General features: G+C 33.7%; 1 protein-coding gene across 1 annotated transcript; it reads left to right on the plus strand.

Annotated features, from left to right (window-relative positions):
* Positions 1 to 10,186: 10,186 nt before the first annotated feature.
* Positions 10,187 to 59,232, plus strand: LOC129218808 (proclotting enzyme-like). The gene is made up of 6 exons (XM_054853129.1): positions 10,187 to 10,262; positions 23,077 to 23,153; positions 43,681 to 43,799; positions 47,031 to 47,308; positions 54,797 to 54,936; positions 59,074 to 59,232. Exons 1-6 carry the CDS (start codon positions 10,187 to 10,189, stop codon positions 59,230 to 59,232), a joined length of 849 nt encoding a protein of 282 aa, XP_054709104.1.
* The last annotated feature ends 12,857 nt before the right edge of the window (positions 59,233 to 72,089 follow it).

The following is a 72,089-nucleotide window of genomic DNA, read 5'->3' on the forward strand; positions in this document are numbered from 1 at the left end:
GGCAGTTCTCCTCCTGAATTCTTTAGAAAAATAAGTCCCAAAATCGGATTTTAAGCATTGTTTGATAACGATGGGACGAAGAGCGGGCGGAGGTTCAGTGTGCCCTCACGAACTGTGTTTTTGAAACTGAAGTCAATTTCAGGTTAGTTTAGGCGGGAAGCTGTAGCTTCACGGAACCGTCTAAAAACGAAATTTTCAGGTATAGTTATTGCGTTGGAGAAAAGGGGGATCCGGGGTCTTTCCCCAAAAGTTTTTGAAACTAATGTTTGAAAAACGCAATTTAGTTTGTTTTTCAATACGTTAAGTGAGAGGGGTTGGAATTAGGGGCTTCTCTAAAGATGCTAATTGAGACTGTCTTTGGTAGTAATGTTTGGGAATGGATTTTGGGGTCCTCCAGCGCAAAAATTTCGAAAAAGGCCAAGGCAATTTTATATGACTTTTGATGATATGAAGGGCTGTCGTCTGAAAACACGTTTTGGATTTCGGAGCCAACATTTTTAGGCTATGTTTGATTAAGTTAAGGTGGGAGAGATCAATCAGAGATTTAATTGGGTTTTTAAGATCGATGGTTCAACCAGCGAAATTTTCTGAAAGTAAAATCCTAGAAACGCCATTTTAAGCCTTCTTTAGTTTCGTCAAGGAGGTCATGGCATCCTTTTGGATCTTCGTTTAGGAGCTACATTTAAATTTGCTTCCCGGGGTAAGGGCCCTGTCCTCTTACCTGATCTGAAACCGGGCAGCTCATTCAAGATTTTAATCAGAAAAATTGTCGTAAAGGGGGAAAAGTACAACATTTTTGTTCGTCATTCATATATGTTACTCTCATGGGAGTCGCAATTTTCCACTTTCTCTCCACGCACCTCGATTGTTAAACACAGAGTTTGATACATAGTTTGTTGTTTGAAATGCTTGCGAGAGTATCTAATCAGTATAGTTTTTTTTTAATAATTTAAATAAAATGTCTTATAAAATTTAAATATATGTCTTCATTGTTTAGGTCTATAAAAGCTTGGAGGGTAAACATTAGTGACCGCCCTCGGTGCTCCTTTTAGACGGCACCATTTCATGCTTCAGAAGAAGGCCTTTCCTCTCCCCTGTATCCATGCCTGATTACCGGTTCTGTCACAAAATTTGCAACCAAATGAAGCATGTTGTTAAGAGTAGACATTAATGGACAATGAACCAACACAATGTTCCCTAATATTCTATTTTTCTTAAACTATGTTATGCTGTCGGGAAATCGACACATACTTTGACAATTGAACATTTAAAAATCAGCATATTTATTCTACTTATTATAAGTTATCTTGTGAGAAATTCTTGAGGAACTTTGCTTGGTTATAAAAACTATATGAAGCGGCCTGCGGCCGCCTCTTGTTTTTGCCGCCCTTGTGCGGCGCACACTCTGCACACCTGCTAGGATCGGCCCTGTTCACAAACGAAGAGAAGTACGACTCAAGTCATGTAGAGAATGTTTTATCATTTTCTAGCTTTCAATCATAAATTTGAGGGTTAAAACATGCATATTTTTCTTAATGGGAAAGTTTGATTTGAAATGACTTGAGCGCTCTTTTCTTCGTTAGTAAAGTCTTTTTCTTGGAATAATTGAAAACTACAGGAATACTTTGTCCTTTCTTATATAATTGCCTTTCTGAACCAAAAAAGTTTTTTTGTCCTTTTGAGTGCATCATGTGAAGTACTTAGTTTTTTTTTAATCCGTTATTTTGAAGATTTTCGTTTTTAAATGAAATTTTTATTTAGCGTTAAGTTGTACCTTAAGATTAAACAAATCATTTAGTGAAATTCCCAAGTCTCGAAGTGGTCTAAGTGCTGAGATATAAGCAAAAGAATGGTTCATAACATACGTTTTGTGATGAAGAACCTTGTATGTCTCTTTACTTAGCCCTGTTATCGGTTATTGGCATGGATGAGGATAAAAACTCTAAAAAAGCAACGACAGTGAATAAATTTCATTCTTGCTCCAGTGAAGCCTTGATTCAAAATAGTCATTATGATTGCTATTAACAATACTGTTGCAAGGCAACAAAATTTGTAAGAATGGATTTTATATTCAAATATTTAATGGGGAAAGTGCATGAAATTTGCTGTTTTCCAGCGTAACCGAAAAAATAATTTTATTTTTGAGTTTTAATTTTTCAGCGTTAAGCTGTACCTTTAAATTAAGCAAATCATTAAGTGAAATCCCAAAATCCCAAAATGGTTTAGTAGCTGAGATATAAGCGAAAGCAGGCCTCAGATTTTTCCGTGGCAACCAGGCCAAGTAATAAAAGTGCTTAATAAAAATGTGGGTCATTTATCCAATTTTTAATTTAAATACGCTGGAATTAGTTACTAGAAATTTGATGATGTTGCTAAAAAAATAAGTTTTAACATACTTTTTGTGTATTTCCTGAAAATAATTGAACTCAGCGAGCATGACCAGTTTTAGTTTTTAGTATGGCCCTGACCCGTAACTCAGGGGCGTGTACAGGGCGGGGGGGGGGGGGGGGCTCGAAATTTTTAAAAGGGGGGGTGAAATATATTTAGCACCATAGGAGTTAACAATATGGGAGGAGGGACCGTAAAAGTTATGTGTGACGGACCCAAAAATTTCTGTGTATGGCGCAACCATTACTAAGCCAGAGCGACCATAACTGGTAACTGGTCAAACCAGTGCATTTCAATTTATGTCAGAAAAATGTATGACTCGTTGTTGAAAATGAATGAAAATTTCACAGCTAGAGTGCAAAGCTCTAACACTATGAGAATTAGTTTTTACCAAGAACCAGAACTGTAACATCACAGTTCAAAAACAATCTAAGTTAAAAAAAACCCTAAACCATGCCCATAGTTAGTCATTTAATATAACGCAATTCTCCTGATTTTTTCATTTTTATTTTGTCTATTATATGCTAATAATGACCTCTCCGAAAGTGGAAGCTGGAGCTGCTTTAATGAGTGGGAGAGAGAGAGTGTTTTGTTTGAAAAAAGTTACTATATGTTTGAAAAAAAAATGGCATTTGAACCCATGCACCCCACCAAGTTTTGCCCTTTTGCAAAAATATAAATAAAATTATTGAGGTTCATACAATGTAAGTGCGGCTTACTAAACGCTTGTGTTTATAAATTAATACGAGTTGTAAACTTCTTTCTGCACATTCTACAAAAAGTACAATACAATTTTTTTTAAGATCATTTTTTCTTTTTACTGAATTTTTTAAAAAAGTCAAACACAAATGAGGGACTTTTGCAGGGGTGTTCATCTCTAAGCGCACAAGTATTCTCTGCTACATTCAAAAGTGAATATTTTGATCCGATCGGCTAGTAATACTGAACTTTATTTGGAACTTAGAAGCATATGAGATGAGAAACGCGGTTTTCGAGATGAAAATATATTTTAAAGTTAGTTGACAAAGTTGTCAAATACGACCCCCCCCCTCCTCCCCCCGCTGAATTTTGCTGAAATGCACAACTGATTACGTGCATAATACTAATTATCAATTATTACAAACTAATTATCAATTATTTACAACTGTTATTCAGAAAAATTTAGAGAAAATAGCTTCCAAGTTCCTGATCAATCATTCAATGAACGCTAAAATTAGCTATTTTAAAAAAGTTATTATTTGCTCTTTTTTAACAAAATATTATTTATCGGTTTAATAAAGCAGATCATTATTTAAATCAGCATTTGATTTTTTAATTTGAACAAATAATTAATAAAGTCATTATACTTAATTTTTCAGTTGAAAATAAACTATAAATGTTTATTATTTTCCTTGGAATTAATTAATATTTTATTACTAGGGTGTTTTTTTAATAAATTGAAGACACCGGTTTTCCCTGGAACTGGATGCCTGAGCCGAATGTTATTTCCAGTCTGCTACCCTGACGGTTGCTCTCAATGAACTTTCAAATTTTGCATAGGCACGTGCACCTAGTTTCACCACGTGGAACTTTTCAAAAGGACCCCCCCCCCCCCCTCCCGAATCCCGAATGGTGCTATCCCGGTTGCTCTCTTCTATACCACGTTGAACTTTTCAATGACAACCCACGCCCGGAACCCCGAATGGTGCTAAAAATTGCGCCAAGCTAAGGCGCCAGATTGTTAAGCTTAGAAATTTACTCTTGAAAACAGCCTTGAATGTCCGAGCACCTAAGCCCCTCCCTTTAAACCCAACGTAGAGTTGGAAGACACCCGATTGGTCAATCGTGTTTCCGGTCAGTTGGGCGGAAGCCCCCCGTGGAGAAATTTTTGAACCAAATGGGAGAACACCAAACTGTTTTAGGAAGAGGATTTGAAAAAAGTACAGGGTTCATACACTTTTGGTTAAAAAAAAATTCCCCGACTTTCCAGGTTACTCGCTTCATTCAAAATTAAGTTTAAGTAACAGTATTTTCAAAATAGCCAAAATTGTTCAAAGTAGCAACGCGTAATAAGAACTGAAACTTTTCCACTTGCAAAATAAAATTAAAAAAAAAAAAAAAAAACACTTGGTTTAAAAAAAAAAAAATCTGTCACAATTTAAGGTTTTTTTAAAAAACATTTTGTTCAAATTGTTTTAATTTGCTTACTATTTGTTAAAAACAAAATACTTTCAATTTATTTTAACGTTTTTTTGATGCCACATGTCATGCATATTAGCGTTTTGCTGTAATCGGCGGCAATCTTTCTCCGCTTTTGGTTTACGATTCTTTTTATTTTCTTATTAGTATGTAACACAAAACATATTGAGCACAGTACAAAGTTATTTTTCAGTATAAATATGATTAATTTGTTGCATCGATGGGCATACCATATAATGCATTCTAACAAAAGGCAACATCCGTCGATCATAGGTCAATGCCAATAATCAATTTTTTTTCCCTTTTGCATATAAAGGATGCTTGCTGCTTGCATTAAAATTAAAAATGTTCTTTTTTGCACATTTACTTTCAATAGACGTTGAGATAAACATCGAATTATATTTTTGTAAATTTTTGTCTACTTCCATCTCGCAAACGACCAAATATGGCGACTAAGTAAAAAGTTTAAGATAATGAGTAGATTTTTGAATTTGTAGCATAAAAGTAGTTACAAATAATAATTTATCCTTAAGAAACTACAATTTTAGACAAAATAGTCAGTTTTTAGCACCTAAGCATCTAAATCAATTAGAATAAAAAAAATGTTCTGGAGAAAAAATTTCGCATTTTTCCAGAAAATAATTATGAATTACCCGGAAAAAGGGCACATTTTGCGTTGTTATCAATAGTTTGCATTGCAATAAATATCCAATGCCATTTTCGGAAACTTAGGCACTTAAAAAGTCTTGTGTACTGCCATCTTGGGAATGACCAAATATGGCAGCTACGACAAAAATTAAGAAATAACTTTTTGAATTTGCAGCAATTTAAAAATAATAAATCTTCATAAAACTACAATTCAGTTGAAAAGTTTTTAGCACATTTGCGTCCAAGGCAATGAGGATAAGATTAAGTTTTAAGAACAAAATGTTTCATTTCTCAAGAAAATTACATATTTAAAATAAAATTAAAAAAAAAAAAAAAACAAGTTGCAGCACATTTTGCGTTGTTTTCATTAGTTTGCAGTTAAAAAAAAACATCCAATTCTGCTTTGTTTTTGGAAACTTGGAAACTTAGGCATTTAAGCATCGTGTCTACTTCCATCTTATGAATGACCAAAAATGGTGACTACGTTTTATTCGTAGCTGAAAAGACTTTTCGATTAAAAAACGATTTTCCTAATTGGCACTACCATCCGCAGGCTTGTGCTTTAGAAGCAGGAAAATGTTCTTCTCCCGTTAAATTTGTGCATAATTCCTGTTCACCCTAGGAAATTTTTTCTTTGGAACTACTGAGGGGCAAAATTGGCGTCCGCGGATTTTTTTTGTTTTTCTTTTGGACCGCTTTTTTTATTTTATTGCCAGCGTCATTTTGCCTCAAAACTTTTACATTTTTTTTTTTCAAGTAACATCGATAAAAACGAAGATTAGAACTCAAGGTACAAAATTCCCTGAGGAAAAAATGGAAAAAAAATTTTTTGGGGCAAAATTTGAAATTTCCCTGAACCATATTTTCCTGCGTATTATCCGCGGGCGGCTTAAAATCTGCAGGTTCTAAAATGGGATTGAAGAAAAAAAAAGCTTCGTATAATCCGAGGCGGTGTATAATACGATGTAAAAAAATAAAGTTTGAATTTAATATACCCTTTGAGCAACCAAATTAAAAACGTGAAAAGGTAATTACTTTGAAGGCATAATCAAAATTTATCTAAAATATAATGATTTCTTCTTAAAATCATGATTATAGTACTCTAATTACTTGAAAAACAGAGTCAAGACAAAGGAGCAAACGCTCTGATCTTGTGCAAATGGCTTCCTAATTCACTGTATTCTTGCTTATTTTACATGGCCTGAATCGCGTAATAGGCAGGGCTGCGAAGTTGGAAGGAAAATGCCCGACTCCGACTCCTTGATTTTTGAAGCACCCGACTCCAACTCCGACTCCGGATTAAAAAAAATTTTTTTTTAAGTTGTATTTTTTCAACTCTCTCTCTCCTTTCAGGGGAAGGGGGAAAACCTCTAAACAGAGATTGAAATATTAATTCCTTTTTTATGACAATTTCGCAGTTTGTTTTTTATTGTAAACCCAAGACGCATACAACGTTAGAAATTCAATTTAAAAATCAAATTTTTTAATAGTTAGGAGTTAAAAAGTGAGATGACTTAAAAATCTCTTTTAAAAAATTTGAAAAGGATTATGTGTAATTTGCCCCTTTTTAATGTTTAACAAATAGATATTGATCAAATCGTTTGCTTTCAATTTTTGAAAGCTATAACTTGAGAGAAAAAAGGCTTTTTTTCTAAATCCAAGTTCTTGAGAAGGGGTGGTTTGCCCCAGGTGACACCCATCTGGTCGATGACACCCAAAGTTAATTTCAGAGTTTATAAAAAATATTAATATTTTAATTCTGAAAATTTTAGCGATTACATTTTAAATTATATTTCATCAATAAAATTTCAACGAAAATAGGGCACATATACGTCAGGAGCTAATTTTACACAAAATGCGGCGGTATACAAATTTGTACGAATAGATTTTACCATGCCTATATTTCTTCTTCGCTAAATTTTTAATTTAAATTTTATTGGCCGCTTTAGAATTAACCTTAATATGAAGATTTTAAGATTAACTGCGATTATTGAGTGTTGTAATCAAGAAAGCATTTCGTTTATTTTGTTCCATACTTTTTAGTGAGAACCAAGCTTATAGAAATAGTCTTAATAAAGAAAAAAACATTTAGAGACTGCAAGAAGTAGCAATACCATGCATTGAAATCATGCTACGCCGCATCCAAGCCGTGATAGCAGCATAAGGCGGAGTTACTAAATGTTAAATAATTATATTTTTAACTAGTTATTGCATCGATCAGAAGGTACTTAACGTTTAATGTGTTTAATTCATATTTAAAGTAAACTTTAAAATGTGTTCAAGTAATAAAACTATGTAACAACAACAAAAATACAGAAAAGTTTATTTGAGTATGATAAATTCCCATTCTCTGTAAGTCACCTTTCCAGCAAAAAAAAAGAAAAGAAAAAAAAAAAAAGAATCGGTTCATCCGTTTAGGAGCTACGATGTTACTGACAGACCCGCAAATACGCAGGTACATATATCAAGTTTAAAAGGGAAATAAAAAAGGAGAAAATCTTATTATATATTTCTTCTTTTTCTTAAATAATGTATTAGAATGCTTTCCCATAATTGAGTTTCAATCCCGTACTTTTCTTAATATCACATCTGAAAGAAGTATCATTTTCGTAAATGAATCCTAACTAAGCTAGAAAATTCCGCATTAGAAACGTGTGTTAAATACTTTCATATTATTTCTTTTTTTTCATGAGCATTAACTCGATAGTTTTACTTCCCATCCTCACCAATTTGCGTCTGTTTGAGTTGCACGTTTTTAAATAGTAAAAAACGTCAATATTGCCGCTCTTTACACCAAATGAAGCAACTTATTTCATTTCATTTGCGTAAAAGAGAGAAAATTCTGTAGCGGATGACATTTAAACACGTGAATGTATTTTGTGTTAACCAGTAGAAATGACGACCGAATGCATGGTATTTCTATTTTGAAATGAACAGCTATTCGTTTTCTTACTCGCTCCTATCTCACATTGTCAGTATAAACGAAGCAGCAATCGGGGCACTCGTTGCAATTTTTATGATAACTACTTAATGTAAGCAACTTGTTCAGGTAAAAAAAAATTTTATTTACTACTTGTAAGTAAGTATTGTGTATTGAAATAATTTGTGTGTATGGAAGAAATAAACTTTGCAGAATGAAAAGTAATGGTTTTGTAGCAGTTTACTGCTTCACATTCAAATGAATATCTAATGACTTTGTAATTTTACTACCATCTCTTGTGCTTTATAATGCCTCCTGAATTTTCTTAATAACGTTTGATTTTACTTTAGTTTACCTTTAAACATTTCCAGGGACCTTTCATTACAGTGTTTTAATTCTCTCACTTTCTGTCTAAACTTTTCTTTTATTTGAAATGTTTTCGGCAGTATATGCGTTTTTCTCCACTTTGCCATGATTTTTGCGATAATATTTTGATAAAAATAATGAAGACTCATAATTATGTCGACGGCCTTAATGAAGCTCTCCTGTTTATTTATCTATTTTTTTTAAAATTGAAGTGAGCCGTTTTTCATTTAAAAAAATGTTTGAAACTTACATGTCGGTGGTACTTAGATAATGTTAATAATATACAGGGTGTTCCCTTTTAGCCTGCAAGACCTTTATTTTCGCAACCGTTAGTCCTATACTTCAAATTACAAAAATGTTTAAAATCATATGCAAAGTTAAGATATTGAAAGTTTGAAGTAAAAATAAAAATGAGTCGAAAAATACAAACTTTAACTTTTTATACCCAGATCCCCTTACTTATATTTATTGAAATTTTCTCCATTGAAAAACCATTCCAACAGAAAAAGTTTGACATTAGTACGACCAATATTCACCGAGTTATGAAACGCAGCGTTTTGTGACTTGCACCACTTTACACTCGCCATCAATAACAATTTTTGGGGGAAGATGTAGCGGTTAACAAGGGTTTAAAATTTTATGTGTGCACAGAGTGTGGTTTTTTCAAATTGTTCGAGGCTTTGTAGTGTGCTTTTGCGTGTCATGGCATAACATTAGCGTTTATTTTTAAATAGCAAAAGAAATGATAAACACTTTTTTTTTTTTTTACTTCGATGACCTGTCATTCTTCTGAAAAGGCTCTAAGTTCCAATCTCATCTTTTGTATGGTCCCTTAAAACTTTAAACTCGAATGTCTCCTTGAGTTTTGGTCGAACAAATTTCAAGTTTTTTTGCGTCAATAATAGTTTGCAATAGAGATTATTTCTCTAAATATTAGTTAGGGGACCTGGGACCCGTATAAAAAGTTAAATTTTGTATTCTTTGGCTCATTTTTATTTTTGCTTGAAACTTTCAATATTTTAACTCTACATCTGATTTTGAACATTTTTGCAATTATAAGTATACATCTAAGACTAACGGTTGCGAAAATAAAGGTCTTGCAGGTTAAAACGGAACACCCTGTAGATTCTCGCATACTCGTCAATTAAATTTTAAAGGATTGCACCTTTTGTAAAAATGCTTTACGGAAAATTACTCTTGTCACATTTTATTAATTTTTTCATTTTTTCTTCTTTAAAACTTTCAAACTGCGAAAGTTTTCATTTTTTAATTTTACAAGACTGCTATGAACACTTTTCCAAAAACTGGGGAGAGAGGGGAGTTATACCCCTTAAAAAAGAAAAAATGCCTAAATGCAGAGTTGAATTTTTTTCTTTTCTTCTTTCTCTTAATTTTATCCCTTATATATTGTTTTCAATTACGAATTTTTTTTTCGTGACATGCTTAAACAAAGGAATGAAAATAAATTGACATAATTAAAAAAAATTTTTTTTTGAAAATTTCGGAAGGGGCTGTAGCTCCATCATTCCTCCCTTTGAGTTCGCTACTCTTGATTTTAGCACTGGTTTACATATTTTATTTTATTAAATTTTCAATACAAAAATGCCTATTTTTTAGAACTAATTCATACAATCATTAAAACAACCGTTTTTATGCAGGAATATTAGCATCAGCACTACGGTAAACATGAGGTATTGGCATGCTATTTTGACATTTGCTTGTTCGATGTTTTGTATTCATTCCATACCGGTCTCTCAAGAAAGTAAGTTACCATTTGTTCTTTTTTCACAGATCTGCGCATCAATATGAAATTTATTTGTGCAAGTAACAACACACAGAATTTGTATTACAGAAGTAATTATTAGGGCCCGGAAGTGGATGACCTAAAAAAACCCTAATAATGCTCTAAAAATACACCAATAATGATGCAACAAAGTAGTTCGTATTGCAAAAATGGTGTCAAAATTTTGAAAAATGCACTTATGACATAATGTCAAATTTCCATTGAAAATAATTTAAATATTTGTCTTTTGAATCAGAAGTTAAGATGGAACTGAGTGTTTTTTCTAAGCTTCAACTACTTTGATATGTTTTTCTCTACCAATACGTTGTGTGACAGAAAATGGTTTACTGCTGAAATTCTTGCTCCACACAACCATGAGTTGAATATACATTTTCACCTAAATTTCTTACTGACTGATGCAAAAGCGAGAATTTAGTGGTTAAGCATTCGGGCATTTTACTCAAAATAAAGCTCTCAAAGGCACTTCAAGAAAATAATAATGCTTTTCAGTATTCATAAAGACACACAATCAAAAGTCAAAATTCTAATTCAAGGAAAATGATTGCACCCAGTACCCCTGATCTGTCTAAAGCCCTAGATCGGCCCTACGAATCAGGACTTTCAATATGCTAGCTTTTTTATTCTCTTTCTTTTGTGAAGGTGTGTATTTTTTTCATTCCTCGTATAGTATATTTCCCTTTTTAAAACGAATAATGAAGACTATCTACTTCCTCTGATAAGACGGCACATTTACTTAGAAGATTTTACTATGCTTGAAAATTAACACTGAAGACATTTTGGTTGAGAATTCTTAACTTTATTAAATAAATCAAACTTCATTTTGATCAAAAATTTAAAGAAAATAGCTAAAAGATAGAAAAATGCCCTGAAATATGAAAAAAATGCCTAAAAACGTTAAAAATACCGTAAGAATCAAATATTTTACTACGAGAAAAACTCCAGAAAATACAAAAAAAAAAAAAAAAAAAAAAAATTGTCATCTACTTTCGAGCCCTGGTAATCGTATTTAAAATGCTTATCGTTTTTGTAGATAAAGCTCAAGCATTTACTGGATACATTCTATCATTTTTGATTTAATTTGCAAAGGGATTTTAGTTCAAATTTTAATTTTTCTCCAGAAGTTGCTCATTAAAAAATATCTGTCAAGTCTTTTCTCTAAATTCTAAGTGTAACTAAATCTTTATATTATATTAAATAACTATTTTGACTTTGATTTCAACAAAAATATCTGAAATGTTCAATATCATATCAGTTTGAAATCCTTCAAAATCTTTCCGAAAGAAACGAGCACGAGCAAACATTTTCTAAAATAAAAAATTATTGAATAAAAACAAAAAACCCGACTGCGTAAAAACCAAAAAAACTAAAAAGAAAAATGTATAAGCCCAGTAGTTTAGAATGTTATTAAGTACTACTGAATAACTACACCGTTGAAATAGATTTATAACCGTATATACAGATAAGACATCATAAACTCAAAAAAGCAGTATAGAAGGATCAACAGTCGAGGCCCATTCCTTTCTGATTCAAAGAAACCCGTAAAATTTGAATGCGCCCCGACTGTTGATCCTTCTATACTGCTTTTTTGAGTTTATGATTTGTCTTATCTGTATACGGTAGTACTTAATAACATTCTAAACTACTGGACTTATACATTTTTCTTTTTAGTTTTTTTGGTTTTTACGCAGTCGGGTTTTTTGTTTTTATTTAATAATTTTTTATTTGACACTTTTTAGTTAATTTTCATTGACTTAGTTATTACAATTATGATACGGTACATTTCGCAATCTTGTCATTTCATTGAGAGAATCTGTATAGTGAGGTCTATTAAGTAACTTGCGGTGGTTTAAACTACTGATAATTAGTCCCTCTAGGGACCTAACTTCGCTTAAAGCTACATGTGCTTGGCCTTCGGCAAAAATGCGCGAACTTAAGTCAATCACAGCACATGTATATAAACAGCCCGTATAACTAACTCATGATGACGCGAAATCGGAAACGTACCCCCCCCCCCCCCCCCCGTCAGTCAAATCTTTCTCGCAAAACTAAAAAAGCCTATCGAAAAAGTACACGTCGCGAAACTCAGTCCCTTGAATCAAGGCAAAAACAAATGCAACATGTTAGAGATGAAAATCGAATTAGTAGACTTTCTTTCTTTTGGTGCTTATTGCACGGGTTTATTTTGATGAGGACTACAATCTGTGTGTCTTGCCTTCGTTACGCATAATATACTTTTTATTACAGTACAGAATACAAATAAAGAACACATGAAAGAAATCACATCAGAAAGAGGGGGAAGTACATCCGGAGCGAGGGTGTCTTGACCCACAGCCTCAAGTGGGAGAAGCAATCGCTTAGACCACTCGGCCACTAAGATCCCAATTAGTAGACTTAGTAAACAAAATTTCAGGCAACGAAAACTACATGCATTTGTCGCACGCAGGTAGCGTGCGACAAAGTGTGTAACATCAAACGTGCGCCGATCCCGAACTGCCATATTTTGTCAACTGGTTGTTGATATGGTGAATTTTGGTTACTGTCATGTGTTTAGTGACACTCCCAAGGTTAAGACAAATCGATTGATGTAAGAATTACCAAAATTGACCAAGGCGTTTAGCCCCTAGAACGCCACATAGAAACGGACATACATACATAGACTGATAAACACATTACCCTCCTTTGCGTCGCGCACGCGCAGTCGGGTAAAAACTTCATTCGTTTTGCTTTTGTATCAGCATTAAATTTTATTTGACGTTTTTCCTTGTCAAGAAAAATACCTATCCTTTTCTGCTGTCCTCCTAAAATGAAATCTAAGTCGTTCCCCCATTAAAGTCATGAACAAGGTCATTTTGCTTCTTTGGCATTTAAAGCACTTTCGTTAGTTCTTCTTTAGCGATTCTAACTTTTTAAGATACTTTTGGGAAGACTTTTGAAGATTTTTTTTACCTACTTTGATCGTGACAAGATTTCAAAACATTCCACTGGTGTTCAAATTCGAACTAAGTGATTGAAACAGTTTAAATGTACTTTTGTTGAGAGGACAGATAAAATAAAAATAGTATATAAAGCTTGTGTAGGTATAAGCATAAATAATAATAATTAAAAAAATCAACTATCAGGTACAGTTATAAGCATAAATAAAACCAATGAAAAAAATCAACTGTCAATTAACGATTCAGTATAATTAAATACAAGTATAATGGTGACAGAGCTTTTGTATAAAATAACGTGTAAAAAAAAAAAACTTTCTAAGTTAAAGACGCATTTTATGTTCCGAAGTTATACTACTCAAAACACTTTTTTTTACAGTTCCTTCTGTTAAAAGCTCTAATTTTACCCCATAGGAAAATAACTGCTGGACATTATTTAGCAGTAGTACAAATGAAAATAAAAGGGTTTTATCTAACATATTATGTAATTTTACAGCAAACAACACTACTAGGTGCTGTTCAGTGTCTTCTAGCAGCGCATTTGCTACGAGTTTTTCAGGGCTTAAAACTACATTAGAAACTTCAACAAAGCCTCAATTAGTCAATTTGGACCCAAAAAGAAGAGGAACGGAAACTGGATTAAAACACCCTCAAGTTACTCCAAAACCTGTGCCTGCGACACCACGAATGTTTGGAGCAAGTCATTTTCCACCAGGTAATAATCAATTAGTTCCTAACTTCAGAAGCGTCCATTGAAGAAAGAGAAGGGAGGAAGAGATTGAGGGATGAGACTCGAGAAAGAATTACTTTAGTATTTATAAAATAAGTCCTAGTGGAATATGAAAGTTCATATGTTTGATGACCTTTGTAAAATTTACCTCTTACAAAGGGAAGGCAAAAGTTTAGACTTTCATTTGGGGGCTGAGACTCCGTGAAATAGCATAGCAGTACTCTTTTAGGATGGTCTAACTTCAACATTATAGCGCAAAATGGCCAGTTAATTCGAGGAAGAAAAAGCCTTCAAATTTTCAAACTCAGCTTAAATGCAGAGTAGATTCCTACGCCAGTGGAGGGGTACTTTAGCGGAGTGCCGTAAATTACCGTAATACTATGCCTAACGAATTGAATTTCATTTTAGAATGTAGTTCTTCTTTGACAACTGTTGTCAAGCAAATCAATTCAAGGAAGCAAAACTCAGAATGTATATCTTTGTTGGGCTTGAAAAATTTTGCATGTATGTATCCTGCTTTACAAAAAAAAAAAAAAAAAAGAAAACGAAAGAAAATGGTGTAAATAAAATGGGAGCAGGAACGAATTATGATTGTTCCTCAAAAGTAGGAAATAGCTGTGCTTATGAACATAAGAAACATTGAACTCGGCTACGTGATGCAGAGGAATACATATCCATCTACGAGTTACTAAAAATAATTAAGAATAGCTGTGCCTCACCGTACGTCGTTGCTCATTGCACGGAGATTCGCACTAGCATGACAAACTTGCAGTTGGTACATGGTGGCACAAAGTGGATATGGAATCATATAGCATCTGGGGTCAGAAATACATTTTTCATGCGAGCGACACAAATTCAACAGCATAAAAATTTTTGCTTCATATATCGAAAGCTTTTAAACATTCTTCCTTTTAAACACTACGAAGTTCTTGAAATCCAACTGTTTTAATACATTCTGTAAAGAGAAATCCTTGAGCTGACTGGCGCCTGGCGCCTTAACCCTAAAGACGCAAAATACCCACACTTTTTGATTTACGGAAATTTTGGGGAATAAACTTGGAACTGTGGGGAACATTGGAGATTTAGGAAGTGAAGAAACTCTGTTTTTCTAAGATTTTTCAGATGATACTATTGGTAAGAAATCTGTGTTCTCAGAACAAAACAAGGTATTCAAAAAATTGAAATCGAATCGAAGCGAAAAATATGTTGGGCAGTTTTTTTTTTTGAAAAATATTTAAATTTTTGGTTAATATCTAAAAATAACCATGTAAGCAACGTTTGCTAATTTGACGAGTATTATAAATCATGTGACTTATCTCAGTGCTTTTATAAAAGAGTACTAACTATACAAATAAATCTTTTAACCGTTTAATTACAGATTAATAGCTTTCATAAAAGTATTCAACATTGAAATTAATTAGCCAAATATTTAATTGAGAACCAATAAAAAATAGTCCGTTAAGGGTATCTAAATAGTCTAATTGGTAAATTTTTTTAGGGAAAAGTTACGTTTTTTGCATTTACAACAGTAAAAAGCATTAAAATTTTTAAATCATGTAGGAAAAAGGTTAAAATATAAACGGTAGAATCCATCTCAATTCAACAAGGGGCATAATATAATGGTCTCCGATTTTTTTTTTGAATTTGACATATGTTAAAATTCATAAAAAAATAAGAAATACGTTTTTTTTGTTTTGCCCCCCCCCCCCCCCAAAAAAAAAAAAAAATCCTGGGCCGAGATACAGGCCGCCGAGAAAGATGGCGCTCCTGTCATAATTTCTCACTTAGGATTTTCGTTGAAATCTTAAAACTACATTATCTCAGGAACGGTAGAACATATTTTGTTGCGGTTTGCTTTATTCAAAAGGATATTTTTCTTGTTTAAAAAAATATGCAACATTTTGAAATATGTTCTTTGGGTTTTTTCCACAGTCTTTTGAAGAAAAGTTTAAATTAGTTTTTTTGATTTTTCTCAAAAACGCCAATTTTAAATTTTTTAAATTTTTTTACAGTTTATTAGTACCACTTAGCAATACGTTCCCTGAAAAGGAGAGCATCCACTTTTTTGTTTAAGAAATTTTAGAGGCATTTGAAAAAATGGGGGTTATTAAGGAACTCTTTACGTAATGGCAGACCTGAAAATTTCAAAAAAAAAAAAAAAAATCGCAACAAGTGGCCAGAAAACACTTTTAATTAAGTTATATAGCGAAATTTTCATTTTGAGTCTCCACTTTATCCAGGAGTTTTATTTTTTAACCGACTTCAAAAAGGAGGCGGTTATCAATTCATACCGTATGTATGTTTTTTTTTGTTTGTCCACTCATAGCGTCTCACCTAGTGAACCGATTTTGATGATTCTTTTTTTAATGGATAGGGGATGACTCAACTTAGGTCCCATTACTTTGTTTGACCATATTTGTTCTTTAGAAAAAAAATATGGGCAAAAAACAGTCAATTTTATGCAATTTCCCTATTAAATGATATTGTAGCGAAGTTCGCACTTTTCATCCGTGGATAACGGTGGCTCAGTGGTAGAATTCTCGCCTCCCACACGAGCGACCCGGGTTCAAATCCCGACTAGGACAAAGTGAATTTTACTAAAATTTCGTTTCTACTGTTTCCCGTATTTTCTCGAATCTTCTATTAATTTCTGTATCTTTCCAAGTCTGGAAAGTTCCAGCACTTTCTCAAGTTGTATATAAGGAGATGTAACGTTCATTCGTGGTTCTGAATAAAGATCTCGAGTTGAGACTAACGAGTATTTGCTTCATTCGGCTTCCACATTGTCTTCGCTATCTTCATCTACGCGACAATATGAAACTCATTGTTATAAAAGTTTGGTGCCATATAACAGTAACATTAATAGTAATTGTAATGATAATTTTGAATGAAGGCTTCTCTGAAGCAAGCATCAAATTTCTTCGAGGGATATTTCGATCATAGGGAATCTGGCGTTGTCGTCTCATTTTTTAGCGTAAATAATTTTATTTTAGTAATCCTGTTGATTTATAGTAACCTTATGTGAATTATCAAAATCTTCCTTTCTTCAGCAATATTGCTCCATAGTAGGGGTAAACCTAACCTGGAAGCGAGGTGATGCAGTGATTAGGATCTGCTTAGCCTTCACAATGCTACCATTAGGTTTGACTCAACTACTCTGTAGTATTTTTATCGTTATCATCTATGCCGATAACAGATGATCGGGGCTAAGTAATAAAATACAGGATTGCATCATGAGCAACTTAGATGCTGTGGAATGTAAATTAGTTAGGAAAAACGTAATACTTAAATGGTTATAGTTAAATTAACTACGCATGATTTCCAGAGAGGAACAAAGATAAGTTTTTAGTGCCAATCGCTTAAAGTTTAACGCGTGTCAATAGTTTTTTTTTTTTTTTTTAGTATGGAGCATTTTTAAGAAAAAAATGTGAAGTTTCGTGATGGTAACTTCTTATTATTTCTGAAATACTTACATTTACACTAAAAAGAATGAAATAAAAAAATTTTGAAAAAAAAAATAGAACCGACTTCAAAATTGCTCTAAAAAGTGAAAAATAATTTTATTCTTTAAACACCATCGATAATGCTTTTAAACATAATTTTTGAAGTTGGCGCAAAAACGATAGATAAAATCATTCACAGCCATAACTCAAATACAACTATAAATTTAACCAGGACCAGTTTCTTCACTATCACATACACTATGCATTGATGACAGCATATTTGAATAGCGATATAAATGTTTCGTTCGTAATTTTGGATGCTTTTCTGAAAAAAAAATATGAACGAAGCATGGTTACACTGGATTTTACGTTTTGTTTTTGCGCCAACTTCAAAAATTATGTTTAAAAGCATTATCGATGGTGTTTAAAGAATAAAATTATTTTTCACTTTTTAGAGCAATTTTGAAGTCGGTTCTATTTTTTTTTCAAAATTTTTTTTTAATGAAAACAAGAACGCAGTTTCCAGCCGATTGGCTGCATTTCCCCTCGCAAACCTTTCAGCGTAGCGCCAAAAGAATCGTTAAGCGCAATGCCATCTTGTCCTCACTGAATTCAATACCCTGAATAAAATGGCGACTCAAAATGAAAATTTCGCTAAATAACTTAATCAAAAGGTTTTTCTGGACACTTGTTGCAAAATTATTTTTTGAATTTTCAGGTCTGCCATTACGCAAAGCGTTCCTTAAAAAAACCTCCATTTTTTCAAATGCCTCTAAAATCTCTTAAACGAAAAAGTGGAAGCTCTCCTTTTCAGGGAGCGTAATGCTCAGAGGGACTAATAAACTGTAAAAAAAAGAAAAAATTTTGAAATTGGCTTTTTTGAGAAAAATAAAGAAAAAAAGAAATATTTCAATTTTTTTTTCTAAAGATTGTGGAGAAAAAAAAACTAAAGCACATATTTCAAAATGTTGCATATTTTTTTAAACAAGAAAAAATATCCTTTTAAATAAAACAAACCACAACAAAATATGTTCTACCATGCCTGAGATAACGTAGTTTTAAGATTTTGACGAAAATCCGAGGTGAGAAATCATGACAGGACCGCCATCTTTGGCGATCTGTGTCTCGGCCCAGGAATTTTTTTGGGCCAAAAAAAAAAGTATTTCTTGATGTTTTATGAATTTTAATTAATGTTAAATTCAAAAAAATCGGAGACCGTCATGTTACGCCCCTTGTTGAATTGAGGTGAATTCTACCCCAAAGTTTTCCTTTCTTTAAATTACTTGAAAATTCCAGTTAATTTTAAAAAGTTCCTTTCCAAAATTCCGTTTTTTTCCCCTGGAATAAACCCGTTTTTTTTCCCATCCTATTTATGTAAAACAACTTATAAAACATAAAAAAATCATTTCCTATCTTACATTAATGTATGATTCCGAATCTCCTTTGTGTTCCCTACAACTCTCACACATTTGTCGCACTTGTATAGTGAATGAAAATGTAGAAAATCATTTAAGTTTTCCACCAAGTCTTATAAATTGTCTTTATTTTACGTAGTCGGTTTTGCAGGCGTAGTGACGATAGATTATAAGTTTAAGAAAGTCTATCTAAGAAGAAACATCCATAAAATAAATTTTAAGTAAATAAATGTGACAAAAAGTACTGAAAATAAACTCAGTAGGATCAGTTGGGGCAAAAGAAAACGAGAAATAAATAGAAGCATACTCGATTACCACACTTTTAGTAATTTTGGAAACTGAAGTGTTGGTGATTGTTTACTTGGTAACATATAGAAAAGATTCTGGGAATTCCTTGTGTTTTCAAGCAATTGTGTAGCTGTCATCATTGTTCGAAGATGACATTGAAAGAGGTTAATTTTTAAGGTTTAGTAATTTTAAATGGTTCTCTCCAGCAGGTCTACAAATGCGAAGTCACTTGTTTCAACTAGCTTTACTTGTCGTGTGGAAGGTCAATAAAATCATTTATTTATGAATTTCGCCTTCCCATCTATTTTTGATGTGCAATTCAGGTGATTCCATTTTTAAATGAGTTCAGATTACATTTATAGGATTCAGCATGTCGCATGTGACCGACGGGGCGCAGATTAAGTAGTGTAGAGCTTCTAATCTGATTGCATATAGTGCGATTATATACCTAAATTACCTTCACGGAAAAATAAATATGGAGTTTCTAGCCACACCATAGTCTCGGGGTAAAAGGAAATATGATTTCGTTCACTAGCAAACGGTCATAAAGATACATTTTTCGTACCCAGTGACTCTCAAAGAGTGTAGTCTTGGGCAGGGGCGGCATTTCAGCATTTCATTTGGAGGATCGAGTTTCTTAAATATGAATTACCTCAGTATGGAATAAAACACATATTGGCTAACAGCAAGTAATCATGATATGGGTTTAGAATTAATAAAATTACTGTTCAAAAACAAATAAAATTTTTGTGAGAAAATTTGTAATTCATTTTGTAATATATTATCATAAAAAGTATCTCGATACTACAGTTTTCATCTTTTAATAAAGTTTTAATGTTTGATTTTTAAAATACAGAAGAACAGGAAGCTTGTTACTAATCCAGCAATGCTCAGTGTCATGCACTTGTTTTTCAGTAAGTCCCCCCCCCCCCCCCCCGCTCCATTGTGCTTCGAAAATAAGTCTCTAACCTCCTGAGACGCGAAAACGGTTTTTCTCTAATAGCTGAACTGATTGGAATAGTTGAATTTGAAGTAACAAAGTTATGTATGAAAACACACCTTTCACATTTTGCTCTTCAAAATCACCCAGGTAACTTTAAAAATTGTGATGATCTTTACTTTTCACCATTGAATAGTCTAGTCTCTAAACAATTCTTCTTGCCTCGTGCTCTAAATTTTACTCATAATTGAAACATTTTATTTTTTGTTTTCATCACCAATCCTGATAATATAGAACCAACAATACAGAAATATAGAGACAACAATACAGTAAAATATTTATCATCAAAGCTTATGTTGATTTCATTAGAAACTGAATCAATTATTTTTTACAATATGTTAAATCAATGTTTGACTTTACATCATCATGTACATTTTGGTCACATCTTCTAAATTCATTTGAATATTCTTTGCGCATATTAAAAATTTTCTTGGAGTAAGAGTTTTTTTTTTTTTTTTGAAAAGATGGACGCTTGGTTGAAAAAAATCTTAATTTATTCATAGTTTCAATTGTAGTTTGAAATGAAGCTTGAACAGTTCAAAAACTAAGGTTAGCTGATTGAAGAGAAAGCATTGTTCAAAAACTTTCCACAATACAAACAAAGCGAATAAAAATTCAAACGAAGACATGCTAAGGGACATTAACTTTTTTACTATTGAAAGAGTCGTTTTCCGAAATCACTGCTTTGAACTTATTGAGAAGGGTTTTTATGGTTTAAAAGACCCATCTATGTATTGTCTCTTGAAGATCCTCTTGTGGCACTCCGAGATTGCATAGTTAAAGAGCCTCAAGAAAAGATATTTGTTGATGTGAAATTATTTTTTTTTAAAAAATAGTATGTATTTTTAAGAAATACCTATGAAAGCATAATATGCATTGAGTAGCTGAAATGTGTGTTCTAGCAGAAGAAAGTGATGAACACTCATTAAATAAACACACCTAAAATATGAGCGTAACAATGAATGTAAAATACCAAGGCATTTTTTTTTTGTGAAAATCATGCAGCCATATACCACTGCACGGGCCTCTCATAACCATCGCAGAGGGGTATTTGAGCCAAAAAGCTGGCCAAAAGTCAAAATGTCAACTTCACCGATTGGTGTCGGCCTTAAGTCTCAAAATAAGTGGATAAACATGCCATTATGTGGAAGTGTTCTTTTTTCATTGAAACTGTCCATAAAAATTTGCCAGCAGTCGGAACTTAGCACTTTGATGATTCGTTTGTCTTTGTTTACGACATTCGAGATTTTCAATAAACCTGCAACGTCTTATTTTTCGCGTTAAAATTATGTTAGAAGAAAAAAATATTATGGTTTGACTTAGGGTTGGTTTGTAGTTTATTATTTATCAATTTTTACTTTTTAAGACTGTTAGTATTTATTTTTAATGCAATTCTTGAAGCCTCACAAAAATGTAATCCATTTTTTTGAAATGTTTTATGTAAATGAATTGTTTTAAACATTTTGTACTCATTTGTACTACTTCTAAAATATACCCCCTGTTACTTTAGAATGTCTACTCTGATAGTCTGTAGCAAAAGTTCGCCCGAAAAAATAATAAAGCTATAAATAGAGTGCATTATTATTTTCATAATTTTGAGCTTTTTCCTTTACTTTTAGGTTCTACGACTTCAGTCTTGTATACGACTCATAAGCAGCTACAAAATATAATAAAAGACAATACACAAAGGCTGTTTGATGCAAAGTTCAAGAAAATAGAAATGAAACTAGCTGAAATTATATATTTCTCTTTAAAGAAAATATCGAATTTGAAAAATATTACCCCGTTTTATTTCTGGGTCTGACTTTGAAAGTTAGTAGCATCAAATTGTCTTCCTATGGTCTAATTTATAATATCCTGTAGTTGTTTTCAATTTATGCACCTGACCGAAACTTGTAAACCCAAAAATAACCGAAAAAATGAAAATTTATGAAATTAATAGTCTGTTCAATTTATAGTTTTACTATGTTTTTGTGCAAACTCGAGCAAACTTTTGCTGCAGATTGTCAAAATGGACAGTATTATAGGAAAACTTGGAAGTAGTACGAATGAGAACAGAATATTTAAAAACATTTACTTACAAAAAAGAAAAAAGAGAGGGATGTGTCTTTGTGAGGTTTGAAGAAAGGTATTAAAAGAAATAATACAAATATATACATATAAATTGATGAATAATGGTGTACAAACCTTGCTTGAGCCCGTCCATAGTAAATGTTTCTTCTAATATAACTTTTAACGCGAAAAATAAGACAATGACGGTTTGTCGAAAACTTTAATGGTCCCAAATAAGAACAACCGAATCATGAAAGTTCCGACTTTAGAGTTCCGACTGCTGGTAATTTTTTATGGTTAGTTTCAATGAAAAAAGAACGCTTTAACATACTGTCATGTTTATTTACCTGTTTTGATACCCAGGACCGACAATAACCAGTAAAGTTGACAATTTCGAGTTTTGGCCAGCTTTTTGTCTCAAATACCCGTCTGTGCATCGTTACACAGAGCACACAAGAATGAAATATTTAGCCTATATGAGAAAATTACGTCTTTAGTTAAAACTAAAGATCATTCTTCATCAGTTTTTTCTGTTCTGAAAAATCCGGTAAATGCCTTGATGAATTTCTAATTTATCATTCGAAAAACGGAAAACACTTGCTCATGTCTAGAAATGTGTCGAGTTTCATCAACCATTACGGAGAACCAACAAGATTCTTTTTTTCATGAATTGATTTGCGATTTATGTAAGTTGAATTTGCTCATTTTTAATCTTTCGTCTCAAAAAATTTGAGGGGGCCCCCTCTTGACCAGGGGCAGCAAATAGGAGGTATTTGCCGCCCCTGGTCTTGGGCACAATGCACAAAGTTTTATTTCTCAATTCATCCAAATGATAGGGAATGATCTAAATTTGAAACATTGAAATTCTGCTTCAATGACCGAGATGACTTGACTTTGAAAACATTTCTCACTAGATTGCGGACGTTCCAGCGTGACTTTTACAAGAATTGTTGGTGGACAAGAAGCAACACTAGGAGCCTGGCCGTGGATGGTAAGATAAGTATTCACTAGTATATGTTTTAGGTATGCAGTACTATTTTAATGAGGGATAACATTGCATGAATCACAACTATGACGCTACATAATCGTTGCTGCACATAACTTTAATGATTAGTGACTATGAGGTGATTCAGGATAGAATACTGCCGTGGGCAGATAAAGGACATACAAAATTTTTATTCTTGTCATCTCTTGTACTTTAGCTTTATTGTACAAGCTTGCTTATTTGGTTTCCGCTGGAAAAAAAGAGCGAAAAAAGTGTCTAATTTCAACATTTTCCTATTGTAATTATCCATTATCTTTTTGGGGGAGGGGAATATCTGCTATGATTTTTTAGCATTATAGTTTCAATAATGAATTATGTCGAATTTAATATATTTTTATTCCATTTAAACGAAAAATTTTCAATTCAATGTCATCCGCAAGCACTGTTTCATAGTAATAATTCTCACAGTCTACAAAATCTATCTACATAACCTTTTGATGGTTCCAGCTCTACTTTTAGTACTATTTTATATACTATACACTGTTAAAACCAGAGGTGCCTAATGGGTGCAGTTTTTCACCCTGGGGTGAAAAAACGATACAGGGTGAAATGGAGGCTACAAAATGTGTTAAAGATGTCTTTTAGCACCTCACAGTGTGAACAAGGCTAATAAAGGTGCCAAAAGACCACGGAATACCTGCGTGACTCGTTTGCGTATGCGTTCTGACATCGTTCAACCACTTTGATGGCGGCCGAAGGAAGTTGCTTCCTAAGATGCACTTTTGCATTGAATAAAATACAAACATAACCTCCACCATAAACAACTTGCTCGATCGGATGCATTGCAAAGGGAAATCTTGCGTGTTGCAGTGGATACTCGCACATGCAGGCATCGAGGGGAATGAGAGTGTGGACGCTCTGGCAAAAGAGGCACGTTGGTCTTGACCAACCTCTCTCCACCATCACACTTGCAGATGGGTCATTCCATACGAAATGAGCAAAATTCGCAAAAAAGTGGTGGCCGCATGGTAAGAGATTGTTATGAAATTTGGTATACAGGTTCCTTTTATGCCTATATAAAAATATCTAAAATATTTTTGCTTAAAATTTTTTATTTGAATAGTTACATGCGATTGAAAATTGGTCAAATTGAACAGCATTCTCATAAATGCTAAATGTTGGATTTTTGAAGGCTTGTATCTTATTAACTATTTAATGAAAACATAAAAGTTATATGTTATTGCAATCTATGGAGTAGGGTAATTAATCTGATGTCAGCAAAATTTTCAAAGTTAACTTGTAACCGAGTTTCAAAAACTGAAAATATTTCAATTTTCTTATAATTAAGCATTTTATTTTTTAATCTCAATCTTTAAGGAATGCATTAGCTTTGATGAAATTAATACCCAATAATGTGCTGAAGTATCATAAAAGAAATACCTTACTTTTGAAGTTGTATTTTAACTCCTTTGTCTTAAAAATCAGTTTTAAACTTAGTGCCATTTTGTAAAATGATGATTTTCCCCTTCACATACACACAAAAATTCAAATGAGGGAAAATTCAGACAGCTTCAAAATTTTACAAGAATATAGAGCTGTGTTTCTACTATTTGCTTGAAGAAACTCGAAATTGGTTTTTGATTTCCAAACGTAAAATAAAATTCAGAAAAATAGCATTTTCTTTGTGTTTTATGGGTCAATCCATACAGGGTCGATGGATTTGTGCGCTCAACCATTATTAATTTTTTTGAAATTCATATCCCTAAAAGCTGGATATGAAAAATGTTTAAAACCACTTTTATTTTTCCTCTCAACTGGACCTTTGATTTTTTAGAGGTCATCAAAAGTGATTTGTCATAGTCAAAAATGGTACTTTTAGATCTTTGCATTTTGGCCAAAATCTATTTGACAAATACATTTATGACAATTACTTTAAAGCTTTGATGTTAAAGTGCATAAATTGATAGTCTTACATGCTGAGTTACGTAGCTGTAAGTTAATAATTAAAATAACGGCAACAGGTTAAAGTTCAGGGTCTAATGTAAAAATTTTACTCATTTCAAAGGTAGATAACTCGCGTAGGGGACGGAAACACAAAATGAAATACGGCAAAAACTAATCACTGGAACCATGCTAAAAAGAATATGTAACTGTTGCTGTGTGTTTGTGCACCCTTTATAGATTACAGCCCCTCAAAAATCGGAAAAATGACAAAATGAATTTTTAGACCCCTGTATACCAAAAGGAGATGGAATTCAAAATAAAATTTCGTCGCCAATTGAATATTAAATTCAAATACTATGTATGTTATACATATTGTTTTTTGTATTTGGTTTGTAAAAAAGATACAGGTCTTTGAAATTGAGCAATTTTGCTAGTCAATTCACACACTAAAACAGAAATAAAAAGTGGAAACTTCATTGCACCTTCTTAAATTACGTATATTGTGCCCTATATAATACATTATACTGAAAAAACATATTGTAATTTTCAAAATAATTATTTTAATTTTATAACTTAGAACTATTTGAACATGAATGAATAGTTTATACTGTATGGAACCTGTATGGATTGACTCTTATGTGAAATTACGAGAATTCAAAACACTAGATAAACGATTCAATGATGCAAAAGCAAGTATATCTAACATTTATTTCGATTTTAAAAAAATGTACATTTTAGCAAATACTTCATAAACATGCTTTTGATAAAATGAAACACGAAAGAAATGGTTAGTTTTGCCAAACTTACAGTTAAAAGAACTAACTAATGAAATTTGGCCTAAGTTCAAATTACTCTAGTAACAAAAATACGCTGATACCAATGATTAAAATTTAGTAGCATCTAAAAGACACTTCAATATATTACATAAAAGAACTTGAGTAAATTTAGAGCATTCCCTCATCTTCAAAAAACAATCTGAAATAGAGGAAAAAATTAAATTTTCGATTTTTTAAAGTAGGATTTCGTCATCAAGAAATTCATAAACAATAACTAAATTAGATCAGATAGTTAGTTATAGATAATTTTTTAATCTGAATCATTTTTACTCTTATATTTTCATTAAAAGAGCTAGAAGAGTGATTCGAAATCTGAAGTAAATTGGCAAAATTTCAATATTTGTTAATATCTCAAATTAAAAAAAAGATCCGAATAAGTTTTACTTTGCTTTTTCCCAATAGAGATTTGTTTATAGAATGCGGAAATATTTATTTTTTAAGGGTACGTTTATAACTTATGGAGTTATTGAGTCACAAACTGGCAGCAATGAACTCCGAAAATTTAGGCTTAGCGTAAGCATCAACTTCTAATGTCAATAACAAAGCAACAAACAGTTTTTAAACTTCCATACTTTGCATTTCCTCATAGATATGCATGGTTTACCTAAATAAAAATTTTCATTGTAATCTGTGACATGTCAGCCACAGCTGATTTGCTCATTTCGCATGGAATGACCCAGATGCGAAAAATGTGGCCGGATGCAGACTTCTAAATTAGCCCTTAAAGAAACCTTTGATAACCGACTTCGACTTCCCTAGAGACATCACGACCACACTTGCCCGATTCAGAACAGAGCATTACAAGGGAATAAAACTACTTCTTGACGGGACAAGCATTTATCCTTACTGCAAGAACTGCCCAGAGACCCAACTCACACCAAGACACATCTTTGAATGCTCAAGCATTACTGCAGCGATCTTGAAACTCGGCTTGCTACCAAACAGAGATCTGCTGCAGGAGACCCTCTACAGCAGAGATGGGCAGATTCGTATTCGTAAATCCGAATCCGAATTTGATTCACAGTACCTTAACGTGTCAATCCGAATACGGATACATTCGTATTCACAAGTGTGAATTACAAACAAGTGTGAATCCGAATACGAAATTCGGATTCATACCTATGAATCCGAATCCCATTCTATTCAGTTTCAGACCTATGAATCCAAATCATTTCTGATTCACATCTGTGAATGCGAATCCATTTGGATTAACCCTTGGATTCACTGAAAAATTCAATTCAAAAGCTCAATATAAATAAATAAATGTCTGTCTGTACCTCGCTACAGGTCGAGTTTTGGGTGCTAGTGAATTTCTGAAGAAAAATGACGATATTGTTATGGGTCCAAAAATTTTAAAAGTGGAATTCTACCAAAGTAAATTGAAACTTTGATTTGTTTAGATAATTTTACCACACATATGTATGTAAAAGTTAAAAACGAACAGTAACACAATCATAGGTTTAAAAAACATTTAATGACCGTTCTAAAAAAATGGTAAAAAGACCCGCGGATAGTTCGAATTGCGGACCGCCGATAATCGGGAGTATACTGTATTTGTCATTAAATTGCTAATTAAATGGAATTCATTATAGAGCATCCTAATTATTGATAACTGTTAATAATTATTTGTTATTGTAAAATACCAATATACTCCTATTTGTGATTCTGAGTATTTTTTAAAAATAAATGACCTCAGAATTTATGCATGAGTTACACGATTCATTTATTTTCTTATTAGGAAAAGAATAAGTAATGTGTTTTACCAACAATTGTGTCAATAACTCACATAAATTTACACCGAAAAAGTTTTTAGTTTTTTAGTTAATTATAAATCAGACTTTGTTTTCACTGTGTGTTGACATTAGAATCACACAGAGCTAGAACATTTAGACGCTCTTGACTAGTACTGCCGTGCTAAGCACAAAAGTCGTATCTGCAGCCGGGCTCAAAATAATAAACTGCTTTTCAAAGTTTTACGAACATTTGATTAAAGTTCCACTTTTCCAGGATTTTTTTAAAAATATTTCTCATCCACAAATAATCCCAAAGCATTGTACGTAGGTAAAATAAGTTGCGAACCACGTCGTGAAAATAACTCAGTTTTGATAAAAAGTACAGATATGACTTTTGTGCTTATCACGACAGAGTACTGCTTCTTAAACTGGTCCTTACTCCTTAAATATTGAAATTGTCCTTTAAACTGCCGTCATAAATACTGAGAGAGTATAGCTAGCATGAAAAGCCGAAAATTTGAAACTGACGCAAAAATCGTAATTTTAGGCAATATTTTGTAATGTTGTAGGGAAGGGAGTTTGGGATGCCTTCCCGAAACTTTTTTAACATTGAAGTCACTATTAAACTGTCTGTTGTAATGTTCGGAAGTCAAAAGCTTCATCCGGTATTTTTCTCAAAACTAAAGTTTTTAAAACGCATTTTTAGGTTACTTTTGAAGCCATGAGGTGAGAAGTGCTGAGTAATAATGCTCAGATTAGTATACGAAAGGAAAAAGGAATTTATTTTTATGTTTGAAAAGGCATTACTTTTATCTATTTTTTAAGTTAAAAACTTGAAATGTGTGAAAAGATAACACTCAAGTGTCATGGAACCCCTGAGAGAGCTCCGTGGAACCCTGGTGTTCCACGGAACACAATTTAAGAAACGCTGTGTTACAGAATAAATTAATAGTTTTCTTGTGAGGCTATGTGAATTGAACTTTGATGTATCAGTTTTATGGGTTATTTTTATAAGTTTGAAAATTTCGAAAAAATATGCAATTTTTAAGTATGGACATAACTTTGGTTACCTACCCTAAGCATTAGTTTGAATCCGTTTCACAATTCATCTCGACTATGTAGCTGTGTCTCTTTTGGGCAAATTCATTTGCATCTAACTAATTCAGTTGAACTTATTTATTCATAAATTTGAGAAATTGCAAATATGTTCCACACTTGGAACACTGTTCCAAGTTAAGGCATTAAACCATAAAGAGTGTCTATAAAGAATATTGAGGAAAAAACTGTATAATTGTATTAACAAAAGCGTATGAATAAAATTTTTTATAAATTCAGTGATATTTTGATGAAAATAAATATGTTATACCATAACAAGACAGAACAGTTGTCATTGGTAAAAAATTTTAAACTATTCATGAACAAAAGACGTTTCGTCAAAACAATACACTTGTTGCTTCTACAAATGAAAATGAGTCTCTAAGTATAGATCAGGATAAATCATTTGAAGTGAATTTAACGTTACTATGAAGGAATGAGAAGGAATGTGAAATGATGTGAAATAAGAAACATTAAAAGCTAAAAAATAAGCTGTGCTAATAATTATTTGGGTTTATCAATTGCTTTTATGTTTCCAAGAGGGGAAAGCAGAAATATTAAATTCAAAAGAATTAAAAAGGCAGGTTAGATCTTCAATGTTTTCAGAGGCAAGTGTATATTCTGATCATCGTTAAAAGTTTACAATATCATATAATTTCTATCTAATGATATTTTTTTTTCTTCATTGGGTTGTAAAATAAACTTTTTTAAAATGACAGTCGGTGTCCCAAACTATTATCTTTTGCTGAATACATGAAAGAAAGATCAAAATAAAAAGTGTCCCAAGTTAGGGAGAGAAGTCCCTAACTTGGGACAATGAACATTTTTTTGTTTTATTTTTGAAGGGACAAATCTACACACTTATACATTGTCTTGAAGGAACGTAGTAAGGCACATCCTGAAAATAGAATACTTCGTTCGAATGGAAAATGTATGATTAATATGGTACTAAAGGTAAAAGTTCAAAACTGTCCTAAGTTTGAGCACTTGACTGTACAAAAAATTAGCTGAAATTTTTAGCGTTTATGACCATAAAATCATAATTTTTAACTTTTTATGGACTTCTAAAACCTGGGTCCAGTCGTATTCGACTTGGGGCTCCAAATAGTAGGAAGTTAATTTTCGGGTCAATTACTTAGTTTGACGCCAATAAATATACATCCAAAAACTCGTTAACACCCAAAGCTCGAACTGTAGCGAAGTACAAACAAACATTTATTTATTTATATTGGCCTTTTAAATTGAATTTTTCAGTGAATCCAAGTGTAAATCCAAATGGATTCGTATTCATAGATGTGAATCAGGAATGATTTGGATTCATAAATCTGAATCCGAATAGATTCGGATTCGGATTCATAGGTATGAATCCGAATTTCGAATTCGAATTTACAATTGCAAATGTGAATCTATTCGAATTCACACTTGTGAATACGATTGTATTCGTATTCGGATTGACACGTTAAGGTGCTGTGAATCAAATTCGGATTCGGATTTACGAATACGAATCTGCCCATCTCTGCAATACAGTAGGGTGGAGTGCAAAAAACGAAATTGAGATCTTATTTAAAATTTTCTATTTAAATTCAAACTATTATGTGTTATAACTTCAAATGTAAATGAAGAAGCTGATTTTACACATAAACAGTTTGAAAAAAAAACACACAATTACAAGTCAAGATTTTTCCTCACCAAAGTAAATGAGATAGATACGTTATCTATTGAACTGTAAAAGTATTCACTTCCGGTAATAAGTGATGAGTTAGGTTTAACAAAATTGAGTAGGGTCTGGTGGGGTAAAGTGGTCATAAAATCGTAGGTTTTCAACTTAGGTGGATAATAAATACAATAAATTCTTTAAATACTTCAACTTTTTTTGTTATTATTTTACATTGCATTATTAAAGAACACGTACATTGAATTTCAGGAAAAAAAATATTGATTTAAGTAGTTTTATAACATTTTCATTTCCCTTTGTATTTATGACCACTTTACCCCATGGGGTGGGGGAAAGTGGTCATAGCATGGGGTAAAATGGTCATAGTTAAAAACAGCTACAAAACTGTTACAAATAACCCTATTATTTGTATATTTTGGTTATTTTTATAGTTACAAGTATATGTACGAGTATATGCGGGTATGCACGAGTATATACGTGTCGTTTAAACAAGAGTAAACATGTTCATATATGAATAAATACATGTTTACATCAGATACATGCATACATGTGCCTACTCAAGTATATTCGTGTATACACGAGCGTATAAGCATGTATACGTGATTGCCTACAGGAGTGTATACGTGTCTACACGAGTATATACGAGTCACGTGTATATGCGAGTATATACGCGCAAAACGAACATCATTTGCGTGTTTGACATGTATCTCGAGTATATATGTGCATACCTGAGTTTCTGAGTATATACGTGTATAGTCGACGTATATACGCATATATAAGTGTACATAGATACACTACTGGCCATTAAAATTGCTACACCAAGAAGGAATTGCCAGAATGAAGCTAAATTTTACATACGTGATAATAAAATTGACATTAGAAAGTGATTACAAAATTAAAGCAAATTGATCATTTATGGTTGGAAAAATCTCGAATAAATGGAGGTTTAAGTACCCTGTTAAGCCACCTCTAGCGTGAATGTACGATGTACTTGAAGCGAAACAATCGGGCATTGAGACATAAGTCTCCTACGATATCCTGCGTCATCTCGTACCACAGTTGCTGTAAACGTGCCACTCATTCGATCAAACTCATACGTGTTAGCACTCACGACGGGGCTCCCAGGAACCATTTTTTAACATGACAATGCTCGGTCAAACACAGCAAGGGTGTAAAGGGATTTCCTCTTCCGCATTATCACTTTCTGTGGTCTGCGTGATGCTCTGGTCTGCGATTTGTGACTTGTCACAAATTGAGCATATCTGGGATCACTTGAGACGGTAAATTGGACAGCCTGTAAATTTGATCAAATTAGTGGCGCGTTTACAGCAACTGTGGTACGAGAAGACGTAAGACATCGTACAAAACTGCTGTACCTCAATGCTCGACCGTATCGGTTCTTAAATTCCAACTAGAGGTGGCGCAACAGGGTACTTAAACCTCCATTGATGTGAGATTTTTCCTGTAATAAATGATCATTTTGCTTTCATTTTGTAATCCTTTTCTAGTGTCAATGTTGCCATCACGTGTGCAAAATTTTGTTTCATTCAGATTATTCCTTCTTGGTGTAGCAATTTTAACAGCCAGTAGTGTACTTACATACATATACGGGTATACACGAGTTAATTCGTGGATATATCCAGTGCGTGTTTGGTACGTGCCTACTCACGTATATATATATATATATATGTGGAAGCAAGAGTATATACGTATGCTTACGTGTAAACACGATTATATACTTGTTAGACGTATATACGTACATTTACGTGTAAACATCAGTACATGTATCCACGTATATCTACGAGTATATCCGTTAATATAGATGTATGCTTACATAGTGAATCCAAGATCTTGGGCAAAATCTAAGTGGTGTGAAAGGGGAGGATAAGAAGCAAAGAATCGTAAGGAACTTATGGTCGTTGACGCGCTACATGCACACAAAGCCAGAAATCGATGGAATGAAAACAGGTCACAAATTTGTTACACAAAGATGATTTTACCCGACCTTTTAGTTCTTAAGAAATATTTAGACAGTTGTTAAAAAGTAAGGCCTGTAGTAGCTCTAATACACGCAACGCAACAAAGGCGCAGCGACTGATGAAAGTTTTTCAAGAGTCTCGTAATTGCAGCAGAGTGTATTACAGATGCCGGCCGCAAGTTTCATCAATGACTTTAAAACTTTCTTAAGTCGTTGTGTAAAATTGTCTTTTTTGTAATAAATTTGTGACCTGTTTTGCATTCATTAGTTTCTGGCTTTGCGTGCATGTAGCGCGTCAGCGTTGAGTTTGTGGCCATATGTTTCTTATGATTCTTACTTCTTATCCTCCTCTCTAACACCTTTTAAAAATTTGCCCAAGAGTTTAAACTCACCCTGCATGCATGTATATCATATGCTAGTATGTAAGTGTCAGCTCGAGTATGTACGTGTATAAACGTCGTGTCTACCTGAGTATATAAGTGTTCGTATATGTACGAGTATAAGCGGGTCTATACGTGTATAGTCGAATGTATATCTGTATAGATAAAAAATACTACGAGATACCCAAATACGTGTTTATTGGTGCATTTATGTGAATACGTATATATACGTGCCTACACGAGTATATGCGTATGCATGCGCATATACTCATATATTTAACCTTTTCTATTGTAAAAACATTACATATTAAGTGAAATTAATATTTAATTGATACCTGCCTTATACTTAAAGATTAAGTGATTTTAAAAGAACAATATTCGTTAAGCCTAATATTATGACCACTTTACCCCATTTTACTAAAATTGTTCTAAAAAATTATTCAAAAGAGATTCAGCTAACTGCTAATGAGTATGAGTTCTTGAGACATGTAGGAAGCTTCCTGTGCAGTCAATCTGTTCATAATTCTAACAAACAAAATTTCCCAAGGAAGTTAAAAAAGGTGTTTATATTTTTAAAAAATTCATAATCACTCAAAATATTTTTTTTTACCAAATAAAATTTTGCCAGTTGTAAAATTTTGTATTCAAAATGTAGTTTCTAACTGCATTACTCTAAAATAAAATTTTCACATTCATTCGAACATTTATTTTTAAGGTATAGCCATTTATTTGAATTATGACCACTTTACCCCATTGACCACTTTCCCCCACCAGACCCTATACTCTAATAAAGTATTCTGTTGAAACTTTCACGTTCTCTAATGGGCATTTTCTTGAAATATGTAACCGGAAAGATCTATTAGCTTTCGTTAGCCTTCTGCAATGACTGTATTCTTTCTTAACAAACTGATTGAAATATTTCCATTCGAAATTATATTCCATATTTCTTAGACATACCATTGACCTGTACAAAGTTTACCACAGTCATATTTCCACATTATTCTAGTTTGTCCCAAATTTCTAAACAATATCCCTTTGGCCCAGCTGTTTTTCCAGCCTAATGTTATAGTATCTGGCGTAATGGTAATTCATTTGTATGTAACTAACAAATAAACCACTGCAATGAACGTCCAATGTAAATCTCAATTTTCCTTATAACTCCCTTTTCAAAAAACATGTATTGATCACTGTTTGCACTTCCAACGTCCAATGTAAATCTCAATTTTCCTTATAACTCCCTTTTCAAAAAACATGTATTGATCACTGTTTGCACTTAACCCATAGCTCGTAACTTAGAAACATCAATATTTTTCTTTCAAAATGCTGTTATGCTTATCTTAATCTTATGAGAGCTACCAAACACAGGAGAGTACGGTACATCATACTTTGATATAGGTTACAAGAGTAAAGTAAAACAACTTGGTCTTATGTTGTCTTTCTAGCTTTATTTTTTCAGTCCTTTATTTGAATCAAAATATTGTCTCTTCGTCCGTCAAAGTATATCATTTTTTGCTGAAGAGTGCTATTCTTCATTTTTCTTTTCAAGTCAATGTTTTTTTTTTTTCTTTACCTAATGATTTTGCTACGATCGACTACCTTGACTTAATCTTCTTTGTTAATTATTCCCATATCTTTTAAAGCAGCATTTATAATAATTGAGACTGATCAATCGGACAGGGGCAGGTACAGATTTCCAGACTATCACATTAAGGACAGAATCATGCTGAAAATTGAACTCCCACTTCCCCGCACACACACACAAGAACGATCCTACGGTCTGGAATACGAACAATTTCTGAAACTGCTTGGGTGTCAATAAAAAGCATCAAATCGGCCAGGAATAAAGCACATAGTAGGGCACAAACGTTAGTAATCAATCTCACAAGCAATAAAAATAAATATTTCAGACATTTAATTTAAAAAATAATAAATGGAAAAAATTACTGAAATCGTTTTTTTTTTTTTCCTTTCAAGTATTGTTTACATGTAAAAACAATGTCTTCATTTACATTTGAAGTAATAATTCAGAGTTAAGAAAGAATACAGTCATTGCCGAAGGCTAACAACAGCTAATTAATAGATCTTTTTGGTTACATGTTTCAAGAAAATGCCCATCAGAGAACTTGAAAGTTTCAACAGAATATGTTATTATAGTATACATACTCTATAAAATAAAACCTAATTCATCGTGTATTATTGGAAGAGAATAGTTTTACAGTGTAAGAGAATAACTTATAGAATGGAATAGAGTAACGTCAAGAAAACATTATATTGGTCAATTCTGGCCAACAATAGAAAATGCGTGAGAGAGCTGGCTGAGCACTTAAGAGCTTTAAAGGGGATAAATGGCTGAACTCGGTAACTATGTTTAAGAATTCAAGATTACTATATTTCAATGGAATTCAGCTGCTTGACGGTGAACATTTTCTTTGGTGAAGAAAAATCTTGACTTCAATTGTGTGTGTGTGTGTTTTTTTTTTCTTTTCAAACTGTTTATATGTAAAAACAGTCTTTTCACTTACATTTGAAGTTATAACCTTATAGTTTGAAATAATTCAAGCTAAATAGAACATTTTAAGTAAGAAAGATAACAAACTAGAACAAAGAACCCAGTTGATAGCGGTGAACGCAAAGAAAGGACAAACCAGAGCTGAGACATCATATGTGATGTGCACTCTTGATGCACATTTGAAGGCCATTTCGCAATTACCCCTAGGTCATTCAACTAACTATACATTAAGTATTTAATTCTCCAGAGTTTAATTTTAACCATTCGCAGATTCAAATGGTAGATAATTACATTTTATCAGCTCATTTTCGCGAGTTTGGTGAAAAATGAGGCTAAATACTTAAAATTGAACCTCAAATGGGCAGCTAAAGATATTGTTTGATTTAGCTGAAATTTTGTATGACAAATAGGCTTGGTAAGAGGCAACTTTTCCACATACAGGCTAAACATATTTCGCAATTTCGTTTTTTTCACTCCACCCTACTCTACAGGCCTAAGCAACCGAAGCTGGCGACTGCGGTCCTTCCGACCTTCGACAATATTTAGCACAATCTACGGACACGACATCATCATCAAAGTACAAAATTTGATTAAAACCAAACATTTTTTGGATTACTCTTCAAAATCTGGTGTAAGTACAGGTATTTGATCATAGTAGCTTTTAAGACTTTGGAACATATTTAAAAGTGTTTCAAAGTACATTGACTACTTCTTATTGTTCAGTTTACAGTTATAAACAATGTAATGTCTTTTGCTATTTCTATCATACATAAAAGTTACCTAAAACTATCTATCAGTACTTTCTTAAATATTGGGTAAGCAAAATTTAATAATCACAGCGTCCTAGCAATTAGGAAATTTTAGAAATATGCTAACAGTGTTTCGAAAAGACGTAACAAACAGAACAGTAAAGGAAGAAAAAAAAAGTTTGAAAAGGAAATATATATATATATATATATATATATATATATATATATATATATATATATATATATATATATATATATATATATTAGGGTGTCCCAAAAAAATGAAATTCGTTATTTTTTAACGCATACCCTCTTATTTTTTTCCTTTTATATCAAAACCGTTGTCAAAAAAGTTTCATGCAATTTGAAGCAGGGTAACCCGTGCCGACTTGCGCCTAAAGGCCTAAACGTGTAAATAGCACGTATATTCATAAGCAAGCCAGCGCTGGCGACGCGATACTTAGCGAAGCTCAAAACAACTGTAAATAGTGCACAGAAAACAAATGAAAACAGAAAAACATATGTTGGGAGAGGGGGGGGAGGGGGCTTACCCGTAGCAATTTGCAAACCGTCAAACATGTCAGTACGAATACATTCCGGTCAGCGAGAGCAGTATAGTCCTTCCATAAGGAACGAAACATGGCAGTGGAATTGCAATTGCAATTTCCTATTAAAAAAAGAGATATTTTTAATAGGAGTCGTAAAACACCTAACTACGGGCTTGCAAACTTCCCTCTAACGGACAAGTTCTGTCTGTGGTGTTTTATAACATTCGAGAAGTAAAATTTAACCATCAGTGAAAGTGCAAATCTCGCTATTCGGGAATGCATCATCTTTTGGGAAAAGGCACGCATTTTTACCAAATCGTTGCCAAATTGTGTGAATAAAAAACCTAAATCAAATTTGGAGAGACTTAAAAAAAAATGCAAAGAAACTGAAAGAAGTATTCAGGCAGCGCCAACAAGAATTTTAGAGTAATTTAAACAATTTATCCAATATTGCACATGCTGACGCAGTTCGGTTAATCAAAATAGAAGAAGATGGGATTTTCTTGCAACTCCAAAGAGAGTACAGCCGACGTGGTCACTTTAGGTGGAGTGGATAAAAAACTTGCCGACAAAGAGGAAAGGGCTCGACTTAGAGCTGTCAAGGAAGAAAAGAGGCGCATTAAATACGATTCCACTTCAACACCCTCGGAATTGTATGAGCCTGTACAAGAAGAATCCTCTTCGAGCTCTAATGAAAATATTAATTCAGAAAATTTCCGTGAAACATATAAATCAGTACCTAGAACAAGTTTATCAGGACCTGGAACAAGTATATTCGAACCTGGAACAAATATATCAGAACCTGAAACAAGTATTATCAGAACTGGAACAAGTAAATATGTAATGATGAGGGATTTTATTACTCCAAAGTCAGTTGCTGCATTGGACAGGTGTCCAAGTATACGAGATTTTGTGTTTATTCTTGAAGCTACTATTGACGCACTTGGGTGTAACATTGATGAATTTCCCATAGGTAAATCTTCAATTCAAAGAATTCGAACCGAAAAGCGGAAGGAGCACGAGGAAAGAATAAAAATTGGTTTTCAGTACGAGGTACCATCTGTTGTGAATTTACCTTGGGATATGAAACTGTCGCCTGCTTTGAGTGCTCAAAAATCAAAAGAAGTTCGCTTATCTACAGTTATTTTATATGGATGTGATGGGACAACACATTGCTGAGTCTAAACTGGATAATTCCACAGGAAAAGAACAAAGGCTGTTTGAAAGGCAGTTTTAGATTGGAATCTCGAAGACTAAGTTAAAACTTGTGATACTACAGCTTCCAGAACAGATCCTTTAAGTGGTTCTTGCGCTATTCTTGAGCTAAAATTTGATAGAGAAATGCTTTCCTTTGCTTGCTGCCGTCATATATATGAACTGATCTATCCCACTAAAATACAGTGCTATGGAGGAGCTGCGGAGTTGTTCCGAACTGTACCCTAACTTGGAAAATTTACTTGACTTTTACCGTGCTGAACTTACTAACATTACGGTCAGAGATGACTATCAAGAGTTGATAGAACTGCCTATCATATCTTTAGGTGGAGATACAGAAAATGAATTTAAAATAAGCCCACCGGGAGACATGCACAAAGCTCGATGGATGGCTCGAGCGATTTACTCCCTAAAACTATTACTATTTAGTTCACAACTGAAATTAGATACGAAGGAAAATGAAGCATTATTTGATGTCTGCTTGTTTGTAGTGACAATATACGTGAAACCATGGCTTCAATGCATTTTGCCAGTCAAAGCACGAAAACAAAAATTTGTGCTTTTTGATAAAAGTACGAAAATGGGAACCCAATTATCTCAAAAGCTACTCTACAAAAATTCATCCAGCTTTTATGGTATGGTCAATAAAATTTCATTCCTTGATGTGTAAAAGATTGTCTCAATGCTTAGAGCAGTAAACGATGCTGCTGAAAGAGCGGTAAAAATGATGCAGGACTTTCATGGTTTGCTAACAGCTGATGAGGAACAAAAAAAATCTGTGTTACGTTGCGTTCAAGAGCAGCAGAAGCTCTATCCTGACTGCAAAAAGCAAACATTGAATTAAAAATATGTGCAGTAATGTTTCTTTTAGTCTAATATTGCTGTAAATATCTGCTTTAAATAAATTGATGTCGCGTGTAGTAAGGAATTATGCAGTTAGCAATCTTTAAACTGTAGTCGCCGTACAGGGATTTCAGGTCCAACTTTGACCTCAAGTCGGCACGGGTTCCCGTTATTTTATTGCAATGAAACTTTTTTCTCATGTTTCTGAGGTGAAATGGAAAAAATTTGGAGGGTATGCGTATTCGATTTCACAAATTTTTTTTTCGCCATTATATCTTGGGACACCCTAATATATATATATATATATATATGTATGTATATATTTCTCTCTCTGTCTCTCTCTCTCTCTCTTTTTTTTTTTTGAATGCCATGATTTCACTGTCTTGCTAAACGTTAATATCTTTCGTTTGCGTTATTGTATGAAGTGAATGTAGTATCTATTCTTTTACTTTTTTTTATGACTTCTACCTGTGTTTTTGCTTCGTCAGTTGATCAGTTAGAATGAATCGATCGTTAAAAATTTGTTTCGATTTTTCATCTGCCGGAGAACTTCACATTGAAAAGTAGGATATTTAAATGTCGAATAATATACACACGTATTAAAATGTTATTCTTGATTAGAGTTTTGAATTGGATTTTATTTTCCCGGGATTGTAATATATATGACTTAATATTTTTTGTCGTTCCTGTTAATGATTCATAAATACGTACTCTTCATTTTCGCTGCTGTAGTAAATGTCAGTAGCAAATAAAAATTACTGAGCAATACAAGTGGATATACGAAAGTTAGTGCAAGAACAGACAAATTAAAGTTATGTAAACTTCTGAACTATGTTGGAAAGTCTGAAATGTGATCAAATGCTTTAAACTACAAGTTTTAATTAGAACTGTATTCAATGTGAAAAACGTACCAAGACTTCGTGTATCATAAATCAAAACAATAAATAAAACACAATTGTATTCAAAAACGCACGCAACACGGGGGAGGGGGCAAGATCCGCTATATGAAGCAGTAAAAGGGTGCCATTTTTCTCTCCTAGGGTTCCATCTTTTAGCCTCGATGCACGTTGGGTTCAGGGTGCCAGTTTTTCACCCTAGCTAAGGGTGCAATTTCGGCTGCCTATTAGGTGCCGCTGGTGCTACAAGCGTTTCATCCCTGAAAGGTGCCAAATGCAACTTTTGTATATAAGAGTGATTCTCAACCGGTGGTCCGGCGGATCGGCAGCGAGCAGCAGAAAAATTTGACCGGTTGATCAAATTGAACAGCATTCTCATAAATGCTAAATTTTGCATTTTTGAAGGCTTGTAACTTATTAACTATTTAATAAAAACATAAAAAGTTATATGTTGTTGCAATCTATGGAATAGGATAATTAATCTGATATCAGTAAAATTTTCAAAGTTATTACAGTTAACTCTTAACCGAGTTTCAATTGCAACCTATTAAATGTTCATATTTTGGCTATTGGATATTGTTAATTGACCCTCAAAACTAAAAAATTCACCATCGCCGAATTTTAAAACACCGTGGTTGTTTTTTTAATGAATTTTTAAAAATTCACGCGCAAAAGTGCGCGCTTCTGAAACGTCACGAGCCTGCGTCACAGGGGGCGAATGGACAGCCTTCCGCCGAAGATCCCTTGTTTTCGCTAGGAACATTTTGAGCGCGCTGATATTTTTATTTTTTAGAAATTCAATAATCCTTTTGAACACACTATGGAGGCCGGATTCGTTAAAGCACAATCTAAATAATCTTCCTCAAGTAACACCAATGAGATATTCGAATATTTTCGAGAGGATGAGAGGTTTAATGTTCCAGAAACGCGAGGAGTTAAATGCAAGGAGAAAGCGTTATTACATTTCGTCTTCGAAGTCGAATGCGTGACCTTCGCTTCTCCTCCTAGCGGAAGAGGGGATGACGTCACTTCCTATGCCAAATGACGTCACAAGAGCTTGAACTTTAAAAATTAGTTAAAAAAAAACTACTTATCGTATCGCAAAAACTTTTTCACCTATGATGTTCATACATGTTACTCTATCATATAAAAATAAAATTGAAAAATCAAAAACTTCCCTATTAAGCATTTTATTTTTTAATCTCAATCTTTAAGGAATGCATTAGCTTTGCTAAAATTAATGCCCAATAATGTGCTAAGTATCATAAAAGAAATACCTTACTTTTGAAGTTGTTTTTTAAATCCTTTGTCTTCAAAATCAGTTTTAAACTTAGTGACATTTTGTAAAATGATGATTTTCCCCTTCACATAGACACAAAAATTCAAATGAGGGAAAATTCAGACAACTTTGAAATTTTGCAAGAATATAGAGCTATGTTTCTACTATTTGCTTGAAGAAACTCGAAATTGGTTTTCGATTTCCAAACGTAAAATAAAATTCAAAATAATAGCATTTTCTTTGTGTTTTATGGGTCAATCCGTACAGGTTCGACGGATAGGTGCGCTCGATCATTTTCAATTTTTTTTGAAATTCATATCCCTAAAAGCTGCATATGAAAAATGTTTGACACCTCTTTTATTTTTTCTCTCAACTGGACCTTTGATTTTTTAGCGGTCGTCAAAAGTGATTTTCGTGGTCAAAAATTGGAATTTAAAACCTTTGCATTTTGGCTAAAATCTATTTGAATTACATTTATGACAGTTAATTTAACGCTTTGATGTTTAAGTTCATAAGTTGATAGTCTAGCATGCTGAGTTACGTAGCTGTAAGTTAATAATTAAAATAATGGCAACAGGTTAAAGTTCAAGGTCAAATGTAAAAATTTTACTCATTTCAAGGGGGGATAACTCGCGTATTGGACGGAAACACAAAATGAAATACGGCAAAAACTCATCACTGGAAACATGCTAAAAAGTATATGTAACTTTTGCCGTGTGTTTTTTATGTACCCTCTATAGATTACAGCCCCTCAAAAATCGGAAAAATGATAAAAATGACATTTTTAGACCCCTGTAAACTAAAAGGGGATGGAATTAAAAATAAAATTTCTTGGCCAATTGAATATTCTATTCAAGTACTATACATGTTATGTATACTGTTTTTTGTATTTGATTTGTAAAAAAGATACAGGTCTTTGAAATTGAGCAATTTCGCTAGTCAATTCACACACTAAAACATAAATAAAAAGTGTGAAAACTTCATTGCACCTTCTTAGATTACATGTATTGTGCCCTATATAATACATTATACCGAAAAAACATATTGTAATTTTCAAAATAATTATTTTAATTTGATAACTTAGAAATATTTGAACATGAATGAGTAGTTTATACTGTACAGAACTTGTATGAATTGACCCTTATGTGAAATTACGAGAATTCATAGAACTAAATAAACGACTAAATGATGCAAAAGCAAGTAAAATTGACATTTATTTCAATTTTATAAAATATGTACTGGTATAATGTGAATTTTATATAAAAAAATGCGGATAAAAATTATATATCAAGTAATAATAATACATAATAATAACTTCAACAAATGCATAAAAAGAAATGTCTTTTTTTTCTTTCTCTTTTTGCTCTCCACAAAAAAATCTTTCAACCGGGCTAAAAATTTGTGGCTCATTTTTTGTAGAAATATCCAGTTGAAGACATTAATAGTAATTTCATTAATATATTTCTGGTAGTTTCAGACAAATATCATCTTTAATCGGTCATGTGTACTACGGTGACGGACAATGTGGATTCAGTAACTTAAGAAAATCAGTTATCTGAAAAAATATCGATGCATAAAATCAATGTGTAGAAAAACATTACCTAGTCACAAATAGTTACTATACATATATAACAAATAATTGAAATTATTGATGTTGGATTTAGGTCTAATCTCTAACTATTTTTATTCAAACATAGATTTTTTTTTTTTTTTTTTGACATAATATATAACACTAAATTGTTGTCCAACTGTTTAGTAACAAAAGAGTTTAAAATATGAAAAATAATAAAGCAAACAAATAATTAATAATAATATAACAGTAATGAACACTTAATTTGCATGCTTATTGTACGAAAATAATAATTTTAACTTTTTCCACCTTTTTTAAACACTTATAATAACCATACATTAATATTATATATTGCGGAGAGGATATGGGAACTGTTAACATGTGAACCTATATGTTGTGTTCGCAAGTACCCCTTCATCTACCTTAGAACTAATTTTCCAAATCAAAGAATTCTTAATTTAATTAAAAAAAATAAACATTGTCATAAATTTACTTGAATGTTCATATAATGGTTTGCAACAATTAATTTTAACATATTAGTTAGTTTCAAATATGTTTTTACGTGAATAAAGAGAGTGATGAAATTACATTAGCATCTGCTAATACAAAAGAAGCTGTCACAACAGGAACATAAACTGGTTCATTACGCTCAAAGTTTGGCCAAGAAATAGTACTGGTACGGCCATTACTTGATAATTTTTCAAGAATTTTTGCTTTAAGTTATCCTAGTATAACATACCATGTTCACATGTGCCCCCTTTTCCCTTACATGTTTTTGAATTTTATCGTTACCTAAATGTATATTTGTATAATGCAATGTTTGTTGTGGACGTAGACATCACGGATTACGTTTAAGTTCTGATAAAAAGAACACGAGATGTTGTATTTATAGGTAATGTGTGATCTTGTCACTTCTCTGGCGACCTTCCTCTGGTAGTTTTTGTAGCAATAGTGTCATCCTCTGACACCCTAGTGCCTATAAAACTCAAAAAAGTTCATGCATCTTCTAAGCGTCATCTCTACAAACACAAAAATATTAGCAATTAGTGGAATAATGAATATTAAACTAAACAGAAAACTTTTTCTTTGAGACTCAAAAATGTCACTTATCGTATATTCATCCAACTATATTATTTCCACAATGTGAGCGTTTATACATGTAAGTAAACTTATGCTTTTTAATTTTGAACGATGTGCATTTGTTTTAGGCTTCATTCGGCTTATTAAATGTACGTTTTTTCGTAACAAAACTGCACGTATCTAATTCTTTTGGTCTGTTCCAGGCAATTATGTTTGTTGTTCGTAGAGGTAGAAGAAGCCCTGAATGCGGAGGTGCGTTAGTGACCGATTCTCATGTAATTACAGCAGCTCATTGCGTTGTGACGTCTAGAAGAGGCAATACGTAAGAGTGTTATTTAATCATACAATGTAATAATAAAAATAAATTAATTATCGTACGTAAATCCTAAATTTGTATTTTTAAGAGTTATCACTCCACCAAAAGAAACTGCTTGAGGAAAATAAATCTTTGTACTCCACCAAGTTTCAGTGTAGATAAAATCCTGCAATATTTCACATTTTTTTCTATAGAAAATTTTAGTTTTATCAGCTCTGCGACCACACGATCAAACTTTTAACTGTAGCAAAATCAGACATTAATTATATCTGTTCTTTAAAATGAAATTAAAATTTCACCAAATTTCATCGTTAACTAGGGGATCCGACCCTGCTCGTTCCGTTCTTCTTCGTCCCCACGCCACCATCGGCGGATGCACAGAAATTGGTGACGAACTTGGCAAATTTCTGTGTTCACTACACTTGCCAAGCACACCCACCTTAACCCCCGTGTTTGTTATATTCGCTAGGCGGGAGCACCCACTGGGCTGCTTCCGCCCTCCTCGGCTGCTTGGCATTTGGCGACGGCCTTGGACCTATCTTGCCCAATTTGATGTCAGCCTATATGGTGGAACAAATGTTAACATTCCCAGTATGTAAAAGTTCAGAGAGATTGAGAGCGTCCGGAATAACTTCCCTGAATTCCCAGATCCAAAGTTATGTCTTGACCCCGAACAAACTGACTGTTCTGAAGAGATAGGGTTAAAGCCAAACTAACAGTCAGACCGACATTTTAACAATATGATACATTTCGCTGCATAATCTGAATAGTACTTCAGTAGAAAAAAGAAACATTTAAACATATGCATCAACGGGCCATTCCACGGAAAAACGGACATTTAGTCCCACACGTGACAGCTCATATATTTTAATAAAAAAAATTTTTAAAAAGATAATGAACGAAATTTTGTTGCTAAGAAATCACAAACGTACGTGTAATTTCTCAAGCAAAAAATTTTGTTTGATTGATACCTTTCCTAGTATATATTATAGCCAAATAATTAAAAGCGTTTCGTTCCTCCCCCCCTCCCCAAGATTAACCACTGCATTATAGTGAATGGGGACATGAAAAAATTTGTTCATAAAGGAACCATCCAATGAAAAAATCATTTCGTCATCAAGCATAAAAACTATGGAAATTCCAATTGCGCAACACAATAGGGGAGACTGGGGATACTTGATCCCCACTTTAAGTTTTAATTTTTTTTTCTCTGCTGCAAATTATCAGTTTTCTTTTCTTTCTTTCTTTTTTTTTTAAATTGCGTGAGCAATCGTGATTGTTTCCTCTATCTGACAGTATTTTTTTCAGTTGAAATTAAACAAATAGATTTTTGGTAAAGTATTTTTTTTTTCAATATTTTTATAAAAGGGTCATGTATCCCCACATCAAGGGATACTTGATCCCATTGAGAAAATACGTAGATTTTTCATTAGATCAGCAATTTACCTATGGATTTCAGTTCTCCACGGAATGTTTCTAAAAAATAACAATACTTCTAATTTTCTTTCTTCGATGATAATAATGTGAACACAAAAATAAAATTGTTTTAAATTCGACTAGGAAATTTGTAGAAAAATGTATGCAACTTTAATGAACTTAGATGATTTTGATCAGTTACTTATTCTCTAATACAGTTGTGAACAATATATTTAAAAATAAAAGTAGTAATTCTTTTAAAAGTAGCGTAATGATGCAAAAATTACAGCAAATAATAAAGAAATTATGATGATAACTACTAAAATTTACTTATCTGCTTCTTGTTTTGCAATAATGAAATTAAGAGTTTTTCAATTGAATTATTTAAAAAAAAAAAGAGAAGAAAAATTTAAACATCTGTATGCTTCTGAAAAGTGAAGAAAGCCCAGCATATGTTTTCAAAACCTGAAAAGTCAAATGCAAACATTACAGTTGTTGTAGTTCTTAAAGTTCCGCTCAACCTAACTGGATGTGGCATTTTAACACCTTCGTTCTCATCTACTACACTTTTGTCATTTCTTCAGGAAAAATAGATTGATTAAGCATATTACTTTTTCGTTTAAAAAAAATATTTCAAACTTTGGGAATATAACTTTGCATTATTTGACCTACATAATGGGCAACTCTCTTTTTCGTTGTAAATCTAACTATAGCATTTTTTTTTTCAATTCAAAGAAGGATAATCAATTTCAATTGTTCAGGGTCATTTGGCTCATCAGAACATAATTCATCAGTAGAATGTTTATGTTTTTATGTTTGAGGTGTTATGTGTAAATAAAAACCCTGAGTTTGGTTACAAATGCGAACTGATATTTTAATTAGTATTTAGCAGATTTACTGCAGTGATTGCTTATATCTTTCACTTTTACTATGATAATTTTTATTACCTTGACATGGTTTTGAATGTTTAAAATTAAACTCAACTAAGTAAACTAGTTATATTGTTTTAATTGTGTTCAGTTTGTTAAAGGGATACTTGATTCATGGGATCATGTGTCTCTGAAACCAAACTTATCAAGTATCCCTAATATGAGATTTTTATAAACATACTTGTTCTATTATTAACAATCAGTGTCAGTTTACTAAAAATTTACCTTAATTGTTAAAGACTGTCGTTACTTTTAAACCACACATTGCTATTTTTTTAAGTTGTATATCTAACAGATAATGTCAACTTCAGAATGCTTTCCTTAAAAAAATTTCCCTTGACATATTCAGACAATGATTACAGTCATTTCTTGAGCTAATGTAAAATGGCTGAAAAAAGACAAAGTGTTGCCAGTTTTTATGTACAAGTATAAATTTAACATTGTTGTCAGGTTTCAAAGCCTGAAAGAACGATAGGTTCCAATCTCGTCTTTTGCACGGTCCCTGCTAATTTTGAACTCTTATATCTCCTTGAATTGTGGTCGCAAATATTTGCAAATTTTTTGTGTTGGTATTATTCTTCAATGGAGATTATTTCCCTAAATGCAATGTGGGGGAATCGGGACCATAAAAAAAATCGATTTCATATGTTTAAACTTTTTTCTCAACGTATTTTTAAACTTCATCTCATTGTGAACCTTTGTGGGATTGGAAGGACTAACCTTTGAGAAAATTGAGGTCTTGCAGGTATAATTAGAAAAATCCATTCAGATAATTTGTTTTTATAGCATTAAGTTTCGTCATTACATCTATTTCAATTTTGTTTTAGAAATTAACCTTAATAAATTCATCTTTATACAGAATGGGAGCTATATAACACATAATTTTTCATAGGATAAATCCAAGGAGTTTATTAGTACGACTTGGAGAGCATGACATTGAAAATGATAATGATGGTGCCAAACATCTTGATGTTACTGTACGATTTATCATTCGACACGAACATTTTAATCTGAGAACTTTTCAGAACGACATCGCTATTCTTGTATTGTCTTCATCCATCAAGTTCACCCAGAATATCTCACCTATATGTCTACCATTCCAGCAGTTTACTGACGATACCTTAGCACAAAGGAATGCCATGACAGCTGGTTGGGGAACTATTAGCTTTGGTAAAATACATTATTTTTCTTTTACTTAAATATGTCAAATCAAAAGAAAAATTTTATACAATTCCGGGACGTTAAAAAAATAAATAAATAACTGAATGAAACAACGTCAGTAATATACAGATGCTTATGTAACTTCCAATCAATCATTACTGAAATTGTAAAGATGTTTTGAACTATGAATAATTTTACAAGAAAGAGTTGAATCTATGTATTTATGGTCAATGGCAATGAGGTGGTATTTTGCGTACAAAATGTTGGCATCTGGAATGATTTTTGCCTATCATGGTAAACGAATTAGTAAGATTGTTTCATGGAATTTTTATTGAATGTATCAAAATGAACTGCTGAGTGAAATCTACTTTTACCCCTAAATAAACCCAAATAGTTTAAATTAACTAGTTCTTAAACAAATGAAGCAGTGAGAAGCAAAGGGATGTAAGTGGCAAAATTAAAAATTTGGAGGCAACCAGTACAAATAGTAGGGGAACCTCTCGTCTGTCTTGGGGCAAGAGATAATACTAATAGCCCTGGTAGGTGCTGCTGCACAGCATGATTTAGAAGAAAAAAATCAATGAAAGCCTACCTAGGACGTTATCTTTAAACGCGTTTCACTCAAAACTTGGAAATGTCCACTTACGTACATCGTTTTGGTTTTCACTGCTTCAAATTTATTTTGCTACGCATATAATGTGAAATTGTTAAATATGGAATTGAGAATATAATTAATTTTTAAATTACTATTTACGAGGCTCACCATTCAAAAGAGCAATGTTTATAATTCAAGAATTTGAATCAATTTTTCAGTGTGAGATAATAAGTAGAAAATGTTAAAAATGTACTGATTGTAGAATTTAAAACGTCACAAATTGTTCTGTAAAAGAAAATTGACGCCTTCATCGAAGCATAGTTCACTTTTGAACATACTATAAAGTTTTCTATCTCTTATCTTTAATAAAGCAAAATATTAAAATATCAGTGGCTTACCTATGAGGTCTAGCCCCTCAAACATTAGGAATAGCTCCCCCTACAGGGACGTAGCGAAAAGGTGCACGTGGGGTACGAACCCCCCCGACCCCCCTCAGATTTTTTCTACCGTCGGCATTTTCAACAGATCAGTCGGCAAAAATATATGAATTGTATATTTTATTCTGTACATCGACTTTTGGAACAAAAAAAAAAAAAAAAAAGAAAAGACAGAGTTATAAAATGTACGTAAAATATACCAGGGCAGCGAAGTCGGAGGGAAAATGACCGACTCTGGGAGTTTTAGAGCCTTCGACTTCGACTCCTTTATGCCAAAATCAGTCCTACTTCGACTTCGCTGGCACTGGCAGAGTTGTTGACAGGGAAAATGACCGACTCCGATTCTTGAAAGTTTAAACCTTCGACTTCCAACTCCGACACCTTTACCTCAAAATCAGCCTGATTCCGCAGCCCTGAAATACATCACTCAAAGTACGATTTAGCTCAAGTCGACATTTGTGTAAAGTAGGCAGACCAACAGAATTTAAAGAGACAGTAAACAAAGGGTGCAGCACTGGACCAACTATTGTCTTATCTACTCTTACTGAGAAACGAAAAAGTGCTTTTGGGGGCTGGACGGGGGGGGGGGGGGGTCGTTCGATCATTGTCTAAAACGAACGAGATCTCCAACCTATGGCCCACGGGACACATCTGGCCCAAAAACAGATTTGGGGATTTGGCATTAGTGACTGAATATTAAGAAGCAGATATGACAGACGTCACCAAAACAACGTAGCCGCCATATGGGCCGCTAACATCTAACCGCCCTAATTGAAAGACCCTTTATTTTAAAATTTCTAACAAATGGATGGGGGATGCCAAACTATGCCACACTTAGCTCTTTGCTGCATCCAGCAAAAATGTAAAAATCATGGTTCTCATTTTTCTGTCTCATATTGATTGAGATAAATTTTTGTGACTCACATGTTTCCATATCTTGCTATTGATTTAATCATGAATTCAGGGTTTAGGGAATTCTTCTGTTGCTTGCTTTTATCTTACTTCTGATGCATGCTGTCGATCTGTTTAGCACGAGTAAAAAATGTTGCTTTATCTCTATTCTTTTTCGTTCGCTGCCCTACTTTTGCTTATTTTTTTTTTTTTGTAAAGAGAAATCTATGGTACATATTAAAATTAAAATAGGTGTTTCTTACAAAATTTGAACAATTCCGTAAAACTGTACAATCAAAAGTATTAAAATATCAGAGGCTGAAAAGTGCAAATGAAGTGTTTTGAATAATATTAATTGTTCTCGACTCCTTTAAAATAGTTAAATGAGTCTTTGAAATTTCTTGAAGAGCCCTTCTTATTTTTTATTTCTTATCAAGTGCATAAAATATGAAATGTCCGAATTGGCAAGATGCTACTTTATAAATACATGTTTTCTAAATTTGTACACCATTCCCTTCAAAGCATATTTTACTATTAATCATTTTATATTTAATTCAGTGCTGTGTTTGTCGGTGGTTTGGAGGGATGGGGATCAAAAAACTATACCTAAAGCAGATATGAGCAAGAGACACACAATGCGTGATCTTTTCTTTTCCATCTGTCTTCCTCTCCGTCAGCTAATGTCAACGATTTGTCGAACCGTAAAAAATTTTTATTTTGAACCATCTTAAGTTGTTAAATAGTGTATGATTTTTTAAAAAAATTAATTTTCCCATTTTTCCACTGATATTTTTGTAGTTGTTATACGTCCTCAAAATGCAGAATTATACACGGTATATTTTCAAAATTTTCCCCAGGGAAGAAACCCTGGACCGCCTAAAATTGCGGATATTCTGTAACCCCCTTAAAAAAGGTCCCTGCATCACTCTCCTGTTGCCCTTCGTCTTTCAAGATCAATCGAAAAAAGGTCAGCGGGAGAATTAAAAAGAAGGAAAATAAAATAAAACCACATGGCTTGATGTATCACAGGAAGAGACACACATAGTGCGAGATGAAACTTAAAAAATGGCCTGTTTTGCCACCAACATAACAAGTTGTCTGGACTACAAAAAGGGACCCGTCGATACCTATAATAACTTAGGGGCCTGCTGTCTAAATCCGTCACTGTATTTATGTATACAAACGTACATATATATATATATATATATATATATATATATATATATATATATATATATATATATATATATATATATATATATATATATATATATATATATATATATATATATATATATATGTGTGTGTGTGTGTGTGTGTGTGTGTGTGTGTGTGTGTGAATTCCGCAAGTTTTATCATTAGAGTCGGCAATTTGAGAATTCTGCACCCCCCCCCCCCCCCCAAAGGTAAGAGGCTGGGCACGTCCCTACTCCGTCACCTCGCATTATTGCACATAAATTCAATAAAACTCATATTTTTTGCAGTTTATTATGAAATATGAAAGGTAAATAATGTTCACTCTTGAATCAAAGACAGGATGTATTTTCCAGTCCTCTTTATAACAATGCATTTCCTTTCAAAAGGGCTTTAATGGCCTTTAAGGGCGTTAATGTTGTGGTTTAAAATCACTAGACTTCCTTTCTGCTGATCAGGTGTTACATTTTTGAATACCTCTTGTTTTGCAGGTAGGGTCCGATTTTTAACCGACTTCAAAAAGGAGGCGGTTATCAGTTCATACCGTATGTATGTTTTTTTTTTGTTTGTCCACTCATAGCGTCCCACCTAGTGAACCGATTTTGATGATTCTTTTTTTAATGGATAGAGGATGGCTCAACTTAGGTCCCATTACTTCGTTTGACCATATTTGTTCTTTAGAAAAAAAGTTATGGGCAAAAAACAGTAAATTTCCCTATTAAATGATTAAAATGATATTGTAGCGAAGTTCGCTCTTTTCATCCGTGGATAACGGTGGCTCAGTGGTAGAATTCTCGTCTCCCACCCGAGCGACCCGGGTTCAAATCCCGACAAGGACAAAGTGAATTTTACAAAAATTTCGTTTCTACTGTTTCCAGTATTTTCTCGAATGTTCTATTAATTTCTGTATCTTTTCAAGTTTGGAAAGTTCCAGCACTTTTTCAAGTTGTATATAAGGAGATGTAACGTTCATTCGTGGTTCTGAATAGATCTCGGGTTGAGACTAACGAGTATTCGCTTCATTTGGCTTTCACATTGTCTTCGCTATCTTCATCTACGCGACAATAGGAAACTCATTGTTATAAAAGTTTGGTGCCATATAACTGTAACATTAATAGTAATTGTAATGATAATTTTGAATAAAGGCTTTTCTAAAGCAATACAGTGATATAGAGTCGCACTTCTTACTAGGTAACTTCTTACTTTTACTGAAATATCTACATTTACACTAAAAAGAATGAAATAAAAAAGTTTTGAAAAAAAAATAGAACCGACTTCAAAATTGCTCTAAAAAGTGAAAAATAATTTTATTCTTTAAACACCATCGGTAATACTTTTAAACATAATTTTTGAAGTTGGCGCAAAAACAAAAAGTAAAATCCATTGTAACCATGCTTCGTTCATATTTTTATCAAAAAATCATCCAAACTTAGGAACGGAACATTTATATCGTTACTCAAATATGCTGTCATCAATGCGTAATGCATGTGGTAGTGAAGAAACTGGACCTGGTTAAATTTATACTTGTAGTTGAGTTATGGCTGTGAATGATTTTATCGATCGTTTTTGCGTCAACTTCAAAAATTATGTTTAAAAGTATTATCGATGGTGTTTAAAGAATAAAATTATTTTTCACTTTTTAGAGCAATTTTGAAGTCGGTTCTATTTTTTTTTCAAAATTTTTTACTTTGGGAGACCTCGGGCTAAGAAGAATTGTGGACACCCACGACAATACTGCAAATGTATTGTCTGCATATGGTATATTACTGAACATAAAGGAAATATATGTGTAGCACACGGGGAATTCAACAAAGCCTTTATATCAAATTGCGGATGCGTCTTATCCTGGAACTAAATGCTCCCGCCAAGGGCTGGTTTTGACCACTACCGTTTGGAGAACGGAATGGTCTACCTTTCAGCCAAGTTGGGTAATTTTTTTTCAAGCAAAGACGGAAGACCTAGTTGAAAAAATCCTTTCATTAATTTTGAAAAAATAATCAAAATAGGCTTTTCCTGCGAATAGTTATGGTTGGGAAGGGAGGGGGGAGAGAGTTATCTAATTCAAATCTGTTCAAGTGGACCTTTTTTTTTCCAAGTTTATTTTCAATGCTCTTTTAAGTCTTAAGTGTAAAATTTTAAAACTAAAAATAATTAATGTACCGTACGTTACGTGTACCATAGGTTGAGAAAATCTGGTGTCAATACTGGATCGGCCCCATATCGATTACACCCCAAGTTCTCAACATTGTTGGTACACCACATCAAGTAGATACCGTTTATTTATTCATTTTTTTGAACTTTTTCTCCCCTTTATTACGTCGAAGCATCACTTATTTCAGCACAAGTGTATTCACTATTTTCAGTTTAACACCACTTGAATTTCTTTCACTAAACTTATTCAACAGAACATTTTACTCTAAAAGCGGATTTCGCTCTTGACAGATCTCTTGACAATTCGCTCTTGACAGCGGATTGACTTGACAGCTTAATTTCTACTCTTTATATGTAAAAGCAGGCTTGCCAGACGATCCGGTTTGACCGGGACAGTCCTGGTTTTCAAGCAAAATCGCGGAGTCCCGGCCGGTTTACTTCACGTCCCGGAAAAGATAAATTTGATTATAAATGGCCAAAAAGGTCTAAAAACAACTAAATGCGAAAATTTATCTAGGATAATTACTTTATCATTTTTAACATTGACTTGTAAAATTAATACCGGATTATCTTGTGAGGATTTTTACAACAAGATTAAAACCAAAAAAGACTGTATAAAAAAGTCCTATAAAATGAAGCGCATGACTAAATATTATTCAATTTTTTATTCCGCATTCAAAGTGTTTTTTCTGACTAAAATAAATTGTAAATATTTACATCTCGGAAGTGAAATGTTGTAATTTTATCTGCTTATGTCATTTTTATTACCTGTTTTAGGTTCATAATTAGTAACCATTTACTCATAGCATTGAGAATAAACTGCCATATAAAAAGCCCCTAAAATCAGCCAGGGGTGTGTACAGATTTGAATGCTAGCGACGCTGGGAGAGGGGGGCATTTCGGGGTCCCGGTTGAGCATTTCAGAAATTTGGCAAGCCTATGTAAAAGTAACAAATCTATTCCCATTCCCTCCTCCTATGCGTGTACAAAATAAGGGAAGATATCTTTGGTGGCAATTTTATTTTTTCTGAAAGATATTTCTGTTCTTGAAAAAAAAACCTTGTATGGAAAGGGGGGGGGGGATTAGGCGGCATTTTCCATTTGCTCCTCAAACAAATGTTTATAATTTTCCCGGACTACTGGGTATCTTTTCAAAGCATCAGCATAACATTCAGCAGTTGTTTCAGCAAGTGAAGTGTTTTTTTCTGCGCATTGTGATTGTGGGATATAGTCTGGCTCCGATAAGTTGATTCCGATAACGGTTGTTGGCATTGTACCTATCTAAAAATTTCTCCTCTTTCAACCCAAACATAGACGAACTCGTCAAAGGAGAAGCGTCTCAATAAATAGTCTAGCTCTGGTAAAAACATGCTTGACCTTGGTCAAGCACATTTATGTTTGAGTCAACAGAGGAGAAATTCTTAGATATGCATAACGGAAATAACTGTTATCGGCAGTGCAAACTGGCTTACCTCGCCCTTATTTATCAAATAGAATCAATTTTCAGACTATAGAAAGTCTACTTATCACAGCCAGGCTATACTCATTGTTTTTACCGGCAAGTTTCAGTTTTGATGCTATGAAAAATAATTCAAAAGAAAAGAATCGACGCCCCCGTAGCAGTAAAAAGTAGCTCACTCTTTTTAAAGTCAATAACTAAGAAAAAAAAAGAAGACGAATTTCTCTCCCCCCCCCCCCGAAAAAAAAGAGTCATTGAAATTTTAAGCCAGCAACTGCTGGAAAACGGCCACTAAAAAGTTCAGATTGAACTTTTTGAGCAGTAATGAGCTAGACGTCTCGATTCTCGCTTTTGTCCCTCCATATCTGTGTTGCAAATATATTCCTGTTTGACTTCTACTATCTGTATAATTGTTTCAATAAAAATAATAAACTCTATGTAAGGGTGGCGAAACGCATAATTGGTAATTCTCATCAAAAAACTTGAGCAGTTGTTCCAAATAAACGAATGAATCACAAAACATTGTGCTACAGACAACAGCTGAATGGAAAGTTGTTCATGATGCAGTGTTTAGTGAAATGCTGCTTAATCACCAAACGTGAGATAAGACCTTGAGTTCACTATGATTGACTTCCTCTTTTTATTTGAAGGTTTATTTATAATTTTTGTGTTACTAGACAATTTACCGTCTTTTTATTCCTTGTGTTAATGCATTTTCTATTTCGTATTATCAGTTAACATTTCGGGTTTTAAGCACGTTTGTCACTTAGGTGGACCATCTAGCAGCAAGTTAATGGAAGTGCAGCTACGAATTTGGCAGAACCCTGCATGCCGGAGAATTTTTCGAAATGATGTGCCTATTACAAATGCAAACTTGTGTGCTGGAGATGGAGACAAGGATGCATGCTCGGTATGTTGCACAATGAAGGGAAAAAAGCTAGTTTTAGCAAATTTTAACCGTAATCTTTGTATAAACAGCCTATGCATTTTGTTTTAAGGCAATAATTATAAAATTAGTTAATTATCTGATTAAAACAACGCTTAATGGTTTAATGTACGGTAAATGAATTTTTTGCGTTCCCAAAGAAAAATGTTCTGTTTAGTTTAACATTCATTATTTCACTAGTTGTCGTTATTTTTGTATTTGCAAAGATGAAGGCCAGATGATGTTTGATCTTTCCTGAGTTTTATTCTCACCAGGGGTAAATATGCCTTCAGGGGACTATTAGCTTTAAAACTGCCAGAGGAGTGTCGCCAGAGAAGTAACAAATTCACTCATAATCTCATTTAACGTACATTTAGGTAACGATAAAATTAAAAAATATATATACAGTGATCTCTCACTTATACGCGACTAAACGGGACAACGAAATTTTCGCGCATAAGTGAAATTCGCGTATAAGTGAAAAACCCAAAAATTAGCTTAAATGCAATAAGTTAACATCAGTTATAGTAATACTAATAGTATACTACTAATACTAATGAATAATTTCGCACATAACTTCCATTTATACATTGTGATTTAACAAAAAAGCCAAATTTGAATTTGTACGTTTTGTCATTTTTTATGCACTGTACAGTACGTAAGCGAATTCCCCAAAACCTAAAAAATTGTCGTGTGATCAGTACTATAGTCTGCGAGGATGCAAAAGATTTTCGATAGGCTATGTTAACGCGCACCGCTTGAGCACGATTTTTAGTGACGTCAATCTTTTTGTATGTAACCTGTTCTCCCCTCTCGAAGTCAATCACAAGACTAATTCCACCCCCTATTGCACACTTGTGCAAAAAAAAAAAAAAAAAAAAAAAAAAACACGTTCTTTGAAGAATCCGAACAATGGAATAACCTCTTATGAATGTATTTCAAGAGAAAGAACAAGAAGGGTACAAATCCTCCGATAAGCAAAGCGTGAATTAGGCGATTTAACTGAAATTGAAAAAAATTTATCGCGCATAAGTGAAGAGTGCATTTCAGGTTTCGCGTATAAATGAACAAGAGTTAACATTGTTTTCCTATATCGCTGGCCGGACCCGTGAGAAAAACGCGCATAAGTGACAAACGCGTATAACAGAGGTCGCGTATAAGCGAGAGATCACTGTACTTACCAGGGGAAATATTGAAACGACTGGCACAAGCACGCTTTGTAGCAAAGAGAATTGATGCAATATTATTTGAATTTTACTCGAACCCATTAGCTTGCTTCTAACTTTAGTCTGTATTACGCTGGTTATTCGTGGTCAAGGCAACGCGGATTTTAGCAATTTTAATGTTAAATTAGAGTATTTTAATATCGCCAGGTGAGGGTTACATAATTATTATGTCACTTGAAAATAATTAATTTTTTTGCATGTTAATAAATATTTGTATAATGTATTTTGATAAAATATGTTTTGATGTTTATTTAGGTGTATGATTATGGTAAAATACATGATGCCAGGTTATTTAAAAAAAGAATTTTGAACATGTTTGCATTAACAGTAGAAAGAGAGGCCGAGGGAGTATACATTTTAAGCAATTTTCAGCTATAAATGCTAAAATAAAACAGTTATCGAGAATTAACTGCGTGTTCCACATAAAAGACAATATTCTTTATTAATAATTGATATGATAACAATAATATAATTTTTTTTGTCTAAAAAACTTCTATGCACCGTTGAAATTCAAATAGGGCATATTCACCTTAATATCTCTTACTTAGGCTTAACTGTCTCGTGATTCCCCTTGTGCGATCATTTTCTACAAAAATGAGTTTGAAATGCCTTTGCCGATGATAATGTATGTAAAACTCCTCATTGTAAAAATTATTCTTAACGTATTTGAACTTATGAACAGAACTACCAAGGTAGCGATTATAAAAAGGGTCCCAAGTATTATTAACTGTAATTTCACTAGATGAATTAGTAAGGGTGAAAGTCATTAGTGTACAGCGTTAACTTAACTCCCACCGCCTCAAACGTTTTAGTGTATTTGACTTAAAGAAACTAGAAGGCATCGCTATCTACTCTCCTGGCAAGGTTATGAAATAGATTTCCTACTCTTTGTGTGAGAAAACAAAGTTGGCAAAGTTGAACACAGTTAATTGCGCCCTCAGTAATAGGGAAGTTTTCGATTTTTCAATTTTATTTTTATATGATAGAGTAACATGTATGAACATCATAGGTGAAAAAATTTTTGCGATACGGTAAGTAGTTTTTTTTTTTATTAATTTTTAAAGTTTAATCCCTTGTGACGTCAAATGGCATAGGAAGTGACGTCATGCGCTCTTCCGATAAGAGAGAAACGCTAGCGAACCGGTTCCCATGTCATGGGAGAAACCGAAGAACGTGCATTTGACTTCGAAGACGAAACGTAAAAGGCTTATCTCCTCGCATTAAACTCCTCGCGTTTCTGGAACATTAAACCTCTCATCCTCTCGGAAATATTCGAATATCATCATTGATATTATTTGAGGAAGATTATTTAGATTGTGCTTTAACGAATCCTGCCTCCATAGTGTGTTCAAAAGGATTATTGAATTTCTAAAAAATAAAAATATCAGCGCGCTCAAAATGTCCCTAGCGAAAGCAAGGGATCTTCGGCGGAAGGCTGCCCATTCGCGCCCTGTGACGTAGGCTCATGACGTTTCAGAAGAGCGCACTTTTGCGTGGATTTTTAAAAATTCATTAAAAATCAACCACGGTGTTTTAAAATTCGGCGATGGTGAATTTTTTAGTTTTGAGGGTCAATTAACAATATCCAATAGCCAAAATATGAACATTTAATAGGTTGCAACTTCCCTATTCTGAATTTACTGTTTGGAAGCTACTTTTGCAGCTGTCTAAATCGCTCTTCCGACATTGTTACATCTCATGTAATAGTTTAAGTGTTAGAAATTTTGTGATGTTGTGAAGTAAAGGAGTTTTCAAATATTAAAAGAATTGTGTTTCTGGTTTAATGTTGCATTGCTTTTATTAAAATAATCTATTTTGCATCCCATGTTCTGTCGTGGCTCAAAATTACCCTACATAGTACAATAACTATGAACAAGGGTTTATCTTTCTATCATATTTTTTCAAAATATATCTTTAGTTGCTTTTGTCCCAAGGACTGACAAATGTGGGTGTTTGGATGAATGTTATTTGTGTGATATGAGTGAAGTGTTTGTCACTATGCTACGGATATAAATTGAGACTTTAAATCAGTGACTCTGAAAACAGAAAATTTCCTTATAAAGACATGTTACACAAACCTTTTTCCGTTGCTGCGAAAAAGGTACCAAAGCATTTTTGTAAAATGAACGTTCGTTTATAAATAGATACAAGGGGGGGGGGGAGAATGAAAAGGTACAAAACGTCACAACCACGTAACCGTTAACATATTTAGGTGTGCCGCTACGGGAAAACAAAGCGAAACATTTAGGGATGTGATTGGAGTACCAGCTTGGATTGGAGCATGCGTGGATACTTGCATGCACATGAGAGATCAAAGCTCTTACAAACAGCACCGTCCAGTTGATGCGGCAGTGCGTGTGAGGACAGAATGACGTTCACATTGCAGGAGAACCATTAACTCCGGTGTGTACTGTGAGACACTCCAAAGCCTACGCAGGTTTATCAAAATCAGAAGACCAGGGCTCTTTGCGAAGGGTGTGATTCTTCTCCATGATAAAGCGTGTACTCACATCTCCAAGGTCATCCAGGCGGCACTGGCTAAGTTCAAGAGGGAACAGCTTGACGATTCGCTCTACAGCCCGGGAAGGACTGAATCTCGACATAGTCACAGAAAATCTGGGAACAATTAGTTAATCAGTGGGATCGTTGTGCTCAGGCCTATGTTGCATACTTTGAATGAAATCTTAATTTAGACCCACAGTATCGTTTGGTACTTTTACATTTAACACCCCTTGTATATGAAATCTTTATAGGAACAAAGTTTTTGTAGTAGGACAGTTGTTTTGTTTCTGTTTTAACTGAATACATCTACCACTGAATGTAACTGCGTATTAAAGATTTGTGTTGTATTTTGATGCTATTTTAATCGAAAAAAAAAAATCTAATTCTCTTACAGGGTGATTCAGGAGGTCCTTTAATGCTAACTGACGAGGCGAATCGGTTCTATCTAATTGGTATTGTCTCTTTCGGAAAAAAATGTGGAGAGCCAGGAATTCCAGGAGTTTACGTTCGAGTTTCCACGTTTCTTGATTGGATTGAACAAAAACTTGAATGAAAATAAAGTTTTCAACAATAAATTAAATGTACCATATGAAGTGCAATTTATCAAATTTAATATAAATCAACAATTGCACTAAGATAGGTTTATTGCATTTAAATTTGAAATCTGACGCATTCACAACATAACACGCATCATCATTTTTGAGCTCATTAAAGTAAATAACGGTGCAATAAAATTTATTACACTCATTCAGGGTAACTTTGATAAACAATTGCTCAATTTCAAACTGCTCCTCTCATATTTCAATAAAGTATTTAAATGCCTGAAACCGAAGAAACTTTCTTAACGTATTGCATAATTATCATAAGTTAAGATACAGTAATTACAAAAAACCTGTATAATGAGCAGTTAGCACAGTTTAAAATTCCCTGCCACTCAAGGCCGTAGTCAGAAATATATTTCTGGGGGAGAGGAGGAAGGAGGGGGGGGGGGGTTAAGTTTCCTAAGTTTAGTTTTGAATTCATTGCGATGACCTAATTTAATAGTTTCGATTTCAACTGTTGAGTTAAATTACTCTAACATAAGGTTTAGTAATATTTAACAAACTTTAGTTAAAACTAGAAATATATTCAAACAAATAAAATGCTAAAAAATGCATTTTTTTCTTGAATTTATTGATTATTAACTTCGGAACATGTTAAAAATTTTCTATGTAGCCAAAGTTACTTTAGGGTTACACAACTTTGTATCAGGGAACAGAAAAAAAAAAAGTGCCAAGCAGGTTTTCCGACGTATTCGCTACCTTCTCGTATAACACGACGGAGTGCTCATTGCATGTTAGTGTCATATTATGACGTTATTTGGTAGCAGTAAAAAAGACTAAATATAGTCCGCTACGTAGCGAATGCGTCAGAAATCTAACGTGGTACATGTCTTTCCACTGGCATAAAGTTGTGTAAACTTACACTGTTAAAACCGAAGGAGCCAGATAGGTGCGATTTTCCGCCTTAGGGTGCAAAGATGGAGTCATAGAGAGTCACAGAGGCTAGGAAATATTGTTCCGATATCTTTTAGCACCTCAGTGGATGAAAGAAGGTAATGAAGGGCCATCAGCCCTCGCAGTAGCCAATAGCGACTCTTTTCCTCCGCAAAGGTGCCTCGCTCGCACATGCGCTGTGCACTCCGGGATAAGTTCAGTTCAGCCACTTTAATGGCGGACGACGATGCTGCAACGTAGTTGTTGGTACATTAAATTTTCACATTGAATTGACAACTAAACTGGATTAACATTCAACATTTCTGGGACAAACCTTCAAAACCTTGCGTAAGTACAGTCATTTAATCATGGTATAACATTTAAGGCTTTCCAACAGGCTTTTAGTGTTTTCAGAGTCGAGTTTCAACAAAGTAAACTGAGTACTACTTCTTGTTTATAGTTAACCGTTTTAACATAGTGATGTATGGCTTTTTCTATCATGTCTACTAATATATGCTGTTACTTGTTTGCCGCGTCAGCGGTCTCGCGAATTTTCCCCAAAATGTTTATTGTTAGCAATACGAAATAATTAATAAGTATCCGTTATGAAAATTTAACGATGTAACTTAACTGCTACAGCAGATACACTAAATGTCTTTATCTTCTTAATAAAATAGCTGCGTAGACGTACCAAAGGAAAAAAAAAAGACGCTTGGAAAAGAAATCTCTCTGTGTGTTTCATGCCATGACTCATTACGTAAAAATATTTCGTTGGTGCTATTTCAAAAAAAAAAAAAAAAAAAAAAAAAACGAATGCATTGTCTAGACGCGTTTATTATTATTTTTTTTTCTGATTTCTGTTTCCAATGCTTTTTTATTATGTGGGCTGCCAAAAATTTGTTTTGATTTTAATGTCAAAAAAGTTCCTATTTAAAAAAGAAAAAAAAAGTCCTTTTTTAGATTACTTATGTTCAAATAGAGATATTCAAATGTCGAACCATATATGTATACGTATCAATATGTTACTCTTGATTAAAATATTTTGAACGTTTATAAAACGCCTGCAATTTATGAAGCGATTTGATTTCTCCGTGATTGTAATATAACTGAAAAATTTTGAATATGTCCGTAAATTATCCATAGATGCCTACATTCTTAATTTTTGGTATTATGCTGTAGTAAATGTCAATATCCAATTAAAACTACAGAGCAATCCAAGGGTTTTTATGAGAGTTAGAACTCGGATAGAGGAATTGAAGTCATGTACGCTTCTAAATTATGTTGGAAAGTCTGAAATGTGATCAAATGCCTTAAATGACAAATTTTAACCCAAAATCAATTCAATGTGAAAAACGTACCAAGACTTTGTATATCATAAACACAAACAATAAACACAATAATATTCAAAAATGCACACAATACGGGGGAGGGGGGAAGAGGATCTACTGTAGAAATCAGTTAAGGGTGCCATTTATCTCTCTGAAGGTTCCTTCTTTTCACCGCCGCTGTCTGTCTTTTAAAAGGTGCCCGTTTTTCACCCTAATAAGAGGTGCGATTTCGGCTCCGTATTGGGTGTCGTTGGTGAACAAGCGTTTCACCCCTGAAAGGTGCCAAACGCAACCTGTAGTTTTAACAGTGTACGGTACCATTAGGCACCATTTACGGTAAAATTTTCAACACAAAAAAAGTAAATTTAATCTTCGAGCTTTTTTTGTTGCGGGAAAGTTAATGATTTTCCTTATAATGAAGTTTATTCAGGACGTCGAAAAGTTAAAGATGCGTTGCAGCCTGTTGTGTTACCATACCTGCAGCAGTGACTTACCACATGGCAGTCCTCAGCATATAAGCCTTGCAGATTATTCAGTTATTCCCATGACCTGCGATACGTCTCCTGATTTTTCACAGATACAGCATAGTTGGGACACGATTGGAAGTCGATTGTCTGTTTTGTCCTAGGCTCTGTTGGAGGAAGAATTGCGGAGGAGAGAGATACATGAACTTTCATCTCTTCAGGACAAAATCCACAAGCCAAGTGAGCCACTATCTCGCACACTGTTTGCTTGTACTGCTGCGGAAGTTGCCCATATTCTTTGTTGATATTTCTGCATATTTCGCCTTTGTATTAATTTATTATTTTGTAAATAACATCATTAATTTGGATATACATTCTCTTGTCTGTCTGTATACAATACTTTTTTTTTTTTTTCATTTTCTATGTCATGCAACATTCACACATGAATAGAAAATAGATATATGCAGGGTGTGCCTGAACAAGGAGGCAAAACTAAAGGATTGCAAAGTTGACTGGTGCAAAACTGGTCACAAATTCATTGCACAAAAACAATTTTCTACAAGTTTCTACATTTTAAAAAAGGTTTCATGTAGTAGTTGAAATTTGCGACCTGCAGCTGTGTTAAATGCTTTATAACGACAATGCACCTTCGTAATGGTGAGCCATTCTGACAAGCTTTCACCGATCGCTACGTTGTTGCGACGCGCGCATTAGAGCTACCATCTCGAAATTTAAACTACAGCTGAAACCTATCTTAAAAACTAAAATGTTGTGGAAAGTAGTCTTTGTTTGTGTGGAAAAAAATGTAAAATGTTTCGCATCCATCTGTTTTTTTTTTTTTTTTTTTAATGCGTGTAGTGCGTCAGTATTGCGTTTGCGATCATATGTATTAGATGATTCTTGCTTCTTTGAATGCCTTCTGTCATCGGATAAAGTTTTTCCTCTCTTGTTCAGAATCGCCCTGCACATTGATATACTAGATATGAAGTGTTCCTTGAACAATAGTGAAAATAATTAAAAATATAATTTTAAGTAAACTAGCTATAACTATCTCATTTCTGTAGTAAGATCACGAAGACATAAGCCGGGGGCTTTGCCTCCGGTAGCAACGCTGGGGGACCACAAATTCACCCTATTTTTGAGTTTTTTTTTGTTTTTTTTGAAGTTAGGTATGAAACTTGAAGGAAAATAGGTAAAAAATTGGCAGTTTCAAGTTTTTTGCTCTGGTTCGGAAAAATCGTAGATCTGGCACAGGCGCTCCGCGTGTGATTCCCTTCTTTGTGCTGTAAATATTTCCAGTGTCGTTCGATGAGAAGGACTAAAAGGTGGAGGGAGTGTAGCCTTCAATTCTTGAAGCAAGGATCTCAAGTCACGTGATATATTTGCAAGTAAAGGATTAGAAGGAAGCCCAGTGTCTCAGTGGTAGCGCTTCGCGCTTCCACGCCACAGGTCCAGGTTCTATTCCCGGGTCGGGCATGGTCGACTCAGCCGTTCATCCCTTCAGTGGGTCGATAAAATTGGGAACTAAACCCTACGGGTTCCGCTTTCGGCTGACCACTTAACCGGAACATATGCATAGCACCCCAGAGCTCTTGATCAGAAAGACTGAGATGGGCCGGTCGACCTTGGTCTCCATGGGCTGTCACTGGGTTTGGTTTAAAGTATTGGAAGAAATCATATCTCTCCCACTCGTTTCACGTAAACGTATCTCCCATTCGTCAAAGTGGAACCATGTGACTTGAGGTCTTTGCCTCAACATTTCCTATTAAGTAGATGATTGGAATTGTGCCCTCCAAATACTAATTCCTGATCTAAGGTGTAGTCTTGTCAGTTAATTAAAAAATGGGAATGTTATGCAATTTTTACTATATGTAAAAACATAGGTGATGCGCTTAGCACTCAGAATACTTTAAATTGCGTGAATGAATGACCTCGTATAAAACCTAATTTTGAAAACTTGTTGCCAAAAAAGAACCTCAGTGACCGAGCGGTCTAGTGCGACTGGTTTGGTACGATTGGGTTACATTCGGAAACAGGCACCGATTGCACTGGTGCCACCGCAAGTGTTCGGAAACGATCGAGTCCTTTTTCCGAATGTAAACTTGATGTAGCAGATTCAGCTTCTGCCCTCGCTTCGTATGTAATTTCCTTCTTTGTGCATTTAATTTTTCTTTCCTGCTTTATCTGTATGTCTTTTGTACTATGTATATGAAACAAAATGTTTCATATGTAATGGAAGCTAGATACTGAGATTTTAGTCCTCATTAAAATAAAACTTGGGCAATAATCTCGCAGAAGAGGGCCGTGGTAGCCTGATCGGTAAGGCATTGGACTCGGGGCCGGAGGGACTCGGGTTCGATCCCCGCTGGTCGAAGACCCACCGTCGTCATTAAAGGGGACTGGGCGACGTTAAATATGCTCGTGGTCTCAATGTCCTCCAAGTGAAACGATACCTCTGGGGGTGCTAACACCAGGTAGCTATTAGCTCTTGGACTAGTTCTAAATTCTCATTAACTGTTCGATCCGGTGATGGTGCTGCCATCTATCGGTATATAAAATAATGGAGGCAAGGCACTTAGTATGCAGTCCTCGACATAAATACAGTTGAAGTCAGTTGTGACTCTTGGGGTGCATTCGGAAACGCGGATCGGTCGCCTCGGTGCAACCGCAAGCGTTCGAAAACGCTTGCGGTGGAACCGCTGACGTCACTTAACCGCGTTCGGAAACACTGCGGTTGTTTTCTGGCGGTCGACTTGGTAGCAACCTGTGGCACCGCTGTCTGGAAGCGGTTAGCGAGATCACAAACGTCACAAAGTCTGTGTTGGCCAATCCGGTCGTGTTTCATGTTTTGATCGTAACACACGTGACTTGCCTATTATGAAAGTTACGCGTTGATTGGAGTGTCGTTTGCTGCTGAACTAGAACTACCGCGGTTTAACCACGAGCGTTCGGAAACACAGCTGTTCTACCGGAATTCCTAGAGAAATTCCAAATACGTCATAACCACACCGGACTAACCACGCGGTGTAACCGGTGGATCGTTTCCGAACGCAGCCTTGAATAGAATAGAATAGAATCTCGCAGAAGAGCGAACGAACTAACGAGTTGGCAAAGGAGTAGGCGGAGCTAACCGAGCAATCTTGTTGAAGCTTAACACATGAAGCATTTTTCTATCAGTGCAATTCGTCAAGTTTCTTGCTCTTGTTGCCGTTGAGAATTTTCACTTACAAAGAAAGGTATTAATCAGAGGGTAATTCCATACGTTTGAATATAGTTGTCTGATATACTGCGATTTGAAAATTGGAAAGCACTTTTCAGCTATGTCTTCAATTAGCAGCGAAATAGACCCTAGTAGTCCCTGGATAGAAGTAAGTCTTTTAAAGCGTTTCTCATTTTGTAGATTATTCATTTTACGGGAATTTTATTGGTTGTTTACATCCAGTTAGAAGTAATAAAGCTTAATTAACTCGACCAGAAGCAAATGAGATTCAGTTTTGGAATTTTTCCGTTTTTTGTTTACAAGAATAATGTTCTTAGGAAAGAATTACTCCTTTCTGGATTTTTCAAGGTCAAACAGCCGTTTCTTGCAGCTTCTGCATACCTTGTTCAGTAATTTTTTAAAAAAAAATCTAGTTTTCTGAATTTTTGTTGGGAAAACTTACCAGATTGGTTTCTTACAGACTCGGATGATCCTTGACAAAATAGAAGTAATGCAACATGATCTTCTACTGCTGCTAATAGTATTAAGTCAAAATTAAGATTTTTTATGATGATGCAACGTGCAATCTGCAAAACATACTAAAATGCTCATTGATAGAAATGCTTTTCTTAGAGCACAAACATATTTGATTTGTGTGCTTTTTTTTAACTTTATGTCTGAATTATTTCATCATTTATCGATAAGTTCAGTAGAAATGGTTTAAAGTCTACTTTTATCCTGCAGTATATTTTTACTTAAAAAAAGTTAATTCAATTTCAAAGAGCGATTACTGCACAATCTAATGTATATTGCACATTAAAACTGCATGAAACGTATTTAATAGTTTTCAAGTTTGTATTTCTAATGCTAGTTTCGAAGAATAAACGACGCGACGTCCAAGTACATTTCGTCATATATTTCCGTTTTCCCGCAACAAAAAATGGGCTGGTATGTTAGTTGAAATACGATGTTGCTAAATTATGAACAAATAAGCTTCAGTTTATTACATTTTCCTTTCATTATTATTGCTATGTACTTCTCACCGGTGCCAATATGGGGAAAAAAAATATTGGTGAAAATGTAACTTTTGGCAATTCTACTTCGAACTGATTTACTCTCAAATACTACGTGCAAAAATATTTGATATGTTTGATGGCTGGTTTTTGTAGTTGAAATTAAGAGTATTGGGATTGAAGTTATAAAAATTTTCTTTTCTTTCGTTTATAGTTAACCACGCACCATTACGGAAACAAACTGTGTGCTAGTTTTATGGCAAGGGATAGCACTTAATTTAGAATTTAAATCTGTAATTACTCGGATAAAAAAATATGATATGTCACTACTGTTTCCGATGTGCGAATGATATAAATCAAAGCTATTTTCAAGGAAATCATGCGTTTTTTTTTAGGTTGATTTAATTTGAGGTTTTGAAGTTTTTTGTAAGATTTTTTTTTTTCAAAAGCGAGGGAAGGGCTAAGAAACCTTTCTAATTTGTTTATGTGTCTGATAACCTATTATTTCTTTCCTCGGGATGCAGAGCAGTGAATTCAGATACAAGGGGAAGCAGATGAAAGTACAGAAAACTTCCGATTATCTGCGAGTCAATTAACAATCAGTAACATGTATTTTCGCATCAAAAAGCCGATGACCCGTTTTTCTGCCGAAAAATTGCAAATTTACACTCGGTTGTTTGTGTTTCATTTATTTTTGTGCTTTCTTCATCGTATATACACTTGTTCTACATTAATGTTAAGTTCTGTTGAGCAAAAATACAAAATATTTTTACTGTACTGTACAGCTCAGTTTTTGAGGAAGGACAATTTTTACCTTATTTGTTCCTCACTTTAGTCTTTTTGCAGTTTGATTTTTACTATCCGCGGCAGTCGTGCCATCTAATTCCGCGAATAATCGTTAGTTTACTATAGTTTGAATTCGATTCGATATCCTCATATATATATATATTTTTCAGCACGATATCCTCATATATATATATATATAATGGCGAATGATCGAGTAACTCTCCTGACGTCATAAACAATGAAACTCGCTCCACGGCATGATGATTTGATAATATTTTTTGGTAATGTTTGACATGGAGGAAGGTGCTTTGTTTTGACGAGGCCGAACTGGATCCGGTATCTTAGCTGTTTTACTAGCAAAACTCTCTTTTTAGGAGAATGAAGAAACGAAAAAGTGGTCAACAATGAACGCTATCTACTGGAGTTTAGTGTTAATCCACTGAAGTTAGGGTTAAAATTTCAATTATCAAAATATCACCGAACAGGCAATTGCTTCGTTTAAATGTTAATCATTTTCACCCGTCATACCTTGACGGACAATTTTCTAGTTGCTTAGATAATGGCGAATCTTTTTTTAAAATATATGATTTTTATCAGGGAGGGCATTATTTAGGAGACGATGGCACATTAAGTGGATTATAATTTGAGATATCTTCGTCCTTTTCGTTCCTGAATTATCAGCTTAAAGTTTTGCATGATGAAGTTTAATGCGATATTAAATTTGCAGAATTAAGGGATTTTAAATTCTGAAGTTGAAGTCCGCAGCTGGTCGTAAATTGTATATACTTGAGCCTGAGGGGCAGGGAAGTAGTATAGACATGAAGAAAGGGCCGTAGCTTGGCATTGATTGAAAACTAGGGTACGAATTTGACGTTCCCTATTGTTTTTCCAAACATATACAGCAGGTCCTCGTTTAACCAGTAAGACCTCTATTATCGCAACCATTAGTCTTAGATACATACTTCCGCTTGCAAAAATGGTCAAAATAAGATGCAGAGTTTTGATATGAAAAGTTTGAAGCAAAAAAGAAAGAAAATTAGTGGAAAAAATACGAAATCTAACTTTCTATTCGGATCCGAGTCTCCTAACTTATAGTGAGCGAAAAAATCTACATTGAAATAAAATTCCAACACAAACATGTGAAACATTTGCAACAAAAACTCAAGGAGATATTGAAGTTTAAAATTTTAAGGGATCGTGCAGAAGATGAGATAGGAATCATTGCATTTTCATTGCTGTTGAAAAATAAATGCAATTTATATGCTAGATACGTAAAAGCACCCTACAAAAGCTCGTACTATTTAGAAAAAAACCCACCTTATGCGCACATATTGTTTTGAACCCTTGTTATCCGCTATATTTCTCCCCAATAAGTGTTATTGACTCCAAGTGTCAAGTGCTGCAAGTCAGAAAACGCTGCATTTCACATCTTGGTGAAAATTGGTCATATTAACGTCTCACTTTTTGAGTTTGAATTGTTTTTTCATACTTTTAATATCCCTGAATAAAAATAGGGGGATTTAAGGACCATATAAAAAGTTAATTTTTTTTCACAAATTTTTTTTTTTCAAATTCTTCATATCTTAATTTGGCCATTTTTGCAGTTGAAGTAGTCTAAAACTAATGGTTGCGAAAATAGAGGTTATGCGAGGTCATGCAGGTAAAACGGGGACACGCTGTATATAGAGGAAGAAAGACATCAGATGCAGCTTGTCTGATTCAGGTGATGATCCCCACCTAAGATGGGGATCATTACTAGAATATGCGCACACAAATCAAGGGAATTGCCTTATATGTATTCAGAGAATAAAATAAAGTTTAAAAAACGGAAACCCGACTACGGCAAAAAGCACTAAAATGTATGAAACAAGGTCGAAGTTCTTTGACAGCATCGTTTTATTGAGTAGTACAAGTCATTTGATATGTTAGATATTCCTATTTATTTAGTTCTAGTGAGAGAAATCCTCTGTCACTTCCCCATTAATAACATTATAATTCAATTCAAATGCCGTAGTCGTGCGTTGTCAGTTTTTTGTTTAACCTAAATGCACTTGACAACGCACGACTACGGCATTTGAATTGAATTATAATGTTATTAATGGGAAAATGACCCCCAGAGGATTTCTCTCTCTCTCAAGAGAACTAAATAAATAGGAATATCTAACATATCAAATGACTAGTACTACTCAGTAAAACGATGATATCAAAGAGCTTCGACCTTGTTTCATAAATTTTAGTGCTTTTTTCCGTAGTCGGGTTTCAGTTTTTTAAACTTTCTTTTATTTCAATATTTTCCGTTTTAACCAGTGATGCGACAACAAAAAGACGAGTGATATACAGCGTGAGTAATACATATTTAATAACTAAACATCATAGACAAGGACATTAATGATAAAACAATTACTCAACATTAGGATTATCCGCGCGTGATACAGTATAGGCGTAGCCATTATAAGTTTGTGTGAAATGTAAATTTCGTAATAAAGGGGGAAAAATATTGTACGAAAGTGAAAATAAGATAGATTTGTGTGTATTGAAGACAACATATTTTAATTTTGCTTTCCTGTACATATATTTTATACTCTATTATATATATTAACAGATGAATTTACAATACAAAAATAGACGAGTATTATAACTGGGTATTTATTGACGAGCAGAGTCATACGCTTTTGTCGAATGTCTTTGATTTCTTTTGATGTGCTTTCTTGAGATGATTTTATACCCGTTTCCTCTCCTTTCATGAAAATATTATAATTTTGCGTCTTTTTTTAATATAAGAAGCGCGTTTTTTTTTTTTTTTTGCTGTTGGAAAGGGCCTAACTTCTTAGAAATCCATTCAAATTCGTGGTCTTTGTAAAAAGGTTTTTTGGTTCAGTTTGAACCTTACTACACTCAAGCAAATTCATAATTCTCAAATGGAAAAGGGAAGACGAGATGTTTCAAGAAAAGTCGCTGGCCAAGTAGACAAATAGAAAGTAAGAAATGACAATGTGTGTTGACACGTTTTTCGGCGTTACAAGGAACGCCTTTTTCAACGCAAAAGAAATGAGTTGATGGATGAAAAGACATTCGAAAAAAGAATGTCTTTCGTCGGATGCCTTTCATCCACAAGACGATTTCTTTCGATTTGAAAAAGACGTTCCTTGTTACGCCGAAACACGTGTCTGCAGTAATCTGCAATTCGTGCTATTTGATGTTGTTATTTCTTATTTTACTTTCTATTCACAAGGGTATTTATTTAACTTAGACAAATAGAGTTTTTGTTGCAAACTGAGTAGTTTACGGACTTAATTTTCAATTTGGATCCTAGTTTCTGTTGCCTTTTGTTACCATTTTAGTTAGTTTATGAAAATTTATTATAATATTGTTGCAAATAACAGTAATAATACTTAAAAGCATTTAATTGACATTTTTTTCACAAGTGCCAAAAAACACTCTTTGAGTAAAGTTTAGATACAAATTATGTACAATTTGAAACATAAGCCATAGGTCGGTTAACTGATTGTGTTTCTATGACAAGAAAGGATTCTTCTCAAGGTAGTTTCATATCTGCTGACTCCTGGTGCAAGCAATTAATGACCTTGAAAGTCATGCAATTTTGATTTCTGCATTTTCAGAGTCAAATATTTCGGTGCGCCAAATGTCAGCCACACAAATCTTTCTCGTTTTGTATACTACTCTATGGTATGTATTTACTGAAATATGTACTACTGTGGCTCACTGTTGAGGCAGGAAGATTTCGATGGTCAAAATTGCAGAAAAAAAACTCTTTTTCGTACATTTTTTTAGACCTTGACCTTTGCGAAACGATCCAACCACAACTAATTATGTACTAACAGATATCGAGGATGTAGTAGAACACAAAATAATTGCCAGGTGCCACGGTTCACCCTTAAAGTAAAAAGTATTGGCCTATGTAAATCGGTATGTTTTTCTTCAAAAAACGAACTAAATCCAACTTTGATCTCCAAAAAGTTTAAGAAAAAAATTTTTTTCGCAAAAATAAAAAAAAGTTTTTAGTAGTTTTAAATAAGGAATATATCTTGAAAATTTCAGCAAAATCAAAAATTTCAACTATCTAGCCTGCCTGATCCTAAAAAAAAACTGGCTCTTGAAGTCTTAGCAAACACTTCTTGGGGTGCTGATACAGAGTCTCTTTTAAAAATCTACAGGGCTCTTATATCCTCAACTTGATTATGGATGCCAAATTTATGATTCTGCAGCGAAAAGCTATCTGAAAGCTCTGGATCCAATAACATAATCAGGCACTGCGAATCTGCGCAGGAGCCTTCCAAACCTCACCCATCACTAATCTTTATATTCTTGCGCATGAACAATCCCTAAACAGTACTCTCAAACTTTCTTTAAATTTTTTACTTCAAAACACAAAACCTTGCACTAATTACCCACTACATCTCCATATTTTTAACCCATTTAATGTTGTTTTATTTCTACATCGTCCTTCGACGACCCCAACATTTGGGATCCGAATGTGTCGAGTGCTCTCAGACCTTCATCTATCAGATTTCAAAACTCTCAACCCAATAAACTAATTAACCCATGTTTCAAGTAATTCCTTCCATAATCAATGACTTTTCTAAATTTCCCAAACTAACTACCGCCAATACAGTTTATCAACAAATATTTCATGACACCAAAAGCAAGTATGATTATAAATACATTTTCACCGACGGATCAAAAGCAAGCGATCACGTCGGCTTTGATAGTATAATTAATGGACAAGTTACCGCAGAAAAATTAAACCCGTCTTGCTCAGTATTTGCCCCAGAAGTAAAAGCTATATTTATCTCTTCAATTAATAGCGCAATCCACGCACAAAAAATGGGTGATATACACGAACTCAGTGGAAGCCATCACTCACTGCAATAACAACAGCCACCCTATAGTCTCTCATTCAGTCATATCAGCTATACAAAAATCTTGGGCATTGCAGGCAATGAGGCAGCCGATTCAGCTGCCAGAGCTGCAAGTATCCTGGTCGATAATAGTGTCCCTTTCGATTATATTAAAAACGCCATTGTTGTAATCCTTAACACGTATTGGCAGCGGACTTGGAATACAGAAATCCAAAATAAATTGCACTCGATCCAGCCCTCGACTAGAGGTTTCGGATAATTACAA

The sequence above is a fragment of the Uloborus diversus genome, chromosome 3, assembly GCF_026930045.1.
Source record: "Uloborus diversus isolate 005 chromosome 3, Udiv.v.3.1, whole genome shotgun sequence".
In the NCBI taxonomy this organism is placed as follows: Eukaryota; Metazoa; Arthropoda; class Arachnida; order Araneae; family Uloboridae; genus Uloborus; species Uloborus diversus.

Coding starts and splice junctions, on each gene's coding strand:
- LOC129218808 (XM_054853129.1), top strand. CDS start 10,187: ATGAGGTATTGGCATGCTATTTTGACATTTGCTTGTTCGATGTTTTGT. Junction 23,154..43,680: donor TAGGAGCCTGGCCGTGGATG/GTAAGATAAGTA, acceptor GGTCTGTTCCAG/GCAATTATGTTTGTTGTTCG. Junction 54,937..59,073: donor GAGACAAGGATGCATGCTCG/GTATGTTGCACA, acceptor ATTCTCTTACAG/GGTGATTCAGGAGGTCCTTT.